General features: G+C 32.8%; 6 protein-coding genes and 1 long non-coding RNA gene across 10 annotated transcripts; 4 read left to right on the top strand and 3 right to left on the bottom strand.

Moving 5' to 3' along the window:
* Positions 1 to 8,888: 8,888 nt before the first annotated feature.
* Positions 8,889 to 16,550, top strand: LOC11419794 (rDNA transcriptional regulator pol5). Its single transcript, XM_003593266.4, has 8 exons — positions 8,889 to 9,534; positions 10,470 to 10,595; positions 10,681 to 10,878; positions 11,299 to 11,526; positions 11,619 to 12,752; positions 13,573 to 13,860; positions 14,774 to 15,221; positions 15,440 to 16,550. The coding sequence occupies exons 1-8, from the start codon at positions 9,028 to 9,030 to the stop codon at positions 16,285 to 16,287; spliced, it is 3,777 nt and encodes a 1,258-aa protein (XP_003593314.1). The 5' UTR covers positions 8,889 to 9,027; the 3' UTR covers positions 16,288 to 16,550.
* A 3,134-nt stretch (positions 16,551 to 19,684) lies between these two features.
* Positions 19,685 to 20,614, bottom strand: LOC11425145 (uncharacterized). Its single transcript, XR_003009597.1, has 3 exons — positions 20,456 to 20,614; positions 20,145 to 20,241; positions 19,685 to 19,946 (listed from the first exon to the last, which is right to left on the bottom strand). It is a non-coding gene; the product is annotated as an uncharacterized lncRNA (long non-coding RNA).
* An 8,348-nt stretch (positions 20,615 to 28,962) lies between these two features.
* LOC11429244 (uncharacterized) lies at positions 28,963 to 30,748 on the bottom strand. The gene has a single exon (XM_003593270.4). The coding sequence runs from the start codon at positions 30,562 to 30,564 to the stop codon at positions 29,209 to 29,211; it is 1,356 nt and encodes a 451-aa protein (XP_003593318.1). The 5' UTR covers positions 30,565 to 30,748; the 3' UTR covers positions 28,963 to 29,208.
* A 4,262-nt stretch (positions 30,749 to 35,010) lies between these two features.
* LOC11429245 (fatty acid amide hydrolase-like) lies at positions 35,011 to 45,609 on the top strand. 2 transcript variants are annotated; one of them, XM_024776835.2, is made up of 21 exons: positions 35,011 to 35,166; positions 35,299 to 35,418; positions 35,526 to 35,635; positions 36,025 to 36,085; positions 36,321 to 36,508; positions 36,604 to 36,733; positions 36,860 to 36,937; positions 37,013 to 37,160; positions 38,069 to 38,181; positions 38,264 to 38,339; positions 39,294 to 39,365; positions 40,324 to 40,375; positions 41,500 to 41,580; positions 41,654 to 41,737; positions 41,854 to 41,957; positions 42,375 to 42,467; positions 42,580 to 42,648; positions 43,136 to 43,200; positions 43,567 to 43,628; positions 44,712 to 44,807; positions 45,173 to 45,591. In XM_024776835.2, exons 2-21 carry the CDS (start codon positions 35,340 to 35,342, stop codon positions 45,233 to 45,235), a joined length of 1,824 nt encoding a protein of 607 aa, XP_024632603.1. In that variant the 5' UTR covers positions 35,011 to 35,166; positions 35,299 to 35,339; the 3' UTR covers positions 45,236 to 45,591. The 2 variants fall into 2 exon arrangements, with proteins under 2 accessions (XP_024632603.1, NP_001411837.1); NM_001424908.1 differs by lacking the exon at positions 35,011 to 35,166 and having other exon boundaries at positions 35,233 to 35,418; positions 45,173 to 45,609.
* Positions 45,610 to 49,203: 3,594 nt separating this feature from the next.
* On the top strand, positions 49,204 to 50,000 carry LOC11430358 (uncharacterized). The gene has a single exon (XM_003593274.4). The coding sequence runs from the start codon at positions 49,344 to 49,346 to the stop codon at positions 49,806 to 49,808; it is 465 nt and encodes a 154-aa protein (XP_003593322.1). The 5' UTR covers positions 49,204 to 49,343; the 3' UTR covers positions 49,809 to 50,000.
* Positions 50,001 to 50,687: 687 nt separating this feature from the next.
* On the bottom strand, positions 50,688 to 53,624 carry LOC11434344 (protein RMD5 homolog). Of its 3 annotated transcripts, none has more exons than XM_024777577.2 (2): positions 53,499 to 53,624; positions 50,688 to 52,123 (listed from the first exon to the last, which is right to left on the bottom strand). In XM_024777577.2, the coding sequence occupies exon 2, from the start codon at positions 52,058 to 52,060 to the stop codon at positions 50,897 to 50,899; it is 1,164 nt and encodes a 387-aa protein (XP_024633345.1). In that variant the 5' UTR covers positions 52,061 to 52,123; positions 53,499 to 53,624; the 3' UTR covers positions 50,688 to 50,896. The 3 variants fall into 3 exon arrangements, with proteins under 3 accessions (XP_024633345.1, XP_003593323.1, XP_024633346.1); XM_003593275.4 differs by having other exon boundaries at positions 50,688 to 52,083; positions 53,499 to 53,618; XM_024777578.2 differs by lacking the exon at positions 53,499 to 53,624 and adding an exon at positions 53,234 to 53,455 and having other exon boundaries at positions 50,688 to 52,083.
* Positions 53,625 to 55,323: 1,699 nt separating this feature from the next.
* LOC112419239 (CENP-B homolog protein 2-like) lies at positions 55,324 to 56,487 on the top strand. The gene has a single exon (XM_024776417.2). It carries the CDS (start codon positions 55,426 to 55,428, stop codon positions 56,485 to 56,487), a length of 1,062 nt encoding a protein of 353 aa, XP_024632185.1. The 5' UTR covers positions 55,324 to 55,425.
* Positions 56,488 to 60,948: the final 4,461 nt, after the last annotated feature.

A 60,948-nucleotide genomic window follows, 5' to 3' on the forward strand; every position in this document is an offset into this window, starting at 1 on the left:
GCAAGTATCAAAAGTGTTGCCTCTAAAAAATAAATAAAAAATAGGAATCAACAAACAACAACTCTAAATATAAGGAAAAGGGAATAATGCAATGATACATGAGAAAGGAGGAAAGCAAAAATACAATTATTGTAACAATTGCATGTAGTAGATGTGGTTAGAAAAGTTTGTTGATTATGAATTTACTCATGTATATCTTGTATATATGAGTGATATTGTTTGTGAACAATTTGGTCATGATAATGGTGAACAATTTGGTCATGATAATGGTGGGTTAGTCGGATAATAAGAGGTTTTTTTATGTGTTGTACGTGTAACTAACGTGAGTTAGTGGGGGATATACAAGTTATTTTTTCAATTTTTAATTTAAAATTCTATTTTTTTAATTTAATGATTAATTAAAAGAATTAGAGTTTTGGTGGGAATTTTTTTAGAAAAAACTTGTTGGATTATAATTATTATATTAAGGCTTAAATGCTCTTCTGATCCCTTAACTTGATTTCAGATATCGGTTTGGTTCCATAAGTAATAAAAGGTTTGTATATTAAAGTATCAATTTGATCCTTTATGTTAATTTAATTCAAAAAAACGTTAAATTTTGGTACATTAACTTATTTAATTAGTATTAGTTTGATCTCTTAGCTTATTTTATTAGTATTAGTTTGCTCCTTAAACTTAACGTTTTTTTGAATTAAAATTAACAGAAATGATCAAATTGATACTTTAAATAAAGTTAAGGGACATAAACGGACATTTTATTACTTATGGGACCAAACCATTACTTGAAATCAAGTTAAGGACCAAAAGAGCATTAAAGCCTTATTATAAATAAATAAATGAAGATTAAATGACCTTATGCTTATTTTATTTATTTATTAGACTTTACACGCACATCCAATACAAATATGTCATTTTTCCATCGAACCTTTATCTATAAATGCTTTTCAAAAATACTAACTACTCCTTCCGTTATTTTTTAAGTGTCGTTTGACCGCATATTTATCGTTCTTAATTAATCGTTGTTTTGGTATTTTAAGGGTATGATTTCTCACATTTACTCTTTCTCAATTACTCTTATTTTTTTTTCAATAAAACTAATTAATGATATCTATTTGAAAACTAAAGTTTTTAATTTTTAAACAAAGTTTGTTTTTTGTTGTTTTCAACATTCAAATCTATGTCTCATGAGGTGAATTTATTATTGGCTGAAACCAATTTTAATTAAAGGAGTTGGAATCTATTATTGGCTGAAACCAATTTTAATTAAAGGAGTTGGAGAAAAGTTAAATTTTTCTTTAAAATTATTAAAAAATATGTGTACAATATATGTATTTAGATTATTGATAATTAATTTTTATAGAAGAGTGTACTTGCAAAAAGCATAATAAGGGATACTAGGGTTAAATATCGTATTCTAGGGATTAGATTGATTATTGGATGCCTTGAGAATGCTCTCAAGGGTTGTATTTATAGCCTTCAATGAGCCTGATTTGTGTTTACTTGTGCATCAAGCAATAAGGGTGTTTTGGGTATTTAGGCGTGTTCTAGAGGATTCTTGAAGCGGATAAGGACGCACCTTTGAGCCTAAGGATCCTTTTTAAGGGTGTTGAGGCCTCTGGAAGGGTCTAAAGGCCCCTCTTAAGGTCTTTCAGGCTTAAAGAATATGATGATGGTTCACAGTCCCCCAAGCACGAGTCTTGAGACAAGGTGAAGTGATGAAAATGTGGGATTGACCCTTCTGGAGGGCACCCGAGTCTTTAAGAAAGTATTGACGGTTCAAAGAGATATAAAATGTGTTAAAAAATAAGAGATTATTGAAGAAAATTAGAGTAACTAAGAATTGTTTGTTATGAGAGAAAGAACACATTAAATTTATTGGAAAGTAGGAATGACAAAAAGAGCCAACCCATCCTGCCTCACCTGCTCCGCCAACTCATCTAAAAAGGGGCGGAACAAGGGTTGAAAAATCTCACCCCGCCTGATTTATGGCGGACCGGCGGATTGACCCGACTATGTTGTTTTAAAAAAGTATTAATTAAATTTTTTAGGAAACCAATGTAAAAATATATAAATTTAAAGTCAATTTAAGAAAATAAAAATATATAACTAACAACTTCAATAAAAATATGAAAATACTTATTCGAACATATAAATCACATCATCTAAAATCTATAATAAATTAATAAGAAATTCAAAATAAAAACTTCATGAGTTATCAATTAACTAACCGTTAAAAAATATGAGGATAAAATCATGAAACAAAGTGATAAAATTAATTTAATTTTTTTTCTCACTATACGAAGGAGAAAATTAAAAAATTGACTATGACTTATATATAAAAGAAGTGATAAAAGGGAGTATCTTTTAATATATCAACCAAACGGGCCAACCCGCCCGCTCGTCACCTCCCCACTTTTTAGCGGTTTAGGCGAAACGGGCACCCTGCATGAGGGCATAAAAGGAAAAAAATGTAAAAAAAATACACTTCATTAATTTGGTGTAACTACTCCAAAATGACACTTAAAAAAGAAACGGAAGGAGTATCAATTACTAAATTCTCATTCGACTTGGGTATAAAACTTATTGCATGTCATATTTTCTGTTAATAATATATGAACTATTACTTTTTCTATATCATGAGCTTCCAACACGCCCTATTTTTTTTTTTATGAAATTATCCTTCATTTGGATTTTGGAATCCAAACACAATTTCAACTTATATAATCCCAATAGTGTAAAAACTTAAGACCGACCTAGTCTACGACAAGTTAGACCAAACTTTTTTTTTATATAGGTTTCTTTTTAGAAGTCTACTTAGCTAAAAAGGTCAGGTCACATACCATAAAAAAAAAAAAAAAAACTATTAGGCCTATTAGACCGGCCTACTTAAGTAAATATGAATAATATTATTTATTACTTATATTTTCATAATACTTTTTTTTAACAAATCAAAATGGATTATATTGCTCAAACGAAAAGTGATTCACCTCATACAAGATGTGCTAAAAGTGATGAATCACATAATATCCGTTAGATATAAGTTTGTTAACCTTTTCACTAATTTAAACATATGGGTATATCTTAATTTTTTCCGCATATTTAAATGCATTATTATAAACTATAATTGAAATATGACATAATCAATAGTCAATTTCTCTAGAAATTCATATTAAATATCAAAGGGTTTTTAATCTCATTGATATATTAGATCGTTGTACTATGTAAATTTAGATTGCATTACTTATTTAAATATGCAATAGACTTTTAAACAGACCAATAAACCATATTAAACTTTTAAAAGGTCAAACTCACGCCTCACAAACAAGATTGTGACGGGTCGTAAACCAGTCTTAAACTTTATATTTTTGGCAAGTCAGACTTAAACCTTGCAAAGTCTACTATGTTTTTGGCATAATCATGACGACTATATTGAGATTAGTGATTATTTTCCTTGTTGTAAAAGCAAACTGCAAAATAATACATGAAAAAGCTCCATACGGAGGACGCAGTTTAGTTCATTTAGTATGTTTTATTTCTTATTTGAAAAAGAGAAAGGCTAAAAAGTACCCTTGTAGGAAGTCTAAACATATTGAAAATTTAAAAAGTAAATTTTACTTTATAAAACTAATAAACTGTTAAGTGCACTTAGCACAGCAAATTATTTTCAATTTTTTTGTATAAATAAAGAAGATCTTAAGAGCTTACTTTCGTTAATTAATCATTAGATTTTGGTGACATTGATCACACTGTTTCTATATATTTTTAATCGATCATTCTCTTTCTATTTTAATTATTTATCCACTGTTCTCTTTCATGTAAAATGCATTAATATTTTTAAGAGAAATAATATTTGAACATCTATTTTGTGACAATTTTTGTGATAACTTTCTCTCTCATACTCACATTATTTTTCACTTTATCTCTCTATTGCTTTGATTTCCGTGCAAATACCTACTTTTTCTTTATAAATTATGGTTATCACATAAGTTGTCAACAAAATTATTGTTCAAATAACACTCCTCGTTAATGTCACCAAGCAAAATTCTTAGATTTTTGTTGTTGTCAAAAGTAGGCTAGTGGGGTGTGTCTAGTTCAAACTCGTGGAAGATTGCATCACTTAATAAAGCTATCTTGAGGTAATTAGATTAACTAATTAACAAACAGTTAATGACAACTAAATTGTAACGATTAATTCACTTCCGGTCTGTTTGGTAAGGCCACCAAACAAGCTTATAGTTTATAGCGGAGCTTATAAGCTCGTTTGATAAAAGAAGTTTTGTTTGGTAATGTCTTTTCACCATGAGTTTATAGTTTATTTCACGAGCTTCTAAGCTATTTTTCAGACGCTATTCCAAGTAACGTTTGAACTTATAACTTATAACTTATCATTTTTTCTTCCTATTTTACCCTTATTATTTTATCTAAAATCCATTTTTACCCTTTACCATTTATTATAATTTAAACTAGCATACAATCAGTAATAAATATGCCTCGTTAATGAATTTTTTTTATTTTCTATAAATTGTTCGCTGCTATCTAATTGCCTTTCGCTTTCTCAAAAAAATAAAAATCATTTGCCTTACGCCTTTTTTTTTCCTCCATATATAACTTCCGTTGTAGTTTTTTATTAAAATAAAAATACAAACTCCTAAAAAAACTGCTTACATCAATATAATACACCTTCGTTCTAAAAAAAAAAATCAATATAGTACATCTCCTACTCCTAATCTATATTATATATATATATAAAAAAAAAAAAAACTACCCCTTTCAGCACACTTTTGGGTTGAACTTTTCTTTCCAAAAATACCCTTATTTTTCACTTTTAATTTTAAATATAATTAACACATGTAACATATAGATAATAATAAATTTAATTTAAGGAGAAAACTTACACACAATTCCTTATGAACTATTCTTATTGTTAGGCAATTATAAAATAACACGTGAATTACTAATCGTCCCGTTAACCCTCTTTTACCTCCTTTAACCACCGATCAAACTAACAAAAAACTAGCACAAAACAAAAATTCATGTTATTTTTTTATGAGCCGATTTTATGTTGTACATCTATGTTGTTCCCCTCAATGCAACGGACAAAGATTCATTTACTCAGTCATATTTCAAGTGAGTGTTGTTACTTATGTTCTTCTGATTGGTTGTTAGCTATGTATATATGACTTGAATAAAGAAAGAACATGGATCCTGGTGGATTGTTATGAATATGTGAAGATTTGGGATGGTGATTGGCAAGCCTACATTTGTGCTTTGAGATGGGATTTGAAAAGATGTTAAAAATAGCCCATTCTACCGGAGGTAGAACCTGAAACTTCTTCTAACTATCTTTAATGTGTTGTTACAATTTAATTATAGATCTTGTTCTCCAACTAATTTCAGTATACAAGCAGCAGAGAATTGAAGAAAAACTGAAAGCTGAGGTGAGGTCAGCTCATTGATTTTACAATAAAATTTCATACTATTTAGCTGCTACTAATCACATATGAAGTGAAACTAGCAAATTGATGTTTGAATTTTACAATTATTTTTAAATTGCAGTTACAAAGCAAACTATTCTCTTGGAAGACCCTTATTGATCTTAGTCTAAATTTTTTCTCAATTAAATTGGAGACTTACAATTATAGTATCCTCCTTTTAAATTTAATAAATGACGCCACTTTGTTTGATAGTTAGGTGTGTTTCTCAATTGGTGGCATCATCAATTAGGGACAGGTTCAAAAACTATGTTTCTCAATCTGCTTATAATTTGACATCTTTTACCTTTCTCGCCAGACGCTAGTTGAATATATTCATCTTACATATGTATTCTAGTTCTGGTACATTTTACCTTGTAATTTTTTAATTCTAATTAGATAAAGCCAGATGGTTTTTTGATAAGTAAACTATATATCATTGTATATAGGGTTCAGACTTAAGTTTTCTATCAGCACTGGTTAGCTATATCTATATGCGGTATGCTATTTAAGACGCTAGTTCATTGCCAATGGATCAACATCAACTAGTGCAAAACATGTTTGGATATATATGATGCTTATGAAGTTTTGAGTTGCAATGCTTATATATGTTCTTTCTTTCTGTTTTTTTTTATTACTTCAACACACTCTCAGAAATGATATTGTCAAGAAATACTTAACTCTAGAACTTGCAGTTTCAGAATGTAATGTATAGATTTTACTTATGAAAACACCAAGTCCTACATTGCTTAATGGTAAGAGTGGTAATGGCTGTATTACTTTGAATTTTTTTTGGGCGTCTTCACGACACTTAATCCAACACAATCAAGAACCTAAATATATGATGATCATCAAATGCCAAATTTGGCTCACAAAGTTTATTTAATTAACATAGGGTGGATGCATAAAGATAATTGAAAATAGTTGATTACCATGGTCCATAGAGTAAGGAGATAAAGAGAATTAGAAGTAGAAACGTATAGAGAACTGAGAAGCTTAACTATCATTAAATAGAAGCACATAAAGAACTAAACTTTCTTAACTAACATATGATAGAAGCGAAAAGAAAATGAAAAATGTTTAACTATCATAAAGTAGAAGCATATAAAGAATGAAAAGTGCTTAACCAGCATAGGGTGGAAGCCTAAAAAAAAAAAAAAAAGAATGTTTAACCACCATCAGGTATAAACATATATATATTTTTTTTTTTTTACAAATGGTATAAAGTCAATAATGACAAAATAAAAATAAAGAAGCATGCCAGCACATTTTTGGAGTGCATGAAAAACGTCAACCAATATCGATACATAATTGAATCAAAGAATTAATTCACCGTTAAAATCTTCTATAGAATCTAAACAGTTTGAAATGGATAATATGTTTCCATGTAGAAATGTAACAATGATTTTTTAAACAGCATTGCTATATACCACGATTAAATATTTCAAGAATAAATCACGAATCACATATATTTCATAGTTTTTGACCATTCAAATACCATTAAAATGAAAATCAATCAGTGCATATTCAAAAGGTAACCTTCTATCACATATTCACTTTTATTTTGTCCCTCGTGCAACAACCTTACTTGCCAACTCCAAACTTACACTCTTTCAGACGAACAAAAATGCATAATCATTTTAACCATTTTTTATTTGTTTTTTTACGGTCAACCATGATTATCATTACTCAAACCTGTTTCCTATTGCAATGGAGAGTGGCTGAAGCATCTAGTTTTGTCTATTGGTTAAAAAAATGCAATTTGTGTATTTCTCATGAAAATATTTTTGTGAGATTAAGCATTTTTCTTTTTTAAATCCACAATTTTTCATATAAAATACTCGTGGCTATCAATAATATTTTAAATCTATAATTTTTCAAAGTTTGTTATATCCATAAAAAATAAATTTTATGTGAAGAAACATTGAAAAAAAGTCTTTGTTGTGTTTTTATTGTTCATTTTCTTTTCACTTTGAAATACCATGGTCACAATTTTGATCTTTTGATGGTCCATTGTTGTCTCATTAGGTGCCAAACATGGTAGAAACATTAGGACTTATATTGAAGGTATGTAAACTCAAAACTAAATTACTATTTTATTTAGAAATTGCGGGACTATTCTACCATTAATTCATGGTATGAGTTGATTTATTTATTTTGAATGGCAATACTTATTCCGTTCAAGATATTAGCACTCAAGTGTTCTCCCTTTTACATCATGTTCTTAAAGCTTTTGCTTATTCAACTTCTCACCATGTCCAGCCGCCTGCGTGTGTCGTTAGCTTTGGCATGTTGGCTCTTAACGTAGATGGTGTTGTGTTCCTCGAATTCAATTCATACAAGGTCTTTTCTGCATAGGTTTCTTGACAACATTAATATCCTTTGTGTTTTGCATTCTAAATTCATGGGGTCGTATCATGGTTTGAAGCCATGTTGTGACTCTGGCTATTAGTAGGTGTTTTCTCTAACTCGAGCACAATGATTAACCTCGTTTGAAAGAACATATGAATTTGTTTCACAAATATGAAAATTTGATATGTGTTACCTAGCAGCTTTTTCTTAAAGATTAGATGGTTAATTTGCAATACACTCTGTTGTCTTCCATTGACATGACATTTATCCTCTTAGCGAATATTATGGGAGTTGAATTTATTCCACCTTAATTGAGGCGTGTTCAATTTTTTTTTTTGTTGCTAATTGAGGTTTATTCTTCTTTTTTGTTTTCTTTTGTAAACAAAAAAAATTTAAAATAATTTTATTCATTATTTTCAAAGGCGGCTTCTAAGGCGAGGACTCTATTATGTCCCTCACCGTTGGACCAATTTTATCCACCCTTTGATTTATCCAAAGGTTTAGATGAGTTAGAAATTAATACGATAACACATGTATAATATATACCTAATCAGTTACCTCAACCTTCTCCCTCCCTCTATCATCTCTCGTCTTCCTCTGTTAGAAATTTAACCACAACCGATTTGTCCCAAACCATCCTCTGACATCCCATCTCCTCTCAACCCCCTTTTGCTAGACCAATTCGTTCGTCTTCTACCATCTCTTTCTTCACAGTTTTGAGAAATGTGGAACAATGACAACATAAAGTCGTCGTTGTTTGACAAGCACTAAAGAGTAAAGAAGCAAAACTACCATTATTTATCATAACTAGCCCGTTTAATTCCACAAATCGTTTTTTATTGATATTTCATGCATAAGAATATTCCGCTGTCATCGTAAGCTTAACTCAGTTGTATGAATAATGCATAAAAATATATAAGGTCCGGGTTCGAATCTCGACCACCGAAAAAAAAAAAAAAATCCATTTACTATTTTTTCGGGCAACTACTAGTAAATAAGAAAGAAAAAAAACGAAAATTTTGTAAAAAAAAAAAAAAGAAAAAAATTGATTGGGAAACCCTTCTTAACCTGAAAAACACACATCACTCACTGCGTTCGGCTTTGTTGAGGTTTAAGCTGCTGAACCCTAAAACTGCTTCACTCACTCTTCTTCCTCTTTTGAACCCTAAAACCCCAAAATTCCAAAATCCCAAATTCAATCCCAATGGGTAGCAAGAAAAGGAACAACGCCATAGATTCTCAAGAAAAAGAGCCTCTCAATAAAAAATCTAAGAACAACGATGATTCCACCGCTACACCATCTTCAACCAAACCAACAATGGAAAATCATAAGAAAAGCAAAGCTTTCGATAAACAAAGACGCAGCGCTAAATCCAAATCTAAATCCGAACTTCCAGCACCGGATTCGGCTATTTTGGTGGATTCAACTAGCGGCGGCGGTAGTGGCGTTGATTCGCTGCCGGAGTTTCATATTGGTGTGTTTAAGGATTTAGCAGCGGTGAATGAATCGGTTAGGGAAGCTGCGGTGAAACAAATGGTGAATGAGTTGAAGGAAGTTCAGAAGGCTTATGAGGGAGGTCAAGGGATGGAGATTGATGGTGATGGTGGTTTTAAGCTTGAAGCTGAGAAAAATGATGGGCTAGATGAATGTGCTCCTTCCGTCCGATATGCCTTTCGTAGGTTGATTCGCGGTGTTTCTTCTTCAAGAGAGGTTTGTTTTGTAATGTTTTGTTTCTTTTGGTTGCAAGCTAAATTGATTTTGTGATTTTGCTCTGTTTTGTATTGTTATTGTAGTTTTAGATGCATTTACTATCTAATTTTTCTGTTGCACTAGTTTTCAGTGGCCCAGTTTCTTTACTTTATGTGGTATGAATCATGAAATTGTGATATATCTGTGCGTGTTTGTGTGGTGCACTGGTGCTTGACTTATATTCAGGGCCTGTTCGGATTGGCTTATTTAAGCTTATTTACTTGTATAAGCAAGTGTACGAGTGTTTGGGAGGGTTTATGGAAACAACTTATGGCATGTTCATTAGCTATTTTCAGCTTATATTAATAAGCTCTCTAGGGCCCTTGTTTGGATAAACAACTTTTTTCCGGCTTATAGCACATGTGCTTATGTATGAGCTTACATAAGCTATTTCTATGGTAAAAGATAAAATAAAATAAAATTGTTTTTGTGTATGTTATAAGTTGTTTCCCTTAAATATTTTGTAGAACTTACGAAAATAAGCTGAAAAATGTTTATGAAAAATGTCATAAGCTGTTTTTTTAAGTTCTCTTAAACATCATCACAAAATTTGTGTCGATAGATAAGCTCTAATAAGCTTATGAAGACAGTTTAGAGTTTATGTGAAAATAATTGGACATTATTTTAGCTTTTATTATTGAAACAGCTTATGCCTAAACATTTATATGATAAGAACTTGTGATATAAGCTGTTCATTTAGTTGTTTATTCAAACATGGTCTTAGTGTTTTGCTAAGGCTTATTGCAACTTTTTTTTCTTTGGAAGTCTGTCTCTGATGTATATTATGAGAGAAAAATGTTCCTGAATCATGATCATGTTTCATTGTTAGTAACCATGTGTTGTTAACTTTTCTTAGTAAGTTATTGTGAAGATAACATGTTTTGTTGCTCTTGCAGTGTGCGCGACAGGGTTTTGCTTTAGGTTTAACACTTTTAGCTGGTGCTATCAGCAAAATCAGGGTTGACTCGTTCCTTAAACTCGTAGTAGATTTATTGGAAGTAACTTCATCAATGAAGGGTCAGGTATAAGATGGTCAATGCTTAATTATTATGTTTTGGAAAATCGTCGACTTGTTGGGATACTAATGTATTCATTGTGAAATTGCAGGAAGCAAAAGATTGTCTTCTTGGCCGCCTATTCGCATATGGTGCTTTGGCTCGATCAGGAAGACTTATCCATGAATGGAGCATGGATAAAAATACTCCATACATCAAAGAATTTGTCGGTATACTTATCTCCCTTGCAAATAGGAAGCGGTACTTGCAAGAACCTGCCGTCTCAATAATTTTATACTTGGTTGAAAAGGTTTGTATATCTTAACCATAAGGTGTTTTGCAATCTAGATGTTCATTGCTAATTCGCATGCCTGTTTCCCACTATGGTGTGGTTGGCTTTGGATTTTAATAGGTTTCAATGTATTCATGATCGCTCTTGCCTACATTCTTAAAAATATTTTTTTCTATACAAGATTTCCAAACATTTCTGCCCCCTCTCCTTACGTGCATGCACCCTCCCAAACTCATGCAAACACGTGCTATGAGTAGATCACTTGCTCATTTGATAATTGCTGAACTTGGAGACCAACTACATATTTCTTCAAGCAACATGTTTAACTTATGAAGCCCTATTTTTATCACCAAAAATAGTTATTTCAAGCCTATTATTTATTATTATTTTGTTTTTCCTTCAAAAATTTTTATTATTTTGTTTTATTATTATTTGTAGTTGCCTGTTGAAGCATTAGCGAATCATGTTATTGAAGCTCCTGGACTGGACAAGTGGTTTGAATCTGCTGCAGAAGTTGGAAATCCTGATGCTCTATTCCTCGCTTTAAAAGTTCGAGAGAAAATTTCTGCAGACAGTTCCATATATGGCAAACTACTACCAAATCCGTTTAGCTCTACCAATTTTTTCTCCGCCGATCACCTCTCCTTCCTGAGTAATTGTTTGAAGGTATCTTATATTCACTCCTCTATTCATGACAGATACTACTTTGTATTGGTTATAGAAAGAAATGGTTCTTATGCGTTTCCTGAATATTGCAGGAATCTACCTTCTGTCAGCCCCGTGTTCACAGTATTTGGCCTGTTTTGATAAATATTCTTATACCCAATACTGTTCCACAATTGGAAGATGCGGCATCAGCTTCAAATTCATTAAAGAAACATAAGAAGAGTAGAAAATCTTGCTCTTCTGATGAAGAAATTGTGAAGAATCTAAAGTCTTTTTGTGAAATTATTATTGAAGGATCCCTTCTCTTCTCATCTCATGACCGTAAACACTTAGCTTTCGATGTTATTTTTCTTCTTCTGCAAAAACTGTCTGCATCTTTAGTTCCAGTTGTTCTGTCAAACAAAGTTGTTCAGTGCCTTATGGATATACTATCAACCAAAAACACATGGCTATATAAAGTTGGCGAACATTTTCTTAAACAATTGTCAGATTGGGTGGGCGACGATGATGTCAAAAGAGTTGCTGTTATAGTGGCAATACAGAAGCACAGCAATGGAAAATTTGATTGTATCACAAGGACAAAGACAAAGCTTGTTAAAGATTTGATGTCACAATTCAAAACAGAACCCGGTTGCATGCTTTTTATTCAAAACTTGATGAACCTGTTTGTGGATGAAGATAATGCCTTGGAGGAACCTTCAGATCAGAGTCAAACAACAGATGAGAATTCTGAAATAGGCTCTATTGAGGATAAAGAATCTCCTAGGACTAATGGGAATTCTGACTTTTTGAAGAGTTGGGTTATAGAATCTCTTACTGGTATTTTGAAATTCTTAAAGCTGGACCACGACGAGAAGTTACGAGTACAAAAGGAAATAATGAAGTTTATGGCTGTTCAGGGTCTGTTCACTGCATCTCTTGGCACTGAAGTGACTTCATTTGAGTTGGACGAGAAATTTAGGTGGCCAAAATCTCCCACATCAAACGCTCTTTGCAAGTTGTGTATTGAACAGCTGCAGTTGTTGTTGGCAAATGCTCATAAGGGAGAGGGCTCACGTCCTTCTGCTGATGTTGTTGAGCCGCCTAATGATCTGGGTTCGTACTTCATGAAATTCTTCAGCACCTTATGCAATATTCCTTCAGTTTCCCTCTTCAGGTCTTTAGATGATGAGGATGACAAAGCAGTAAAAGATTTGCAAGCAATGGAAGCTACATTATCCAGAGAGGTATTTATGCTTTGGACTTATTATTGATACTTAGATATATACTTACCGCGTTCCTTTTCCAGTTTTAAGTTCCAACGAGGTTAGCAGCTAGGTAATTCAACATTTTAAATAATAGAGGTTTTCATGTGATGCTAAGATTCCATCCAGTCTTCGAGTTGGCTAGTGTTGTAGTTGGTTGTCTTGCTGCATTTAAGATACCTACAACTCCCCGATTTGGATTTGGGACTAACTAATACAATTTAGGCTTATGGTTTTGTGAATTTTTTTAAGAGTTTTTTACTGCGACGTTAATTGTCTAATTTGTTTTAAAAACTATTTTGTATTCTTTTTTTTTTTTTCCCTAATATTTGATACTTTCAAAATGTTGGCTGCCCGTTTCACTGCTCACTTGACAATTGAAGAATACAAATTGTAGAAGACATTATTATGCCTTTTCTAGGAACTCACATGGTTTGTGATCCAATTTCTTGTCTAAAATGGATGGTTTGTTGTTCTACCTGATCAACAAAAACAAAGGAACAGAGTAAATCAGCGAATCACGATGTATCTTTAGATGCTTTGATAGCTATTCATGTGACATTTGTATGTATAAGTTTGTATTGTATACAAAATCAATGACCTGTCCCTTGCCAGGATTCAAACCCTAGACCTTTAACTCCTTCAATCCCTTAGCCAAACCAAGTGAGCCGCCCATCCACCACTGTGTATTTCTGTATTTATCTATGCCACTACATTAATCCTCAAGTTGAATTATGTGAACTGCATTATACTTTTATTCATTACTGATGCTTATGTTTATCTCTGCGGTACTGATGAGCAGGAAAGGAGCCACGACTGCAGTGATGATGTACATAGAGATCATGCACTGAGATACTTGCTTATCCAGTTGCTCTTACAAGTCCTTCTTTGTCCAAGGGAGTACTCAGAAGCTGCGTCTGAACTCATCATCTGTTGTAAGAAAACATTTTCTACTTCTGATATTCCCGAGTCCTCTGGAGAAGATGATAAAGAGGTTGGGGATGCACCTGAATTGATGGATGTTCTTGTGGATACATTGCTCTCTCTACTTCCACAGTCATCAGCTCCTATGCGGTCTGCTATTGACCAGGTTATATGAAAAGTGTTTTGTATGTAGCTTCGTAATTGTAGATCAGGTAGATTACATTATCATATTGTTATACCTGTATGCCAATATGGCGCGGCTTAGCATTGCGTTAGAGGATACATAAACATGCACCCGGAACTGAGACTGCTATGAGTCTGATGTCTGGGGAAAGATGGTCAATAAACAGAACCTTTAAAATGGTATATAAATAACAGAAACTTTTGCTACCATTTTCATAGTCACGAGGATTCCTTCTGTTTCACAACTATCACAATCAGACATAATAATTGAAATGAGTTCGATTTTTTTCCCTTTTGGAACTCGCCCAATTGAAAGTAGTGTAAATTCTCACCCTAACGAATAATAGTGTTTTTGTTTGATTTAATTCAAGCCTAATTGAAGCTCTTTAGTTTATGAGGTAATTGGAGCTCTAAATTTTACCCGCTTCATGAACATTTTAAAGTGCCTTTTCCCATAAGGTTTGGAAGTAGAATAACATTGTAATTTAAATTTACAAATGCTTAATTTTTTTCTCAGTTCAGTATTGGTCGCAAACCCTCAGATAGTTTAGGCCCTTCTACTTGCAGTTATTTTTCATTTATTATCTATGCTTGCATTGTATTTTCTTGTCATCTAGAAAACGGAACTTTAATTGAATGAAAGGCATGACTGTATGAACATGCTATCTAATACAATGATTAGTCTTTTTTTTTGTGATTTACCTGGTTGTTATATGAGATAGATTTGTTGACATAGTATTGTAGTTTAATCCCAATCCTTCTTTGTTGGAAGGCAGTGACCATTTAGAAGACTTAATCATCTCTTGCTGTGCATAATTTAAACTTGGCTATATATCATGGCTCACAGATTGTATTGTAGTTTCTATTTATCTGAAAGTTAGCATCTCTGTATGTAGGTGTTCAAATGCTTTTGCAATGATATCACCGATGATGGGCTGATGCGGATGTTGCGAGTCATAAAGAAAAATTTAAAACCTGCAAGACATCCAGATGCGGGAAGTGCAGATGAAGATGACGATGATGATGATGATGATGACTTATTCAATATTGAAGATGAAGAAATTGATCAAGCTGAGACTGGTGAAACAGGTGAGAGCGATGGGCAGACTGATGACTCTGAGTCTGTAGTTGAGGCAGATGAAACTGGTCAGGACCACCCTGAAGATTCTGATGATTCAGACAGTGGGATGGATGATGATGCAATGTTCAGGATGGATACATATCTTGCTCAGATTTTCAAAGAGAAGAAAAATCAGTCTGGAAGTGAAACTGCTCATTCCCAACTTTTGTTGTTTAAACTCCGGATCCTTTCATTATTGGAAATTTTTGTTCATGAAAATCCAGGCAAGTATACATTACTTACGTCGTTTACCAGTTTTTGTGCTAGCTTTGTGTCTGTAATTATACTATTCTTCAATTGTATGTGTGTGAACCACAGTGGATAAATAGATTTCAATATTTCCCTGAATAAAAAGCTGTCTGCTTCATACAGTAATAAAAAGCTGACACCTTCATATCTAAATCTTGTTAACATTGGCTGATGTTGTCTTGATGTTACACAGGTAAGCCTCAGGTTCTTACTGTGTACTCACATTTGGCTCGTGCCTTTGTTAACCCACACACTGCTGAAGTTAGTGAGCAGCTCAGTCAGCGTATATCGGGAATATTGCAGAAGAAAATATTGAAAGCAAAGGATCATCCAAAGGGTGATGAAGTCCAATTATCGACACTTGAATCTCTCTTGGAGAGAAATTTGAAACTAGCATCAAAACCATTTAGAAAGCAAAAGTCTGCAACCAATCCCTTGAAGAAATCAGCTGCCTTGAACCGATATAAAATGGTTTCTTCCTTTGCCCAAAATTCAACCTTTTGGATTTTGAAAATTGTTGATTCAAGAAATTTTGCTGAGTCCGGACTGCAGAGGATTGTTCAAATTTTCCAGAAAATATTGGTGGATTATTTTGACAGTAAGAAGTCTCAAGTAAAAGCTGCATTTTTAAAAGAAATATTTAAAAGAAGACCATGGATTGGCCATGCTGTATTTGGCTTTATTTTGGAGAGATGTGGAAGTGCCAAATCAGACTTTCGGCGAGTTGAAGCACTTGAATTGGTGATGGAAATATTGAAGTCACTAGCAACCGAGAGTGGTGAAGGAAAGAATTCATCGAAAAAGATTGTTAAAAGCAATTTAGATAAAATCTCCCATGCTATGAAAGAGTTGGTGACAAATATGCCGAGCAAACAGGCAAGAAGAGCAGAAGTACGTAAGTTCTGTGTCAAGGTCTTTGAGATCTTGTCGAAGCACAGCCTGACCAAATATCTTCTTAAAACATTGGCTCCTGAGGCTCAAGCTGCTTTGGAAGCACAACTTGGTGAGAAATTCCTTTGTTTGAAGAAACTGGAAAAATGAACCAGGACATATAGGGTTGCTGTTATTACTCGAGCAAAGAGGTAACTAAATTTTTGTTACTTGTCACCCTTAACAGAACAGCATTAGTACGATGTTGTGATTGAAGCTTCAAAATTCATTTAAGGTGGACTTATTTATGCCTTTTTGGAAGGTGAATTTTTGGTAGAACATTTAAATTGTATTTGTGTGAACTTTTGTATGTTACACTTGTTAACTTTGAGTTTATTTTTGAATTACTAGTAAAAGGGTGAACTTTTATTTTATCTTGCTTCCGAAATCATTTTCTACCGTAATTGTTTTGCACCACCCAGAATAAACTGAAATAATGTATAATGTTTCCTTCCGACTTTTTTTAATATTTAGCAGAACCTGTTTTCAATGTGCACAAGATAAATAGATGCACAAAAAAGGATTCTTCAAATAGGATGAACAAACTATTTACTTTTGAGATCTTGTCGAAGCACAACCTCACCAAGTATCTTCTACAAACTATTCGTATTTTTTCAACCTACTTTCTAGCCTACAGTTTGTGTTTATTCACTTGTGGTTTCATTTTTACATCTATGTCACACACCGCAAATCCTCAAGCAGTTTGCACATCATAACATAATCCAATCTAATAGTTCTAAACTGAACTAACAAACAACCAGTTAAACCCATCATTATAGCATCCCGGTCCATGTACCACGCGTGGTCTAGTGGGGATTAAACTCCTAAAACGTGATGAACCAACGTTTTTAAATACCAAGGAGAGATATTCATATTTAATGTAACATGTCTCGAATATGATTATCTTCGGTGGAGGAAGTCTGATAAGAAAAAAAAAACATTTTAATTTATGACAATCACTTTTCATATGAAGACCATGTCAACTTTAAGTGCATGTAATTTCTTATAAGTAACTGGGCATTTATATTAATCTTTACATTTTGCAAGTTCCAAGCACACAACTCAAATAGTATTTTGAAGGACATCGATGAGTAGTATTAACTACTATGAGGAGGTCCAGAGTCCAAGCGCATTGGGACCTAACATTTGTCTATCCAAAATTCTTTACCTTGTAAATATTAACCTATATAGTTTTTCGTGTTCTAACATCAACTACTTCAAATTCATCGCTATTTGGGCAAAACAATTTAAATTATTTCTGATTGGGTTAGGTTTAAATTCAAAGGTTTGAACAATGTTAGCATAAATGGTCAAAATTATCTTTGTGTGAACAATTGACCATCACGAGATTTGAGTTTGTTAAGTTGCACATTTTGCGTCTAACTCCATTCAGAACACAAACTCGATTAATTATTTCGTATATCTTAAAGACATATAAAAGGATGAATAAAACAAATGAAGGTGAAAAAGCTCATAGATAATGTAATTATACACACCAAGGGAGTGTTTGTTTCATGGAATCAAAATGTATTGTTAGGATTAACTTCCCCAAGATTATAAGAGTCGAATACATTTAAAATTAATTTTGATTCAAACTATCCAAACAACATAACTCATAAGAATCACTTTTAGGTAAATCAATTCACATCAAACTCAATTCTATAAAAATAAATTCTCTCTGCCATCAAACCAAACACATACTAAAATTTGTTCCAAATGTATACAATCAACTTAGACTTATTGTTTTGTGCACGTCAGTTATAATACAAAAATTATGGCTCAGTGCATGGAATTTGTCCTACCATATGTGCTACCAATTACAATTTTGGTCCTCGTATATAAACTATTGACAGCATATCCTTGTGATGAAATAGTCCATTGATACATAATCAAATGAAGGGTGGGAAATGCTTTATGATCCTAAAATTGATCTTGGAAAAGCATGGCAAGCGAGAACTAGAGTTTATCATGGATTATGCCTAGCTATTATATATATCATTTGAAGTCTTTTATTAGGAAGTCTGTATCCTCTGCAATTATCAGTGTTAATTGAAATCGCATTGATATTAGGACACAAATTAGGATTTGGATTTGATGAATACATAGGAAGTATGTATGTGGTTGGAGTAAGGTTGCTGCCTAGTTTTGTTTGTTCTTGTTCATTAAACAAGCATCTAAAAATGATTGGTATTTTTCTTGCAATCTTATACTCCATCCGTCTCTAAATAAAAGTATTGATAGGAAAAAATGTTTTATAACTAAATATAATTTCTCATTCAATCTCCTAGATGAATTTATTAACTTTTTTCAAACATAATTTTAACTAGGCTTAAGTGCAGTTTTGCCCCCCGTATTTTGACTGAATCGGAATTTTACCTCCCAATTTTGTTTTTCGGAATTTTGGCCCCCCTATTTTAAAAATCTGAATTTTACCCCTTCAATTTAATGTTTTTCGAGAGTTGGCTGATGTGGCTTAAACAATATAATGGAATTTTTTTTGTTTATTCCCTACATTTTATCTTTATTTCTAGAATTTTTTCTGCATTTTAAGGTATTTTCTAAAGTTTTTTTCAATTTTTTTAAAAAGTTATTTATTTTTTGTAGTTAAAAATTCTTTAATTTAAATAATTAATTAGGTGGATAATAAGATAATATTTTAAAATCTAAATCACCACCGCCACATTAGCCAAAATGCACTCAAATGTGATGGGGGGCAAAATTCCGAAAAATATTAAATTGGGGGGATAAAATTCCGAGTTTTAAAATAGGGGGTAAAATTTCGATTCTGTCAAAATAGGGGGGCAAAACTGCACTTAAGCCTTTTAACTAATACTACTAGTGGTGTTGGCTTGGAAATTGGAAGTGTACTCATTCTTCAAAAAAAAAAAAAAAATTAATACTACTAGTTTACCTTAGAATTTGAAAAATCAATATTAAATATACTATATACAAAGGACAATTTAATAATATTTTTACATAAAATGGACACATAAACAACTATTTTTGGGTGTGTAGATATACAAAATGACAATATGAATTAAAAACTCACACACATATAAAATAGTTGAAGTTTAAACCTTAGTCATCCAGCTTAACAATGTGGGGTTATATATAAGTAGGAAGTCCTTCATTGAGGAATAAAATTCACCCAATATTGTTAGTAAATTAATTCTCTATTAGTGGGTCTCATGTTTACGAGTCAATATCCACTCTATTTTTTATTGTCTTATTTTTTTCATTAACAAAATTTCGAGAACATAAATACAATAATGTGACATTTGGTGACTCTAATTATTTAATTTAAACTTTAAAACCCTTCAAAACTATATAGTAATAAAAATGAAAAATGGAGAGGATAATTTTTTGAAAAAAAATGGAGAGAATCATAATTCCACGTGATTGTATTTATATTCCACAACTTTAATAATGAAAAAAATGAAGAGGGTAAAAAATGGAGATATTAACTTCTAGGTTTTCTGCCATATATATTTTGAAAAGAAAAGGAAGATTATAAAGGGGAATTCCATTTCAGATAATAAATGTACTATATCATATAATATCAAATATTGGTTTCTTACTTACTCATACAATTGATAAGACATATCCACTAAACAATGTAATATTTTTTTTTTTAATAAAATCTAAATATCGTTACAAGTTGCAACAATAGCTTCTTTTCCAGTTTGGTGAAAATGCATTAGCTCGCAAAAATAATAGTTGGGTCACAGCAGCACTCGTCCAAGAGGCAACAGCAACACAAAGCTGCTAGGCTGCATATAATTGGGAGAAATAAATAAAATAAATACTGTCACAAAACAAATATAATAAAATAAAAATATCAACAATAAATGAATTAATACATGCTTAAGTAAATAATTAGGAAATTAATGTTATTTTTTTTTTTGAAGGAAGGAAATTAATGATATTTGTTGCTTCATAACAAGCCTATATAGTGTATAATTGCTTACCATCCCTCAAGAAAACCCGGCTCTCTTTTTGGTGGTGGTGGTGGAGCAGCATAGTATTGCGGTGGTGCCGCCACCGGAGGTGGTCCTTGGTAAGGGCCTAGTATGAAACATAACAAATTAATTGACAAATTCTTATTAACAATGTTCCAAAGAGAAAATTTTGATAATCTTTCTTAATAAAGAAAGTTTGATCAATTGCTACAAAGTAAATGAATGTTTTTTCAATGTTGTATTGAAAGGAAATTCAAAATCTAAGAAAGTTTTAGTATATAATTTGAGGGATGAGACATATGTATATATGTTGTATGTACCTTGAGCAGGATATGGATAGCCATATTTGATCTCACTCATGTCTACAAGAATAACACTCTTAACCCAAAATTATTCTTGAGAAAAAAAAAAAGAACTTGTAATTTTGTGTTGGAATGCCAGGGTTTTATATATGTTATATACTCATACACATGCTTTAGGAATAAGGCAAGGAGAATAAAACTAGTGGAGAATATTAAAAAGAAAGCTCCAGAAATTATATTTCCTTTCAATTCACACATTAATTGGATTATATTGGCATGTAACTTCACTGTCACCATATTAGATGCCTTTGTATTCTTTTATTACTTTTAGGAAAGTTGTCTCACCGCCACCTTCTTAGAAGAAGAAGAATACTAATAATTTATTTATGGCTTAAATATGCAAACCGTCCCTGTAATTTGGACGAATTTTGATTTTCGTCCTTGTAAAAAAAAAAATTTTAATTACATCACTGTAAAATTTTTTTTGTTTTAAAAAGGTCCCTGGCCCCACTTCGCTGGTGATGTGGCAACATTTTTGGCCACGTGGCAGTTGCTGACTGTGCAACTTTTGCCACGTGGCGCTGACGTGTCATGCCACATAATTAAATTTTTTTTTTTTTCAAAATTCTAAAAATTCATTTTTTAAATTAAAAAATCCGAAAATAAATATAAAAATCATAAAAAAAATTAAAAAATCGGAAAAAAAAACTGAAAATTAAAAAAAAAATTCTTCAAAATTCTGAAAATTCATTTTTTTTAAATTTAAAAAATCTGAAAATAAATTTAAAAAACAAAAAAAAAACTAAAAATTAAATTGACGAAAATTCATTTTTTTTTTTAATTCTGAAAATTAAATTATATTTTCAAAAGTTATAAATTTTGAGATTATATAATTTTTAATTTTATTTTTCAAAAATTTATTTGTAGATTTTAAAAACACTAATTTCCAATTATTTTTTTCACATTTCAAAAAAAAAAAATTGGAATTTTTTTTATGATTTTTTTATTTATTTTCAGTTTTTTTTTCAAATTTTTAAAAATTTGAAAAAAAAAATAAATCAATTTTTTTAAAAAAATAAAAAATAATGACGTGGACCGCCACGTGGCAAAAGTTGCACAGTCAGCAACTGCCACGTGGCCAAAACCTTGCCAAATCACCAAGGAAGTGGGGCCAGGGACCTTTTTAAAACAAAAAAAAATTTACAGGGATGTAATTAAATTTTTTTTTTTTACAGGGACGAAAATCAAAATTCGCCCAAATTACAGGGACGGTTTGCATATTTAAGCCTTTATTTATTTATACTTAGAAGAAGAAATATGATAATTATCTGGAGAAAAAAATAAATAATGATTACTCAACAATATGATATATAGAAGAAGGGGCTGATTGGTACCCACGGGTAACTTAAGATAAGTGAACGGGACGGAGCCTATCCTACAGTAAAGGAAACGCTCAGCCATTCCAAGGAACTCAGGCCCCACATTAACCCCCATGAACAAACTCTTAGAAAAATTCACTTTAAGTCCAGAAGAGAGCTCAAAACAGCGAAGGATAGTCTTTAAAGCTTGGAGGTTCGCCATGGTAGCTTCCCCAATGAATAAAGTATCATTGGCATATTAAAGATGAGAGATCGAGAGGCCTGAGTTACTCACCTTAAAACCATGGAACAAGCTCGTAGCTTCGGCTAACCGGACCAAACCACTCAGCCCCTCAACCACGAACAAGAAAAGGAACAGAGCAAGAGGGTCGCATTGCTTCAACCCTCCTTGAATATCAACCTCCTCAGTCGGACAACCATTCACGAGGACGGAGAGACTACCATAGAAGACACATACACGGATCCACCTACACCACCTATGAGGGAAACGTAATCTCAACATCAACTGACTAAGTCATAGGCCTTTTTGAAATTAATCCACCTTAAAGATGATTCAAGGATTATACTAGCGAGTGCCCTAAGAACACTTGTTAAGAATACCAAAAGTAGTATATTTGTATTGGATTCAACAATATTTTAACTTTTAAAAAGTTAAATTCATCATTTTTTACCATTTTTCATTGCAATATTTCTATCTTTATCCTCTTAACCAATGTCCTAAGAGCATTCTTTAGCATTTTCCATAAATCAAACATATATCTCCTTTCTTTAGTTGTGGATTACAGATATTGCTATAATTATATTTTTGTAACTTTTTTGTTTTTATCCTAAAATTTTGGTCATTTTAAAGAACAAAAACATAACTATATATTTTTTCCACTTTTACAAACACTAAAAACATACTCCAATATTAACCTTTTAATTTTATTAAATGAATTAAAAAAAATACATATACTAAAATTTTAATTGACCAAAGAAGTTTTTATTTCTTATTTTTTTATGGTGGCCAGGGTGACCAAAGAAGTTATTAAAATGTAACTTGATTTGAATGGTGAAATACTCTTGTGCAACCTCTCTTTTTTCAGAAGCTTCTTTTATAACTTGTGTGTGTAAATAATAAAAAGGCCAAAAATATTAGTTGGGCATGCAGTTCCATGTGAATAGAAGGTTTTTTTTCCTTCTTAAAAGCAAATACAAAGTTTTTTTTAGTCTAAAAACCACTCACATCACATGAGTGGGAATTATATTATGGTACCTTACCTGTCTTAGCATTTTGGGTTAGTAATAGTTGGAGCTTTAAGTTCGAATATATTCCTTCCTTCCACAATGCTATTACCGCGTTTACATTGTTCTAGTTCTACTTTTATGTGAAACTTTGGGATCACGTTAACTTAAGTGATTATCTAAGAATCTAAAAAATATTAAATAAATTGGATGACTCCCTAAGTGACTGTTTAAGAATCTTTATACACGACTGTCTTAATTAAATATTTGATCCTCGTTTGAGTTTCTCCAAATAAGTCCCGGACAATGTGAATTCATATTTTTAGGTTAATGGTTGGTTGGCGAATGGCTATAAGGTGCCTATGAATCAAATGACTTGCCTATGGGAAAATAAACCAAAGCTAAGAGTAATTTACTACTGGATGTTTGACCGGTGCTATCGTATATGTCTGATAACATTGGAGATTATAGAGAGTGATTATAGAGTATTCATATAAATTTTGGTTTATTAGACCGATTATGAGACTAATCTTTGCACGAGTGCTCTTAAAAAAGCTGATAATCTTTGATAAATATGGCCAACGCTGTGCCTCAAATGACTTAGCCTATGATCTCGTTATGGGAGAAGGAAGCACGACTAATTAATCTAAGAATTAGTGTTTACTAATTTACTATAGTATTATTTTTATGTAGTGAATTTCCACTAAATTTAAGTGAGGCCTATATGATTTAGTTAAATCTATTTAAATTGTTTGAACAAAAAAAAATCTACTTAAATTTCAATCAATAAAATAGTATGTAAAATGTGTGTTGTTGGCACTTCTTTTAATCTAATAATTAAACATTTGATTGGCATTAGGATCATAAAAAAAAAAAAAAAAAAAAAAAGATATTAACTTCGGAACATGCTTAACACTTATTCAAGTCCAAAACAAAATATTTTGACTACAAAATGTGTAGTGACATTTTTTATGTGCTTAAAATTTATCTTTTAAATTTGTAACTTTTCCTTGAATGTGATAACAAAAAATTCTCCAAATATTTTCCTACATAAAATATCAGAGGGAGTACTTCTTAGACAAAAGATAGTCCAAATGTAAAACTTTTTTATTGTTATATTAAAATTTACTCTTTCATTCGGATTTCAACTAAGGACCTCTAACTTCTTATCATTTAGCTAAAATCAGTTGAACTACCCCCATCTTCAAACTCTTTAAGGTGTGTTTAGATTGAGGGTTAGGAGGGGAAGGGAGGGGAGAGTTTACTTTTTTATTATAAATTACGGACTATATAATACGTTTTTCTAAAATAAATTAAGTGTAATTGAAGTATTATATGATTGTTTATCATGTTAATATGTTAAATTTTAAAAAAAAAAAAAAACATTCCATAGCGTCCATAATTTAAAAATGAAAAATAAACTCTCCCCTTCTTTCCCCACCTAAACCCTTCATCCAAACACATCCTTAAAATATTTATTAATACTTGTGGAAGTTGACATGGGATTCATATATTAAGGCTATACTATAAATTTCAAAAGTTAACCAGAAAACTTAAATTCTTTTTTTTTTTTTTTGTCCTTTAACTTGTTTATAAGGTATAATTGGGTTTTTAATTTTTATTTGTGTTAAATATGTTTTTAGTCTTTTTAAATATAACAAATTTTCATTTTAATCCATCTAAAAAATTCTTCGAATTTTGTCCTTTTAAGTAATATGTTTTCAATTTTAGTCCCCGCTCACTAATTTTGAAAGTGAGAATTATTTTAATGGCTGATTATAATGATGTTGCTATAAACTAAGTGACATTGATCTTGGGGTTGATGGCTGGGACGATTTGTATCAAAGCATAGGAAGAAAGTAGGAGATAGTAATCTTCATTTTATTTTTTTTATCTTGATTTGTTTTGAGGGGTTGAAAACATGAACTTCGTAGTTTGCAACCACAGTTTTTGTCATTTTAGTTTATGATTTGGATCTTTGGTTATGTTATGTTGAAGTTCATGTCATATGAACTTACAAATTATTAGCTTATAAAATCGTTCATTTGTTGACTCAAAAATTCTAATATTTTTGTTTTGAAGAGGATCATAGATTTAGGATGGATACAAATACATGATGAAGCATACATGTATACATAGATGTAGGACCGGCCCAATAATTTTTAAAAGTAAGTGAGGCCTAAAATAAGGTTGAATATACGAGGCCTTTTGCTTTGTAAAATCTAAATGAAAAATAATTTTTGTTGGGGGGCCTAAAACAAGGGTTTTGGTGGCCTTACCCTTGTGTCGGCCCTGCGTAGATGTATGTGTAATTGATCTCCTTACTCAAATACAACTAATCTTTTGACCACTTCTCTAACAAAGCAGATAATTCAAAGAGTGGTATGTGCAAGTTTTCTTAGTTTTTATATGTCAGTTTGTTAACACTAAGTTTGCTATTGTGAATGTTAGTTCTGCTGTTGCTTTGAATATTGTGGCATATGGGAATCACATATTCTAAAGACACTAGCTGGCTTTTCTTGACATATTGGATTAAATCTCAACCTACAATGTAAACTTCTCTAAACAGTATAGCTGACCACTTTTATTAGGGACTGTAATAAGAGTACGTTGCTTATTTGCGGCTGATTCGATTGTTCTGTTTGTTTCGAATTTGGGGCTACCGATATCGGCAACACATACAATGGTTGGCGCAGTAATGGGAGTTGGAATTTGGTGAAGGGGATTGGCAAGGGATGAAATTTTTGGTGTTTGGTTTGTATGCCAAGATGTGATTCCAAATGACAGTGAAGAAATTGCAATCATGTTACTTTTCTCTAGATAAGTTGAAATAACTTAGCAATCCTTAGACTTTGAAGGATGAAAGTTCAGAGAAAATATTTAAAAAAAGTTTCTATCTATGTACTTCATAAATTCCTTTAACCTTTTTCTGTTTTTCCTTATTTGTGCTTAAAATCCTCTGACCCAATGGCCCGTAAGTAGTGCTGAGTTTATGGGGGAGAACCGCGATTCGGTCCCTGCATATCACATTTTTAAGACAAGGGAAGAGCTTTGAGATGTGACCTAAGCACCCATGCAGAGATTAGTCTCATAAAAGGTCTAAAGAACCAAAGTTTGTAGGAATACTCTATAGAGACACTTGGCTACCAAATGCCCCAATTACCACGATTTCATAAAAAAAAAGCTCACTGGTGAAACATTTTTCAGTAATAGAGAAGGGAGTATCAAGCAACATAAAGTTTTTCTCTTTTTGAACAAAGCAACATAAAGTTATTTATTATATTCAATAATTTTTTTGGTGTCTAGACCAAATATTATATACTTTAATTTAACATGGTGAACCTTTGGTTTCTGAAATTTAGACAATGGAGCAATAGAATCTAAACAGATAATGCTCTTAAAAAATGGACCCCTTGTAAAAGTTTAGATAGTTAATCTCATGAAATTATCTTATAGGCATACATATAAGATAATTGTTCCACATCATGCAAAATTATTTCAAACATATGAGCCTTCATGCATTATAATTTAGAAGCGTTATATCTTTTTCTGACTTTAGGATACAAGTCAAAACCATACTGATACTTGCTCTGCAAAATTGTACAATAAGGCACATGGATCGGTCAGCATATGCATATTCTAGACTAATTTCATGGGGAAGCTTTTGGTCATCATCATCCCCAAATTCAGATACAGTTTTGCTTACCAAAATCTGTGGCATGAAAAAAATGTAAAATTTATAGAAAAAGGATGTTACATTATTCACAACTATTGGATCAGTCAAAGGCTTAATAAACTTGCGCGCCAAGTTTTGTCAGGCTTACGGGAGTATGATCCTAGCACAAAAGAAATGGCACGAGGTTATGAGAACTAAAAACAAATTAAAATTGGAAATATTTATTTATAAGGAATAAAATTTTATTCAACCCCTTTATTAAATTAGGTTATGTTAGTCCTAATTTATTATTATACGCTGCAACCTTTTAACAAAGCAAACTTCGTCTTTACTCTTCAATTTTATATAATCTTCTTTTTTTGGAATAATATGATGGGTTGACTGCAGCACAAATGATTTTTATTTTATGTGTTGAAACATATCTAATTCATTATTTCAACTTCCATGTCTTGGCTCAAATTACGTACACTTAAGTGAATCTTAGGTTGTAGATTATATATGTGAAGTAATTGATTTGTCTTCTTCATTAAGAAATGTAATAATGCTTACGTTCTACTGTAGCCATGTTGATGCAATTATACAAAAATCTTTTTATCTTCTGCTCTCCAACAAGAGCGAGCTATCATTGAGTCATCATCAATTCTTGAATGAATTAAATTTAAAAGAACTAAGAATGTCTTCAGAAATCTTGTCCACTATGTACCTCTTTTCACCTTCATCTTGGATAAGTTTGTTAGTAGGTATATTCAGCATTGATGATATATTCTCCTTTGTAAATCAGATTTTTTCATACGGAAAAGTCAGAGATCGAACGTGTGTGTGAAGTATTTGAGTCGCTTACCACCCGTTCAAACCGCCACCCGCACAACCCATGGACGAAATTGGGTGGCTATATATCATCTGTGGGTCTACTCGGATTTCGTTTTTTCGACCGGAACCGACCATTTGTCCACCCCTATCTGAAACATGTGAGTTGATCTATATAGTATGTTGACCGACGATATTGCTGTGTCTTTGTTAAATGAGTTAATCTATTGGCTTGTCACTGCTCCTAATAAGAGATATCATATAAAATAAAAATAGTCAAAATGAAACAACAACTCGTACACTTTTCCAACGCAGAATGGAGCCACGCTGCCTGAAAGTATGTCATAGAAATAGTGACATATTCGAAGCCAAGCCCATAATGAAAATTGAAAGAAAAATGGTGTGAAAGAGACTTATACTTAAATTCAAAGGAAAATGTGGTGGGGGCAATGATGGGAGTTTGATAATAATAATCGAGTAAAGAAACACTACTACATTTCCTATATGAAAATTCCACCTGTTATTATTGGTGTCACTGTTTTTCTAACATAATGAAATAATTATTATTTTGGATGGGAGTAGTTAACTAAACCCTGGGCACTTGTCAAACAATGGTACACTACATGGGACACGAAAAGGTTAAATCCAAAACTATCTAAATTGGCCACAATAATACTCATCACAGCTCTGATTGCTACACTTTGTTTTTTAGTATACCTTTTAATGCCATACACAACAGGTTGATTGTGATAGAGATAATGAAAAGATTTTTAATTCACAGACGTATACGTATTTCTGCTATTTTGAATTCTTTTTACTGGAACTTACACATCTTGTAGTTTGCAGCTTAACATAAGTGTTTATGAATAAGCTATATCTTTAAACCAAAATATATAAAATCTAACCATTTTTGTGCAAGCTACAATCTGTGTTTACAATCATGGATTGTTAATGAAATAAGCGGTAAAAAGCCTATAATATGTCATAACCTGTTTTAAAAAATTCTTTTAAATATAATCACAATTGTAAAACAAGTAGATAATTTCAAACAAGACAATCTCGGTAGCAAAAAAAAAAAAAAAAAAGACAATCTAAATAGATCATGTTAGTGTGTTTTGTCTGAAACAAGTGTTATTTAAAAATGTCTAAATTTCCTTTCTTCAAAACAAAATTATCTAAATTTCCTTAACAACTCCTATGATTTTAACAGTTTTATTATTAAAAAATAAAAATTAATGCCCATGATGTGTAAGATTCAAACTTTTGAGAATCTGATCACATGAGATGCATATTCAAATTTCTATGTGAAGAAAATAGAACAAAAATGCAAATTCCCACAAAATTCTGAACAATTTGATACCAATCCCAAATACCTCCATAATATTTTTTGTCTCAATGCAATTCAAATCGGAAAGGAGATTGATTTTGACACAGAGATCTTTTAGAAATGAAATTAAGCATAATCCTTAAGACACAAATCATTAGCATAAAAAGAAATCTAAACACAGCCATAGTATAACACAATCCACATCGTATACAACAATAACATTATATCATATGTAATAATAATACTAGACTAATAATACCATACTTGATTTTATTTATATTCTAAGGATTGAGAATAAGAGCACAAAAAGAACAATTATTAACACGATAATTTGAAATTAAGATAATCATAATCTTAATCAAACTGAACCTTGAGAAATCTTGCTCATCACTTTAACATCAGTGGTAACAGGCGCAGCAACACCTTGGTACTGTGGAGGAGGGTGTACTACCCCACCAGGAGGTGCATTATAGTAAACCTGTCTCCCACTTGCACTATCATACGCCACCTGTGCGTACGAACCTGACGTGTTATCCGGTAATCCACTCGAACGCACCACACTAACTCCTTCCGCATAAGCCGGACCTTTAACCGGCTGCGCCGGTGCATAACTCGCCGCCGAAACTCCCGACGAAAACGGCGCTTTAGGTGGTGGTGCTCCGCCGTAAACCTGAGTTTCACGGTAAGCATCTGACGGCATTCTTTGAACTGCGTAGTAACCTTGACTCGCCGGTGGACGCATCACCGGCGCATGATAGTAAGCTCCCGGCGCCGGAACCATATAAACAGGCTGTTCACCTCCTCCAGACGCTGCTACCGGTGGATAAGCCTCACCGGAAACAGGTCTCTCCGTCCAATAACCAGGTTGTTGTTGTTGATGCTGAGACGGTGGTGCGAAATTTGACATCGCCGGAAATTTTTCCGGAACTTTCTGAACGTAATAATCACCGCCACTAACAGGATAATTCTCTTCACTTTTTCTCCGATAAGCAGTTTGCTCATTCTCCGCCGCAATTTGCATCCTCTGTAACTGTCTCTGAATCTCAACCGGATGATTCAAATTCAAATTCAAACCAGGATCCGAACTTACAACTCGATCAGACGGATTCAAACCTTGCCTTGGATGATATTCCGGCACCGGAGCAACAGGTTCCGGTACAGCATCATGAAACTTAACCGCAGCCGGAATCGGAGCAACGGTAACTGGCTTCTCAATTCCAAACAAATAATCAACGTTACTCGGTTTAACCGGGTCGGGCGACGGAACAGAATCGTTAACAAAGAGAAATAATCTCATACGTGCAGGTCTAGCAGAAGCACGGTAGAGACGATCATATTCATTCATCATATGATCAAGATCATCGTCGTTAGTGACAGAAATAAGAGCATCAAGATCTTCACCAGGGAGTTGGTATTTAAAGGAAACATCATGTGCTTCGATGAGAGAAGAGAGTTTTGAAATCATTGAAGAAAATTTGATGTTACGATCAACGGCTAGGATTTTGGTTTCGCCACCAACGTAAGAGAGTTGATTATCGTGTGTTCGTGGTTGGATCTTGCCACCGTAGCTGCACATGAACTTGGCTTTGTAGCTTGTTTGGTTTTGTTGGTCTTCCCATGGTGTTGTTGTAGGTGGGTTTTCAAAATCGATTTCTCTAGAATGAGGTGATGAATCTCCTGAATCTGGGTATGATTGGTATGAATAGTTTTCCATTTTTGGGTTTTGGATAAATTTGCTCTTTCTCTTTGTTTGTTGTTATGGTTTGTGTGTGTTTATAATTATGGGTGTTGTTGTTACTTAATTTTTTCCATTATGGGTTTGGGCCATAGGCATAGAGTGTTGTGTTGTGATGACTCGGAGAATAGAGAGGATATGACTTTTTTTGCAACGCGTCTTTCTATTACCGTTTTCTTATTTTATCCTCATTTCCAGTTTTGATAAAAAAAAGAATGAAGTTATTTAGTAAACAACCAATTCCACTTAAGATCGACTAGAAGGATTTCATTCTTCCAAAAGTTTGAGATAAACCTTAACTCCGGCAAAAATGTCCAAATTATTACACCGAACAATGATTATGGTTCGAATTTCGTAAGACTCAATTCGATCAACCAATTTATCATCTAAACAAGACATTTTATTCGGTCTATAATATCATAAATATCTATATCCATAAATCTCTGTCTCATTCTTATCGCAATAAAGAAACTAAGATGAACTAATAATAACTTAGGGGCTATTTATTGTATTTCTACCATACATAGATCAAATAGGCGAGGTAATGATAGTTGAGGAGCTCAATTGAACTTTTTTTCCTTTTGAGGAAGAGTTAAATTGAAACTTCTAAGAGAGTACTAATAAATTATAGTAAGTTTCATACTTTACAATGTCTAAATAGTTAGGTTTTTAGGAAAAATTATGTTTTATTACATTGAAAAATATATGCATAACTTTTTTCAACTAATTTGACGAAAGTAAAATACTTTTTTTATATAAACCATTATTTACACTTGAACAGAAGGCAAGCGGGTAACAGATTGTGCCGCTGGATCTTTTTAGATGGTAAAACCAATCATCATGAACCGTGAAGTATGTCGAATCCAAGCATAAATTTAATGCAACGGTGATATTTTGCACAAGTTAATGAATTGGTAAATTAGGAGAACTTACGAGTGTGTGTGGAGTGAACTAAAGAAAACATATTTTCTAAGACTATAAAAGACTTTTGAGAGTAAATTGAGAAAAAAGACTTTTAAAGCGAATCGACCCTTAAAAAAAAGTAAATTTACTAAATTAAAGCAAATGAAAGACTTGAATAAATTGAGTTGAAAATAATCGACAAAAAAGGTGAGATCTACATTACCATTTGATGAACTGAGTTAATTTACCCTTATTGACAATTAGAATTTGATTTACGAACCAAAAAGGATGGAGACCACATGTTCAATTAAGAAGATGAAGAAGTTTAATGTTTTTGAGATGAAAATGGTAACTAATTCTAAGAATAAAGATGAAGAAAATATGATTTTTCTTTGATAGAGGTAAATTATCCTCAATTCAAAGGGTAATTATCCTCAAAAAGTACATGACACAAAGATAAGTCGCTGACAAGGAGAAAAATAAGGAGGCCCAAATATGCCTTGGCCTAAACGTAGTAGACCTAGTGAAAGACCCTAAATAAGTCAAATTGGTACCAACATATCCTCCCTAAAGGTCTAAGGACACAGTGGCGGAGCCGGAAATAATATTTTGGGTGGGCCAATTATTTATTTGTGTGTAAATATATATATTTTTATTAGTTAATTCGAGTGGCTTGATTTTTTTTTTTTGTCTATGAAACATGATTTAAACCGGTGTTTTAAGGATATTTTAACATAGATATCATATAACTTTTATTACCTTACACATATTTTTGTTGTCTTGGTCGCTAAGAATACTTTTATGTCAAAGCTTGCATGGTTCAAACCCCCCGAGGGTTTTTGAAATATTTTTTTTCTTTCTAAAAAAGCAACAGAAGGGAGTCAAACTCGAGACATCAATTATAGGTTTGCTACACTTAACTCCTGGGACAGAGGCAGTGGCGGAGCCCTTCATGGGCTGGGGTGGGCCACGACCCACCCGAAAAAATTAAAAAATCAATGATTATAGATCTATTTTGCGAGATTTTATGCAATTTTGTGTCGGTTTTATGTTTTGGTTGATCTAAATTCCTGCAAAGTGGTGTAGTGGCCCACCCGAAAATTTAAATAATTCAATTATAGGTCTATTTTGCGAGATTTTATACGATTTTATGTCGGTTTTAGGTTTCGGTTGATCCAAATTCCCGCAAATTGGTGTAGTGGTCCACCCGAAAAATTTAAATAATTCAATTATAGGTCTAATTTGCGAGACTTTAAACAATTTTTCAATAGTTAATTTTAATGACCCACCCTAACATTTTTTTCTGACTCCGCCACTAGCCAGAGGACATTGTTATGACTACTACTACTAACACAACTTATTATATATATAATATAACTTCTTACTCTAAAATGTGTAATTATACGTATTAAAAATAATTTTTTTAGGGCTTGGGGCCCACCTAGTCCATGGGAGGCTCCGCCTGCCGATGGCTACATCAATAGCTACACCACCATGCTTATATTTTGAGTGCTTGAATTTGTTACCAATGTAGGAGTATGTTTTAGAACAATAAGTATTTGATTTCGATCATATAAACTATTATATGGAAAAACTTAAGTAAACTAACCGATCAAGTGATAGGTTGCGTTTGTGGCAGTTACTTTGTTGAACTAGTAAAACTATAGTCTAAAAACTAAAGACCGACAACCAGACTTTCATTGTAATTCTTGTTGATCTTTCGAGCTTATTTTTTTGTCGGGTTTCCGAATTTAGTTTTGTTGGTTTCACTTGTTCAACGTCAACCTATTCTCCATCTCGCATCAATGTTAACCGGTGGCAAATTTTTTTTGCAACACATTTATTGGGGTTTATATAATAAATTGCAAGTAAATAATTAAAAAAATCTAAAAAAAAATTTCCACATAAGAAATAGCAAAAATTTTGGACCAGAATCCGGGCAACTGCCCAGACTCGTCGGGCCTTGAAACCGCCTCTGATACTAACCTGATACATGTAGACTCCAGCAAACTTTTTCAGCTCTTTTATCATGACATCATTAGGGTCAAACCAAACTTTTAATTTTTCCACTACATAGATCTTTAACATGATTATTGTTAGTTTTTTTTTTTTGTTGATTAGTGTTTTTAGTTAAATTCAGACATGAATTCTGTCGGTGAACATGAGTGTTCAAGTGGAAGATGCTTCGATTCTTCAAACAAAGAGCCAAGGCTTTGAAAAAATAGATACAAGAAATTGTTGGGTCATGAAAGACATCAAGAAACATGGAGCTTTGACCTTAATGGATTAGACATCATGTCTTAACCAAATTTTTTAATGGATTAATTTTTTTTTTAGGGAATATTTAATGGATTAGATTTTTTTTTGGACACAAAACAAACAACATTTATTCATTCAAATTGATAGAGTACATCGAAGCAATATAAATTCGCTAAAAACAAAAAGGATGAATTGTGAACAAACTCACGACATCCATGTTAATAGCATAAAACTGCAAAGTACATAAGCCTACAAATATGACTATATTAAAATCTCCGGAATAACCATGCCTTCGGATCTGCAACGTTGATGACGCCAAAGTCATTGGTTGGATTTGCACTGGATCGAAGCTGATCTGACAATCTGAATTGAACAAACACCTCAACAAGGGAAAAGACAAACAACGTCGCACAAAGACGACAAACAAAACAGCGTCGCACTAAGACGACGAAATCACAAAAGGATGACCTAATTCGATGTGAAAATCACTTATTTAAATAGAAGGGAAGGAGAAAAACGATTTAGAGGAGTGATTTGGGGTCAAAATTTGACCCAAAACCACCCCTCTTTAATGGATGAAGAAGATAAAATTAGGGTTCAGCCGACGGCTCACACAAGAGAGAAGAGGAGAGAAGAGAAGGGATATCTCATATATTTATCTCTACTTTATTTTTATTTTTTTTTTATAATTTTAATGGATTAGATATATATCTCTTTTCTATTATAAGTTGTTCAACATATATTTTTTTTCATTTAATATAAAACATTAACATACATTGATACACCAACAATCTTTCCTTTACGTGCGAGATCAACAATTTATCCACGCATGTTTCTCCTCAAATAAAAGTTATTTCATTCTCATACACTTACATCATCATTGACACTTCATCAACAAAACACACTATCATAAAGACTTTGGACAAAGGAGTCAAACCATCTAATAATCATTAACTTTGATATTATTATTAATGGATGCTAACAAATACGATAAGAGCATTATTTAAGAAGACAAAAATACAAATAATTAACGAGTTTAATAAAGAAAAAGTTAATTTTTATAATTTTAATGTAATGAATGCATATTTTTCAAGATAAAGTTTTTCAATTAGACTTCTTATTAAATATTTTGAGGATACTTGTTAATATTTTTCTATTATTAAATTACGAGGAGGTTCGAAGAATTATGGACCAGGGCATTTGATTTTTAATGAGAGAGGAGGGCAGATAGAAAAAGTTAGTTGATTTACCAACTAACCACCAATCTATCTAGAACTAGACTAGAAGAAGGGGGTTAGATTTAAAAAACGTGGACCCACCAATTGAAAAAGAGATAGACCGTACTACACTACTTGACATAGAGCACGACGACACCGTATGGTTGATCCCGCGTCTGTATCACTGCTAACAACCGAAACGGTTAGTACAATCATTTATTTACTACTACACCTCTCTTTCTACTTCTACGTTTGTTTCTTCTACTCTCTTCAATTTGCATTTCCAATTTCAACTTCCTTTTTCGCTAACTACAACAATTCCAATCTGTAACAGTTAGTTAAGCTCGCGCGTTTTATTTTTTTTTATTTCTGAAGATGGGGAAGAAGCGTGTAATGGTGCCGGCGAAGGACGTAGATTTGTCTTCAATCAAATACGAACCTGAAATTGTTCAAGGTTATTCATTCATTCCACTAACTTTAATTGCTTCTTCTTTCGTTAACCAATTTCACTCCAATTCAACTTTGATTTGACTTTTTTTTATTTTTGTTTTGTTTTTGCAGCTCCACATTTGACTGGCTTTTGGTTTCGATTTTTTGTGAGGTTAATTGAAGCTCCATTGATAGGTCCTTTCTTGTTGACTATGTTGAAGAAGGAAAATAAAATTGATCAGGTTTGTGTCACTCATTGAGTTAGTGTGTTTGAATTTTTCTGTTGCTTAAATTGTTACTCGTGTTTGCGCATTTTACTTTGAAGAAGTTTTTTCTTCAGTTGTGTCGTTATAATATTTTGAGTAGGTTGTGAACTACACCAACATCTAAGTTATATAACTGACACTTCAAATTGAAAGCGTATTTGAGTGTCTGACACATGTCGATGTCCAAAGCTGATATGACATTGACACCTTACAAGCACTTTTAATTTTTAAAACCATTTTTAGTGCCTAGCTATCGGTGTCATGTCTGATGTTTGTGTCAATGCTTCGTAGAGTGACATTGGTGACTGGTTTTATATTATGTCTGCTTGTTTTACTTTTAATTATCCGGTTTTGATGATGAACAGTTATTGCGGAACACTGTGTTTCCCGAGGAACCCATGTTTAAACCTGAATATCCACCTCAAGGTGATTTCTTATACTATATATTTATATGTTTGCATCGAAAATGTTCCTGTCGAATTTACCTAAACTTAAAGCTTGATTTGTAGAGATTGTTTGGGATGACTAGAAGGGAAAAGGAGGAATAAAATTACCTTAGATATAATGAGAACTAATAATTCTGCTAAATTATTTGCATTGCATTTGAAGAAGCATGTTTGGCCATTTAATAACCCAACCTAATGTTATAACATAAATTCAGAAAAGGAACACAGTGTTGTTGAGCTTGACGAAGACGGGAGACCTGAAGGCAGAGTTGAGTCTGCCTTGAACTGTCTTCCACATTATGATCCTGCTAAATTATGGGAAAATTCATCTGCAACCTTTCGGTACTGGAAAATACGTGACTATGCTTATGCTTATCAGTCTAGAAAAGTAACCCCATCTATGGTATGTGACATTCAGTTGATAGCAACCTCAAATATAGAATCATTTTTATTCTAAATTAACTTGATAAATGAAATGATTTCACTTTGAATACATAGGTTGCTGAGAGCATCATCTCAATGATAGAGGAGAATGGAATAGATAAACCTCCGACACCACTATTGTTATCTTTTGATGCTGCAGAAGTCCGAAAGCAGGCAGCAGCATCTACTCAGAGGTTTGAATCAGGTAATCATGTATGATTCAAATCTGCAAATAGATGTTTAAGTGTAAATCATTGATACATGATTATGTTGAGACATGGTGGGACCAAGCCTGGATAATTACTGTAGTCACACTCTTGGCCTTATGCAGGAAATCCATTATCAATATTGGATGGAATTTTCATTGCTATCAAAGATGACATAGATTGCCATCCTCACCCGTCTACTGGTAAGCAAATCTTAGGATCTAACTTTGTGCGAGTAATTAAAGAGACACACTTGGATCATCTTTTGGTGATGGCAGGTGGATCAACATGGATGCATGAGGTACGTGATGTAAAGAAGGATGCTGTCTGTGTTTCAAGACTTCGTAGCTGTGGTGTCATATTCATAGGGAAGACAAATATGCATGAGTTTGGCATGGGTACAACAGGAAATAATTCTAATTACGGGTAAGCTAATCTATATGTTATTTATTGATGCCATTATAAACATAAGAGGCTTTTGGCTTGTCAGAAGGGCGATATCTGCATACTTTACCTGATACATATTTAGGACTTCACTGCTTCCCACTTTTCCTTCTTTCAAATTAGGGGACACAAGTAGTCAAGTAAAGATGTTAACAAGTGTGTTCTTATTTTCATTCCTTATGTGTTCATTTCACATGGCTTCCATCACAAGCTTAAGAACCGTTATAGAAAGATAAAAAATGTTTTATGGAAAGGCAACAAATGAGGGAAACTTGAAGAAATGGAAGAGTAACGGAAAATTGCATACTCATGTACACAATAAGATCATGAGTAGTTGCAAAAAATAAATCATGATTGAGGTAATCTGCCAACATGGTAGATGGGGGATGTGATGGCTATCTTTGAGAGTAACAGGATAAAAAGGAAGGGCATGAGTGGGGAAGGGGTGAGGACGGAATGAGTGTGCTACTAGGTGTGAGGTTACTAGTCCCTCAAATTTGCTGTGTCGTGTAAAAGGTTAAAAAGGAAGGAAGGGAGGGAAAAGAGCTGGTAAGCAAGAATTGAGTGTATGATTGGATGCGAGGTTATGATGTTATATGTCTCTCAAACGACATGAGTTATCTTTTTTCTTGGTTGTTTTCTTTAAATTCTCTCTCAGCTCTCTGTAATTACTGGGGCTCATTCCCAGTTTCTAGAATTTGAGACGTTTCTACCACATGTCATGTCAAAACTCAAAAGCCTTCAGGAAATTAAAGGAAAATTTCCCACAACATTATTTGCATTGAACCCAATATACCCTTGAAAACTATTTTGGTTTGCTCATAATTTTCTTACGTTATTCATCAAAATATACATATGTGATTGTTCAACTGAATTTTCTTGAGTTGCAGAACTGCAAGAAATCCTCATGCACCTGATAGGTATACTGGTGGATCCTCTTCAGGTCCAGCTGCAATTGTTGCTTCCGGACTATGTTCTGCTGCACTTGGCACCGATGGTGGAGGTTGTGCAAACCTGATGTGTCAAACTATTTATTTGCGCCAATTCTATATATTGATTCTCATTTTCAAACATTGTGAAGGCAGGTTCGGTACGTATTCCTTCTTCCCTATGTGGTGTGGTAGGATTGAAGATAAATTACGGGCGAACAAGCATGGAGGGGTAATTTCTCACTATGTGCTAGATCAATCATAACCAGCTCTTTGTGTGTATTATTTGTTATTCAAGAAAGTGATATTTATCCTATTGTAGTATGTAGGAGCAATTATATTTTGCGACCTTATTATTCTATATCATTTGGGGTAATGATTTCCCATTTTGTATTAGAGCTATGAAATGAATTTGTCAAATTACATACTTTTTTTTTCAGTGTTGCACCAGAGAAAAGAATATACGTTGAATAAATTCCTTTAGTGCCATGAAGAAAGCTTGCTGCAATAGACCTTAAATATATTGATCAGACACTACATGACTGCGATGGTCATAACACAAAAAGTATCATCTTTTAAGTTATTACTCGAAAATATCGTCACTTGACATTGGTTTAAAAGTATGCCACATTATTAGTCTATCTAAGAGACTGAAACCTAGGCAATTAAGCTCAGTAAACAATCCTCCTTTATCATGTGGGTAACAGTCCGATCTTTTGATAGTGAAGGAACTTCTTTAACTTCTATTCATCAAACTTAGAGTTTCTTTCATATTCTAGTCTTAGACATTCGTGGATAATAGTTATAGTGTGTTTTGTGACTGTTGGATCTTTGATGGTTAGTAAATATTTTTCTATCTTCTAATATTATTGCATGATGCATTTTCTCATTTCATTTGCCCAAAAAATTCAATGAAAACATGTTATCTTCTCACTTAGAATAAAGCTTACAATTTAGCAGTTTTCAAAGAGCAACATGTCTGAGTAGTACATATCTGAGAAACGTGTAATGTTCCCAGAATTTAGACAAAATTAATTTTTATGTGCCAAAGTTTGTGACATTGACTTAGTATAAAAAAAAAGGATCTATCAAAATATATTTAGTTGAATTAAAAAACAATTAGTGTTTGACTAGCTAAATTTATTTTATTTGGAACTCACACCATTAATTTTTTATTCATTTACAGGTCCTTGTGTGATTCTGGGACAGTGGAAGTTATTGGACCCATTGCTTCAACAGTAGAGGATGCGATGCTAGTGTATGCAACACATATTTTTCCCGTTTTTGCTCAGTTTTGTTTTTTAATTAATTCTTTCATCTTGCTTGTCTGTTATCTACTTTGCATTCCTCAAAAGACCAGTTACTTTTCATTATTCCTCCATGGACACACAGGTTTCACGATGCTAGCGGTTGATTTATGTTGGGTCCTAATTAGTACCCAAGCACTTCGGAAATCCTCCCTTAAGGCTAGCTATTAAGGGGTAGAACCAAGCAACTTAAATACTCCACCAAGCATCCCATACTACTAGATGTAGGGCTGACGCACCCAAAATCCCTATTATATGCAGGATTCTCATTGTGCAGTATGATACTTCTATAGAAGTTTTATTTGGGATTTTCAGTAGAAGTGAAGTGTTTATTTGGTAAATTGGTTTTTAGAATCTAATGGACAGTTACAACCAAAGTAAATTAACATTGTCAGTCCTCGTGAGCTTAACTCAGTTGGTATGGACAATGCATAATATATGCAAGGTCTGGGGTTCGAACCCCGGCCACCACAAAAAAAAAATTAACATTGTCAAATCACACAGTATCAAAAACAAAATTAGTTATCAACTTTAATTCTTGCAAAATGCAAGGCCTAAAATAAATGTTAACTTCCTTACTGGTATCTTTATGGTTTGCACCCTAAACTTTCTTTTGCACATTTGCTTCATTGCAACTTTTTCACATTTTTTCTCTTTTGATAAAAAGCTTCCTCAACCCTTTCATATCATGCTTTTTGCTCATGTAATATAAACTGCTGTTCCAGATGCAATGTTAATTTTTCTTTAGCTTACCTTCAGTTAAACTTATAATTGAATTCAAGACTAGATCTCGGCGGTTTTAATTGTTTGAGATAACATTTCAATAGTCGATGTTAAATATAAAATGAAGATTACAATAGCCTTCCTCTTGAAGATATATAATGCATATTTTGTGTGCTCATAATTTAGGTATGCGGCAATGTTGGGTGCATCACCTGCAAATAGAATCAGTATGAAACCGGTAATCTTTAATCCTTCAATTGATATTCTTTTCAGTGATAAGAAAAGCTGAGATTGGAAACTAAAATGTTGAAAATTAGATGTCATGGACCAATTAGACATATAAAAAAAAGCAGGCAACCTTACAATTATCCCAGGTTAATTGTGGTGGTTAGCTACCCCCTAATGAAAATAAAAAATTGAGGTGTAGGAAAAAAAGAGATAGCAGTTTCAAATGCTTCTGTACTGAGCTTATGAGACTCATGTAGTTATGATTGAGCACCTGAAATTTCTTAGAATATTCATTTGTTATGAATCCTGTGATTTTGGATTGTGTTTTTCTAAAAAGTACACAAATTTTCATTAAAAATTCTGACGTAATAGGGAAATAACTAACCATATGTGGAGGAAATAAAAAAATAGATCACCATGGACCAGATAAAAAGGTTTGTAAAGTATAATTGTAACTTACGTACATTTTACGGAGGAAATTTTTGTACTCTTGAATCTCACTCTTTTGGAGTTCATTTAATGCAAATTTGTTTCTCTACCATTTTAGTTAAAAAAAAAAAGATACTAAAAATTTTAAAACATCTTTTGGGGGGGGGGGTATCCCTCTGGCAATCTCATAATACCAGTATTCGAGAACACCAATACCAAATAGCATGGTGTAGATACAGAAACTACCCAGAAGAAATGCTCGAGAACTTTCATGTGAAACAGAAGAGCTTCTGCTCTTTCCGTGACATTTCTGTTCCAACACTGTTCTGTTGGGGTAGGACTGCACAAGAGGATTGACTATGGAAGTGTGTATATGATTCTGAATATTATTTGAAAAAGATCTAAAGAGTTCAAACACTAATCTGAATATATAGACTAAGCTTTAACTAGTGGGCCTAATTGGTTTAATACAAAATATTAATAACTGCATAACATGTGCCTACAGCTATACCACAACAACCAAGGTTTATCCCACTAATAATTACATAATATGTGCCTACAACAATAATTACTTATTTACAAATCTGCATGACATAAACAAACCACTATACCAAATTACCAACTCATATTCTACAATTATGTACTCTGTTCTCTATTTGAAACATTCTGATAGTTGTGATGTTTGCATTTCTCTGTTTCTTGTAGTCAACACCTTGTCTGCCAACTCTGTCGTCTGATGATGATACAGATGCTTTGAGATCATTAAGAATAGGGATTTATACACCGGTAATCACGCTATCCTTTGAACATGGAGTTATACGATAAACTTTTTCTAAACAATATATTTATTCCTGTGAAGTGGTTTAATAATGTCCATTCAACTGAAGTCTCTGATAAATGTGAGGATGCTCTTAATCTGCTGTCAAAGGCACATGGTTGTGAAGTAAGTACATTGTAATATCATGTACTATGCATGATTTGTTTGCACTTTATTTCTAGTCTAGCATGATGATGGTTTCAAACAAGTCTAAGCATTACACATATCTCCTATATTTCAAGGTGGTAGAAGTTGTTATACCAGAGATTGTGGAGATGCGAACTGCCCATCTTGTTTCCATTGGCTCTGAATGCTTAAGTTCACTGAATCCTGATATTGAAGACGGGTATGTTTGAGTATACTTCTTCTTGTTTTTTTTTTTGTTGGAGGCACGTACGTTTGAGTATATTAAAGCTTTAGTGTCGGTAATTTCATTTATAGTCTTAATAGAGTAGACAATATATAGATAACTGTGCTGACTCAGCACAGTCCCTTGAATTAGAATCAGTTAAGAACAGGTATAAATACCTGTTGCTACTATAATTGTGAATAGAATTCAGTTTACAGAAAATATTCAACATAGATTTTCAATCACTTTCTCTCATTTTCTCATTCACCAATGAACCATTCTTAGTTTCTGTCAGGTCTGATTCTAACAAGGCAATTTGGTTTTTTGTTAAAAGGCACCATTCTCATCTTTTACCTTGTCTGGAAGTTTTCATGAGAAATTTATGGTGGTTTCCTTATTTCTTTTCTTTTATAGGAAAGGTGTAAAATTGTCATATGATACTCGCACAAGTTTGGCACTTTTCCAGTCATTTACCGCAGCAGATTATGTTGCAGCTCAATGTATTAGGTAATACGAGTTTATAATAAATATACCAAATTTACATCCTTTTAGTCAAATGTAAACTCTACTTAATTTTTTGTGTGTATACAGCTTCTAAAGTTTATTTTATCTGTTTCAGACGAAGGATTATGCATTACTTCATGGAGATTTTCAAGAAAGTTGATGTCATAGTGACTCCAACAACTGGGTATGCATGTATAATGAACAACTACAGTAGAAATTAACCTAATTGTAATGGACCATTTGTACTGTCTAAAATTTCTGTTTAATTGATCTAATGTGGTTTGGATTCATCTAAAATTCTTTGGTAGGATTAAAAGTTGAATTTTATAGTCTGGATAACAGTACACATGGCATTTGTTAAATAGTTTATTGGTATTAAGACAATTACATTGTCATTATAGCATCTGATATCTACTATGTTCACGCTTCATCGAACCAAGAAAAGAAAAGATTAAAACTTTTAAGGAAAACCTAACCGATCTTATCAGATCTGATGATTTGTCTTTGATCAGTTCTAATAGCAGCAGCTTTTTTAGGTTATAAGTATAATTTTTGGGAGGGTGGGACTGAAAAACAAGTGTCATTGATGAGGAAACACCTGTTTACGAAATTCAACCGTGACTTATTTTTGGAAGGTTTTGTTGTTGCTGAACTGCTTTTATTTGTGACAGTATGACAGCTCCCAGAATACCTCCAAGTGCCCTTAAAAGTGGTGAAACAGATATGCCGACTACAGGTGATTGTCTTCACTTTTAAATATTAGATTGATCCTATATTTTCCTGAATGTTTTGCTAAGAAGCATCCCTATAATGTTTATCATCTCGCAATAAGATAACTTGTTTGTTGGCATTAGATGAGTTAATGGTCTTTAGACTCGTAGGTCAACAAAAGAGCCAAACAAAAGTTTTCCATCAAGATTCTGAATCCATAATCTATTTATCATGACTAAATCCAGAGTATTGGCGGCATTTGTTTTCACTAGATAAGTTGGAAATAATGGATTGGATGTGTGTTTTTGGACACCATTTTCTTGACCTTATTTAACACACAATGACTTGCCTTGTTCCATGTATTTTAATTAGAAGCTTTTCTTTTTCTCAGGTTACCTCATGCGGTTCGTTGTTCCAGCAAATCTTTTGGGACTCCCTGCCATTTCTGTCCCGGTAAGTGCGAGTGTTATCAATCACTCAAGAGTATCGTGTTATTATTTTGTCTTGGGAGTACTCTGATTCAGATAACCATAATAATTGCCTACAGGCTGATTCTTTTAAGCTAACAAAAAAATATTTTTGAACAAAAGTATATATTCGGCACAAGAGATGCCAAATTAGGCCACAGAATTCCAAACCAACCTGAGAGAAAGCCATCTTGATAATCCCTAACCCCAACAAACTGTGATACACCAAACAACAAAAGAAGTAGCTAACATATTAGACTACACAAAATAAGAAAAGATAACATATTAAACTACACGCTGTAATTTTCACCAAACACGCAGCAGGATTAGTCAACCAAGATGAAATAGGGTATCTAAAACTGGATAATCTCACAGTTAGCCAACTCTAAGATTTCAGTTTTGCCACTTCTGCAATCTTTTCCACATCCAAGGAAACTGACTTGAATTACTGCAAACTATATTGATCACCAAGCATCCTGATACTCCTTACCACATCACAACAACCCCTGAAACTGTAAGAAGTGACTTATACAGTCATTATGCAATATTGAAGTTACACTCATCCACATGAGACATGACCTTCAAACTTCTCGATAAGCAGGGCATTCAAAGAATAAATGACTGGACGATTCTACTGTCGACTGACAACCAAGATACATCCATTCTAATAGTGACAACATATTTCCATTCACCGAATTTGCTTTTGTAGGCACTGTACTCTATTCAATAACAATCTCCAAACAAAACCACACAGCTTCAATGGTACAAGTTTGTTCCATATTTTAGCAAAAAAGAAATCCTGATTGTGGGTTCTTCCATTTCAAAGCTCCATATATGTTGTCTCTACTGTATACTTCCCAGGCTGATCTCGTTTTCATCACGAAAATCAGAGTCCCATATGTTCAAAATCACCTTAGATAATAACACCTGCAGTTCATTTAACAATTGAAGTTCTCACTGAAATAAATCCCTCATCCACTTCCCCTCAATCCATTTACCTATCTTTGTCACTAGACTGATATTATCATATATGCTGTTTATTCGTTTAACTGACATGTTCCTTCTATAGGTGGGTTACGATAAAGAAGGACTTCCAATAGGTTTGCAAGTAATTGGCCGACCATGGGCAGAGGCTACTATTTTGCGTGTAGCAGCTGCAGTAGAGGTATGTCTATTTTCATGCATAAATATAATAAGTGTTAATACTCAAAACCTAACCCACAGTTTGTGTGATGTATGAATTTGTCTTTCTATCTATTATTTAAGAGTTTAATTTATACACGTTCCAAGTATAAAAATATACACATGCATCTGATTATTTCTAAAATGCTGTTAATAAAGTGGACTTATGTAGCGATTTGATGAGCTTTCATTGGATGTGGTGCAAAACTAATTTACATTGTAGTGCATCATCATTAAAATATGATGGCAACACTTCATTCAGTTAAGGAATGTCTAAAATATTTTTACACCGACGGCGTATATATTTATTGTTTATATTTTCGGTAAACTTACGTCCTAATTATTCAGAAACTCTGCGGGGAGTCAAAGAGAAGACCTGTGACATACTACGATGTTCTGGGGGCTAACTGAAGCTTAAAATACTCTTGTGGGTCATTAATCTGTGGCTGAAAACTTCTAGCGTTATTTGGAGATCGCTATCCTTTTAACAGGATTTACGGTTTGGCAAACTTCCTTGCAAATAATATCTACAGACAAGATTGTGTTAATAACCTCTACAGTCATAAAATATTGTTTAGAAAATAATGGATGAACACACTATCAAAATGCAGAAGGGGAAGTATACAGTCAAGATTATATTTCATTTCAGATTAATTTTTTTGTTAATTGTTATCCCCTCAAATATTTTTCATTTCCTATGATACATTTGCAGTTACTACTGTTCTATAAATTATAAACAGATTAATGTCATCCATTTTTTAACGTTATTTGAAGTAGTTTTAATATTTTATGAGTTTAATTTTCATACACAATCAATGTGAACAGTTTTACACTGTCAGCACAACACAACCAACCATACACATTGTAGTTCTTATCTCCATCTACATTGTGAATCCTGTGTCCATGCCTGACCAGGACATACGGTTTTATAAGTCGGTACTGCTATGATTTGCAAGGAAATAAACAGTGTTGTCAAATACAGATATAATGAGCTATAGTGCTGTGGAATTTTAGGAATCGCTATTGTTCCACGATTCACTGTTTAGTACCAAGTGCTATCAAATAACATGGCTATAGCAATGTAGTGCCACGAAATTAGAACAAACCTATTTTCTGCATTTCGCAATGGAGAATACTGAAAATAACCAAGGCAAATATCATTTAGTGTCCGTGTAATGAAACTCAAATCGGCTTCGAGTCCATACTAGACAAGTGTGTTGACTGAAAACAGTTCAATTTTGATAAGGTGAATGGTTTTTCAACAATGCAGTGGAAACAAATTCGGACACGCTCCTATAAACCTAGTAAACATTCATCCAGTAAAAGAACAAAAATAAAAAGGATTACAGCATCAGAGTTCTAGTGTGTGTCCAAACCAAAGCAACAAATAACTAGTGAAAGCAAAGCGGGAACAAGAGTGTTAGTATTACGATTAGATTGTTCCAGTTTTAAGCTAAACTGAATAACTTCAATTATTCTAAAAGATTGCTTTGAATTTGAGTTAAATTTCAATAGTCCTCTTACATCAGTTACATGTAATTCTAATGTTACTATTTTTCAATTTTTTTTCCACAAGAGGTTACTATTTTACGGCAAAAGTTATGGTGCATAAGCCATTTCTTTATGCACCGTGCATAAACACTTCACAACCATCGCATTTATTTCATTTTGTGTTTGTCATTTCTCTCTCTACTCTTTTGAAAAACAGATTTTCTCTCACTCTCTCTCTAAGAAACCGATCTGGGATGAAGCTTCATCTTCTACACACCTCCGGTGCGGTGGCCGGCCGCCCTAGGGCAGCGGCGCCGCCGCCGGAGTAGTAGGAAATGGCTCCGATTTCAAAAAAAAATTCACTTTTAAAAATCCTTTTCCTTCTATAATCCAAATCTAGACTCGGTTTTCAAAGATAAACAACCAAACAGTGTAGATCTATGTTTTAACTTTGTTCCCATTCCTTTCGTTTCCGTTCGGTTTCCTTCTTCTTCTGCTCCTTCGCCGCCGCTTTCTTCTTTGCTTTCTTTGCTTCCCATCTTTGTTGTCTCGCTAGCTTCTTCTTCGTGTTCTTGGGGAGTTCTGAAGTGGGTTGTGATGATTCTGGGTTTGGAGGTGGAACTGTGGATTCGGGTTCGTGATTTTCACCATAACTGCACGAATTTCTGCACCCATGGGCTGGGATTTATGACTGGGAAACTGCTGGAAACCATTAAGTACATCTAATGGTTTTCCACAGCAAAATGGTTTTGGCATTCCGGTACGGTGATGATGATGAATGACTATGTTGATGATGAGATTGAAGATTCTAGAAACCATTTCCACAACAAAATTGGTTTGGAGTACAACTCACAGAAACCATTTCTACAGCAAAATGGTTTTGGCATTCTGGTACGGTGATGATGATGAACGACAGTGTTGATGATGAGATTGAAGATTATGGAAACCATTTCCACAGCAAAATGAGTTTGGAGTACAACTCACAAAAATCATTTCCACAACAAAATGGTTTTGGCATTCCGGTACGGTGATGATGATGAACGACGGTGTTGATGATGAGATTGAAGATTCCAGTGGTGATGATGATGAACAACGATGATGATTCAGTTTGTTTCCGCGTTTGGTTCGTTTTGTTTTGTTTTGTTTGGTTTCCTTTGGGGGTGTAGGAAGCAATTATGTTGGAATTTATGTACTGTGCATAGTTTTATAAGTACTACAACTACATCATCCCCCCATAGTATCTGTCACACTTCGTAATTTTATTAAATTGTCATTTTTTAGGGAATTAAATTGTCATTGTTAAACATTAGTACATTTACTGTTATAATAAACAGCGTAGGTAGTAAGGAAAATGCATAATATATGTAAGGTTTGGGGTTCGAACCCTGGACACCACCACTAAAAAAAAATTCTAATAACATGTCTGATATGCAAACTTCACACTAAACGCACCGCTACATTCACTCCAACCTGAAAACAAACACTCGTTAAAGAGAAATACTAGGGAGTGAAACACATAATATTAATTAGATAGTACAATTGAATAAAGAAAACTTAATATTACATTGAAAACTAAAAGTAAAATTCATTATAAGACAATTTTGTGTGCAAATGTGATGATTATTATGGGATTGAAGAGTATACAACACCATCAAGAAATACTAAGGTATATCATATTTTCATGTTTATGAAGATTTTGTTTGAAAAAAAATAGGGATAGCCGATAAACTAACTTATAGCTAATGATTTATAAATTAGATTATAGCTAATAATGGGATAAGCTAGCGGATTGAATTTACATGTTTAATAGAATTAAATTATTTTCATAAATAAAAAATTTTGCAAGGATCAAAAACAATTTTTTTTTTACAGGGACTAAAACCAAAACGAGACATATTTGCAAGGACTAAAATCATATTTTAGCCTTAATTTTTTAACTGCTCTTTAGGCCTTCACAGCTCAAAAGCTTCTCGAATTTATCAAAACTTACCATCCGATCACACAAAATCCATTAGGCTCTGTTTGGTAAAAATAGCGGATAGCTGATAGCTTATAGCTGATAAGCTAGCTGATAGCTTTTAGCTGATAAGCTAATTGAAGTGTTTGGTAAAAATAGCGGTTCAACTAGCTGATAAATGTAAAATGACATAAAGGATATTCTTAATTCATAATAAAAATTATATCATTAATTTAAGTATTTGTAATTTTGTAAACTAATTTTTCTTTCAAAAAATACTTTAAATTTATTAATTTAATATATCCTATGTATTATAAATTAAATTAAATTTTATTCACTAAAATTTTATCTTATATTTATTATCATTTAAGTGTTTCCACTTTATAAAGAAAATAACATTTACCTCAAAAACAAAAAAAAAAAGGTGGCACTAATAGAATAATACTAATAACAGAGAATAAAGAAAATAACACTTACCTCAAAAAAAAAAAAAGTAACACCTAATAGAATAATAGTATTTTGTTTCGTAAAAAAAAAAAACGAAGGTATATACTTTAAAAAAAAAAAGAAAGAAAAAGGCCCGCTGCTATATATACAAAAATTGGAATAAAGGGATAGTAGTCTTTTATTACGTAGCTTATTATAAAAATTATAATGGATAAAAATACAATTTAAATGAAATAATAAGGGTAAAATTGGAAGAAAAAGTGAGAAGCTATAAGCTATAAGCTCAAACGCTACTTGGAATAGCTTCTGAAAAATAGCTTATAAGCTCGTGAAATAAGCTATAAGCTCATGGTGAAAAAGTGTTACCAAACAGAGTTTTTTTTGTCAAACGAGCTTATAAACTATAAGCTAAAAGCTAAAAGTTTTTTTTTGGGTTTCCCAAACAGACCCTCTAGAGTTAGACTCAATGGCTTTTGGATGAACTTATTTTCAAACGTTGAACAATAGGAGTACTCAAAAACAATCGCCCTATAAATACCACATGAATGGTATCCATCTCCAACCATTTTCACAGTAATCACCCCCACCTCTTTTTTCTTTCAAGCAATTTCAAAACTCACTTCAATGGCTCTTCGAATTCAACACGTTCCAATTTTCTTCACAATCTCACCCATCACACTCTCCACCAACCCAAAAGCCAAACCCCCAAGAATCTCATGCACCAATAACAACAACGATGTATCACTTGCATCAGAGTTTGCAGAGAAAGCATCCATAATCAACGCACGTGCAAAGCAAGCAGAAGAAGCAATGAGAAAGAGCAGAAACATTGTTTTCAAAGAACTCTGCGAGTATTTAGAACTCAATGAAGAAGATGCTAAACTCAAATGGAAAAAAATGGGTGAAGATGAGAAATGGGTTTTGGTGAATGGGTTTGTTACAGAATTGGGTCAATTTTTTCATCCTTTGTCTGAAAAAGCTACCAAAGAATTGTTGGAAGAATATTTGCTACAAGAGAATCAGCCTCCAAAAGCTTCTCAAATTTCTTATCCATTGTTTCCTTTTGATAGTATAATTGGTTTTCCATAGAAACAAACTTCAATGTTCTGTTCTTGTTTTGTAAAATTGCCAGAAAAAGAAATTAAAGTCTGTTTTTTTAGGGGCATGTTTTGAATTATTGATTCTTTTCCTTTTTTTCCTTAGCATATTTATTTAATCTCAGTTTAATGTATGAAGGATTTGTTGTATTAGTTCAAGGAAAGAAGTAACATGTGAATACAATCTGGAGTACCAAAACACTTGTAATTATATGTGGTTTAGGCTCTGTTTGGATAAATAACTTATTTTACAACTTATAACCTACTAAGCACTTATAACATACTTAATATTGGTGAGATATGCGCAAACATTGTCAGAAATTTGGATTAAACAACAAACTCTTAGGCTTTAAGAAAGAAAAAAAAAACAAGTAATGGACTAATAGAAGAAACTATGAATCCCAACAATTATGCATGTAGCACTAATCAGATTGTTAATTATTCAGTATTTATATTAACCGATAAAATGGTAAGGACATGGTTGATCAGGATTCGATTTTGAGCAGATATGTTTTTGATGAGCTGCAATTGATCCAACTCAAAAAACCACTCTACTCAAGCTCAAATCAGGAGATAAAGAGATATTTTAATGAAAAGGAGGGAAAGAGAAGATAGGGGAACATAAAGAGTGAATCTAATCAAACGAAAGAAAACAATTTACGTTACCAAACACCATTGGTGATTGCCCAATGCTGCGCTAAAAACATATCCATCAAACAAATTGAACTAAACTACTACTACTACTACATAATTAGTGCAACCATAATTGTTTGTACTTAACCACGCGCGAGCGAATAAAAAATTTAGGCAGTGAGATCAATCATGGAAGCACATTAGAAGCGTTTCGGCTTGGTAAAGCAAGAATTGCAAGTAAAACTGGAGAATCCACTTTAGTGGGGAGAAGACAAACAAAGGAGATGGAGATGAAATCAGAGCTCCAAGTTATCAATTCTTTCAATTTTTATTCACTCATTGGTCTTGTCAAATGCAAAAGATAATTTAGAATATCTATATACAACCAGAAAGCTATAAATGTTATACTTCATCAATGAAATATTGGTGAGATATGTGCAAACATTGTCAGAAAAACACTTGTCTGCAGTGTGCAACTGTAGCTTCCGCTGGACAATAAGGACATTTGAATGTTCGCGTGCTATTTTTTGATAACTTCATAATTGATTGCTTGCAAAGGACATGTAAACATGGCAGCAGCATTGGAGGATTCTCTTCACTACCTTGATCCCTACTCACCGGGCAAACAAAAATTGAATGGAACTGAAATTCCTTTCCCAATTCTACAGGCACTGGCAACTGTTTCATTTCCTGCCACTCCTGCTTCTTTGCTGCCATTACATTTACCAACTTTAACAGTGTGGGCAACCCTTCAATTCCAGCTGCAAATACCACATTCAGTGGGTTCTCGTAGGATTGTCCCATAAGATAGCAGAATTGGCGCGCTAGCTCTTCAGTTGTCATCTCCCAATGAACTGGGGACAGCAACTCAGCATAAGGGGAGTTCTGAAGCCTTCCTACATACATGAGGCAACCCATAAGCTTGTGGAACTCATCCTTGTAAAGCTTAGCAAAAGGAGCAAGACAAGTTCTTGAATATTTTAGGGCATCAGCTTGGGTTCCATTTTGCACCACCTCTACATACTGCAGTGTGTGAATCTTAAGTTCAAGATTAGAACCAATCTGGACAAGTTTTTCACGATTGGCAGAGACCCATGTGAGAGCGGGTTGAAGATTTCTAACCCTCATGGCTTCAATAACATGGTGCATTTCCAAAAAATTAGATCTAATTGCAGTTGCATTAGACTCCTCAGCCTCATTTATGATGCTATCTCCAAGATCAAATAAACCTTGACGGTAAAAGTGGCTTGCAATGATCTGATTGATAATATGAGAATCAAACTCCACATTTCTGTATGCCTTTGAGATGTCAGGGTTTAACAATTTTTCAGTAAGTTTTTGATACTTGGCAATACTTGAGTTCAATTCTTTAGTCGGTCCTTCTAAATGTTGAAGTGACCCAATAGCATTGAGCTTTGACTTAAGTTCTGTAAGAATGGATTTCTGGTCAGCTAGAGTTAAGGGGTCCTGAGGTGACTGAAGTGTTGCCAATGCCTGCTCAATTTCACGCCCTACCTGGTCAACAGTTTCTTGAGACTTTGAAGAACATGTCTTTTGCTTCTTAGCCACACGGTCAAATGCATCCTTGATACTACTAAGATGAAACTCCATCTTTATGTTCAGATCACAAGCTCCTAAGGAAACAGAAAGGTTAGAAAGAACAGCCACTTACTCCTGTTCAGAAAGATGCAAGAAACTGTTGTAAAAAAAAAATAAAAAAAAAAACTAGGCATGTGGATAGCACAAAAGGCAGCAAACCAGTAAAAGCTATAACAACTGCTTCTGTCATTACCAACAATAGTTAATAGTTACAAGACTTTATTAAGAACTATAGTCACACACAGTAAAAAATGATGAAACCATTTCCTTATCATTTGGTTTCTCCACCTTTCGGAGAGCTTAAAATACATTTCTATTACCAAATAGTGAAATAGTGCTTTATATATAATTTTAGAGCTACATAAGCTATGTATGGCAAAAATGCGGCTAACTTGAACCAGCTAGTTTATATATTTCCTTACTGAGGATAGTTTCAATTCCCTATTTTGCAAACTAGTGAGTGGTTGATTTTTTATGCTAATAGGAATTATCGACTATACAACAATTACCCAGAAACCCAAACTATACTCTAAGGTGTATTCGTAGCTGATAATTCATCTATACAAAGACAACAAATCCTTTTCACACTAGATGGGATCGGCTACATGTATGAATCAATTCCATAATATCATGGCCCACAATAAGTTCAGAAATAGACCTTTTCACACTAGGTGGGAGATTTACTCTTTCTACATAGATTAACCAACACCATAATATGGTGTCATGTAAACAAATGGATTATTAACCACTTAATCTCCCTTAATGGTTTGGCCTATAGTTTTTCTTTGATCCCTCGCCCTCTATCTAAATATATAACTATCATCCATCAAATCAATTCTCGCTGTACGTAATTCTTCTATGAATCTTCTCCCCACATGCCCAAATTAACTAAGATGAGACTTTACCATCTTTTCCTCAATGAGGGCCACTCTAAATTTATCTCTAATGATTGTATTCATAATCTTGTCTAGCTTTATATAACCACTCATCTAGGGTAGCATTCACATCTCTAAATTACTTGCAACATAATAATTCATATATCTATAATACAAGTAAGTATATAAACGTAATTTATTGTTAAACATCTAATGAAAACGAAACGATGTCAATGTAGTCCTTGAATGTATGGAAATTGTAACCACAACATATTGCGGACCAAAATTTGTTAATAGAATGGTTGTTTACCTGAATTCAATAGAATGGAATGAAGAGGAGTAAGAAGAGTTCATAGGGGGATAATTGAGTTTATTTAATTCCGATCACAATCCCTAATTACCAATAAATATGTTCTAAATAATAATAATAATAATTAGAGTATAGGAAGTGTGAATTGAAAGCGAAAATAAAATAGGATGAATCGTATATCAGAGTTATATGTGATCGATTAAAAAATAGAATGGTTTAAAAGAAGAAAAAAAAATTGAGAAAATGGCGAAGGGGTTTGAGTTACCTGAAAAAGAAAAGAGTGCGGTGGAAGGGAGACGAGACAGGGAGGAGAGGAGAGGGTTCGCAGGCAGGCAGCCGTGTGTGTGTGCGTGCGAGTCAGACTAAATCTGCGAGTGAGCCTACCTCTTACACGTGCCAAAACACATATATACATATTCTTGCTTTTTTTTATGAGAATTGTTGTTGACACATATGCATTGGTTGTGTCACACTAGTAATTTACCGAAATACTCCTCGGCAGTTAACTGCCGAATTATGGAACTGGCTGCAGTTAATTACCGATGAAAACTTCGTTACCGAGGAAAACCTCAAACTTTTTTTTTTTTTACCAAAATCATAAATTGTTATTAATAATATTTATTGATTTTGAATGTTTCAATCATTATTTTGTACGTTTCAAACAATTGCAGTATTCGATCACGTTTTTTACTAGTAATAGAAAAGAGGTTTTATTTCTATAAAAAAAAAAAAAAAAGAGGTTTTCTTAATAGAATAATTACAAATATAATTATTTGAAAGAGAGATGAATAATATCTAAAATATTATAAAGTAATAATAGGTTAGTCAAACTTATTAATAATGACAGACATCAATGAAATTAATTACAAATATAATTATTCTATCATTTATAATGTTTTTTGTTGTTGCATTTTTTTTTATTGAATCATCATTTTAGGTCCATTAATTACCGATGGCAAACATTTTTATTTTTTGTTGTTGCGTTTTTCATGTTAATTAAAGTAATAATATTGAAATATTAGTATAAAGTAATAATAGGTCAGTCAAACCTATGAATAATGACAGACTTCAATGAAATTAATTAATAATAATTACAAATATAATTATTCTATCATTTGTAACGTTTTTGTTGTTGCATTTTTTTATTGAATCATCATTTTAGGTCCATTAACTACCGATTGCAGATATTATTCATCTCTCATATTTCTTCATTTATGGCAACAAAATCATATGAAAGAAATCATAAAAATAATTATGTTTAATTCCTTAAAATGATTAAGAATTAAATTTAATTAAGGAAAATTTATGTGCATTTCCTTATTTAATTTCATGTTTGAAATTTCTCGGCAGTTAACTGCCGAAGTTTTCCTCGACAGTTAACTGCAGCTGATTCTTTAAAATTTCGGCAGTTAACGGCCGAGGGGTATTTGAGTAATTTACTCGTGTTCCTCAGCCAAACTCAAATGTGTGAACATCAATTCTCCTTTTTTATACCTATCTCTATTTGTTTTTATTTCTATTATATTAATTTTTATAATGCTCGTTTGTAATTAGCTCTCTAAATAAATTGTAGTTAGTTTTTTAGTTTCTTAAAATAAGGGTACAAATGCATATTTATAGTAGTACAGTAGAAACTCTATAAATTAATAATGTTGGGACCGGAGAAATTATTAATTTAAAGAGTTTTTAAGTAATTATACTGTACATATCAAACAAAAAGGCAAATTAGTCTATGTCTCTTAGAATTACGTTGCACCAAATCTTGGGACTCAATGTAAATTAATAAATATTCATATCCATTGGAAATATGACTTTTGCCTTTTAAAGTGTATAGTAAATGTAAACAAGTGGAATGTTCAATGTATTCTTAAGCAAGTTTGGCATATATAAATTACATGAATGTGTTAAAAGTATTCAAACCATATCTCACTCACGAGATGGCTTCTCATCTAAAAGGTGTTGCAAAATCAACTATGTCAAATCAAATACGTAAGGAGTTGTGCGAGTACAAGAGAGATAATCCTGCAAGCACACAAAAAGACTTGTAGAGATGGCTTGAGGAAAAATTTCAGTTGAAAGTTAATCAAGGAACAATATCAAACACACTTAAGCGGTCAAATGACTATCTCTCTGCTGAAATAGAAAAGGGAAGAGCGGAGATCAAAAGACACAAACCAGCAAAATATCCTGACATGGAGAAGGTTGTTTATGAGTGGTTTCTACAGCATCAAGAACGTGTGAATATCACAGGAGAATTAATTTTGCAGAAGGCAAGAGATACAATGAAACTCTTGTACCCTCATGATGATTCAGATTTTAACTTCTCTACAGGATGGCTTGGGAAATTCAAGCACCGACATGGCATAAAGTCATTTCGTCGTTTTGGCGAGAGTGGGTATGTTGATGTACAAGACATGGAGCAGAAATTGGTATCGATTCGAGAGAAAATTGATCAGTTCCCTATGAAAGATGTTTTCAATATGGATGAAACTGGGTTGTTTTATAGGCTACAAGCTGATCATTCACTGGCAACAAAACAACTTGAAGGAAGAAAACAAGATAAAGAAAGGCTGACGGTAGTTATTTGTTGCAATGAAGATGGCTCTAAAAAAATCCCTCTATGGATTATTGGGAAATATGCAAAGCCTCATTGCTTCAAGAATGTCAACGTGAATAGCTTGGATTGTCAGTATCGAGCTAACAAAAAAGCATGGATGACTAGTGTGCTTTTTGATGAATATGTTCGTTCATTTGACCAAATGATGCATGGTAGAAGAGTTCTACTTATGGTAGATAATTGTCCAGCACATCCAAGAAATATTAAAGGGCTAAGAAACGTTGAGTTGTTCTTCTTGCCACCCAACATGACATCAAAGATTCAACCTTGCGATGCTGGGATAATAAGAGCTTTCAAGATGCATTACCGTAGAAGGTTTTACCGCAAAATATTGGAAGGTTATGAGGTGGGCCAATCTGATCCAGGGAAGATAAATGTCCTTGATGCTATCAATTTGGCAATCCCAGCTTGGACGATAGATGTTCGAAAAGAAACAATAGCGAATTGCTTCCGACACTGTAAAATTCGTTCAGCTAGTGACGTTGTAGGAAATTTGGATGAATCCACTTTTGATGAAGAAACTCAAGACCTCCAGACTATGATCAATCAATGTGGCTATCGTAATAAGATGGATATCGACAATCTAATGAACTACCCAGGTGAAAATGAAGCATGTTCGGAGGTTCAGAGTTTATAAGATATTGTGCGTACTATTATTGAGAACAATGCAGAGGATGGCGACGAAGATGATACGGTGTCTTTGGAGCCTGTTACGCGAAAGGAAGCACTTATGGCGTCGAACACTCTTCACAACTTTATGATACAATACAAAAATACAACACCTCAGCTATTGGATGCAATAAGAAAAGTTAGAGATGAGCTCCAAACTGACTTGAACTTTAAAGGAAAACAAACAACTATTGAATCATATTTCAACAAAGTGTAATATATTTTTTTTCAGTTTCTATGAATTATTAATTTATGATTTTCTTGGGACCGAAAATTATAAAGGGATCTCCTAAAAAATTATTATCTTATTATTTTATCGAATTACTCAATTTTTTACACTGACTCAAGTCGGAACCGGACAAATTTATTATTTTAAAGAGTTTATTAATTTACCGAGTATTAATTTAAAGAATTTCTACTGTATATTGAAAATAAGCTACACCATTCAAAAAAAAGGCTATACCAAGGTTTTTGTTTATTAGTAATAGTATAAACTTAATTGCCATTTGTATTCACTATTAATCCATGTTTTTTTTATGCAACTTTTTGTTTCCTGACATAACTATTAATTTAAAGATCAATTTATTTAATAAAGAAATGAAATGAAAAAGAAAACAAAAGAATAATTTTATAGTGTATTTGGACTAGGTAATTGGAAATTTTAAATAATTTATAATTTTAGACAATTTAAATGATTCAATTAAATTGACTTCATTTCTCAAAATTCTTGTTTGGATGGACTAAAAAAAATTCATTGTCATCATTTTATGACAACTTTTATAATTTTTTTTGGGGTCAAATTTGAAAATTAAAATTTGGGGTCAATATGGGAATTTCATAAAATTGTAGGGGTCAATTTATAATTTTGAAAAAATTGTTGGGTAATTTTGTAATTTCCAAAAAATAGGGGTCAATTTGCAATTTTTTGGAAATTTATTGGGGTTAATTAGAGGACCAAAATGCAAAATTTTAAAAATTATACGAATCGTAAAATTCGAAATTCTTAGCTTTTATGTGTCATTTGAAATTCTCTAAATTTAACTTGAACAAAATTCTTCATAAATCTCCATCATTTTGAAAAATCTCCAATTCTTATCCAAACAATGGAATTGATCTAAAAATATTTGAATTCCCTTAAAATATTGTATTACCTCGAAACATTCCTTCATCCAAACACACTATTAGAAAAAATTATCGCTCTACAATCATCTAACACTAGTTTTAAGGAATGACAAGGTTGGGACAACATAATCAATTGAAACTCTATGTTGTGGTCTAGATTTGCCAATTTATCAACGCAATAATTTGGCTCAAGATAAATGATGGTGATCGATGGAAAAAAGTGAGATGCTTTTGGATGGAGTTCATGAATTACGCAGGACCGTAGGAAGTTCCTGAGAAAACTAATGTGTTTCAATCAAACAAACAATAACATGTTAGTCATGGTGCCGAATAAAAGAGACCACTGAATAGAACCAGTGTTAAAGTTGATCCATATTGAATCATATGTTCAATTAGTATGACCGTACTAATTAAATTCCCATACAGCTCTTAATAGCATCACAATCTCACATGAAGTGTGATTTGGAGTTATTAGAAAGATTGAAATTTGTTGAGTAACAAACTTTCGAGATGCGAAGTTGAGGGAGTACCTACAAGCACTTCGACGCTTAAGCCCGTATGAAAGAAAATAATGACAGATAAAGAAATGATTGCATTTATACACCTTATTTTGATGGTGAAAGATGCCTTTTATAGGTATTAGCAAAGTGTCATTGTGGAGTTGATGGAATATCGTTACGAATCATAATCGACACTCTATAAATGCAAGATTTGACGTTTGTTAGGAATTATTGGAACGTTACTGTATGGAAGAATTCAATTATTAGCCATTTAAGCTTAATTAGACGAAGATGGTCTGAGATTGCTAGGTCAGATAACATAGTGATTGGGCCTTTCTTGCGATCTAGGCATCTGCTCGACCCATCGTGTTTGGGCCATAATGCTATGGGATGTATATGCATGGAATTCGAGGCCGTGAGCCAATCAAGAATAACTGCTCTCAAGTCGGCATTCTAAAGTTTAGAGTGATGCCTTTATATGACATAAATATGAAAAGAGTGTGTCGAACTAGACGACGATTTGTATTTGTTGAAGCATTTCATGAGGAAGATTTAGAGAACTAGGTTATTTGTTGAACATGTATTCCCTTTATACGTAGCAATAGAAGATTTTTATTGTGATAACGCATATAAATTATAAATAATAGTTTTTTTTTTATTTATAAATTTCTTTATTTTGATTAATTTTTTTATTTTATTTTGATTTTTACTTTTATATTGTAACAAACTATATTTATCTTTGTCTCTGTGAGCATAACTCAGTTGGTAGATACAATGTTTTGAAATATGCAGGGATTGTGGTTCCAACATAGAATTCTCCACTTATTCATATGAAGGGTGGAATTCTAACCACTAAATTACTTAACCAAAAACCATATATACATTTTCAATGATACCAACAATATATCAAATATCATATAAATTTTCTTTTGAAATAACACGAATAAAATATAGCATTCTTTATAAGATTTTTTTTAGGCTTAATAGGTCATTTGGTCCCTCAAATAATTTTCAGTTTTCATTTTAGTCCTATAAGTAATAAAACTCATGTTTTGGTCCCTCAAGTTCACCTCCGTAGGTCAAATAAATCCTTTCCGTCAACACATGAAACTTCCGTTAGTTTTTGCCACGTGGCCAAATCCTACGTGACTGATGCCTTTCATCCTCCTCCACTGTTATGGTCACCATGGATGCACCTAACACTTCCCTCAATCATAACCCAGAACAACAACAAATCCAGAATAGCAACATCATGGAACACCATTAACAAATTCAATTCATAGAACAACAACAACCGTAAAGCAACATCAATTCATATAGAACAACAACATCAATTCACCAACCGTAAAGCTAAAAAAATCAATTCATAGAACAACAACATCAAAAAATTCATGGATTGAATTGAAACAACAACAACATCAACACCGGATTGAATCGAAACATGGCTATGGCAGAAAAAAAATTCGAATTACAACAACAACATCTCTGGATCTCTTTCACCTTCTTCCAGAAACATGGCTATGGCAGAAAAAAAACGTGACTGATTTCTTTAAGCTCACATCTAGAACCCAGAAAAGGGTTTCAAGAGAGGAAGCGTAGGCACATAACCAACTCAGATATGAAGGTTTCTTTCTCTGTCTTCATTCTTCTTCTTTTTTTTGCTTTGATTGCTGAAGAGGAAAGATGAAAGAATTGAATGATTCGAATCTAGAATTCGAATTTTTTTTGCTTTGTTGTTTGGATTCGAATATAAAGTTGAGAAAAGATGTGACTATGGTGGAATGAATGTTTTTAGGTGGGATTCTCTGAAGAAGAAATAGGAAAGAATTGAGATGAGGAATATGATTATGGTTGAATGAATGACTTTAGGTTTGAGTTGATAATGATGGAGGTGAGGTTTAATTTATGTTGTTTATTTTTCTGGATTTTTTTCCTGGATTTTTTTATGAATGTTGTTGAATAAATTGAGGGAAGAAGATGAAGAAATTGGAAAAATAAATAAATAAGGTGTTGATGGTTAACCGGAAGATACAATAGACTTGCATGATCCTACGATCATTTTTCTTAAAAAAAAGATCAAAGGGTTAAAATTGAAAAAATTAATAAGGTCTATGGTGGACTATCTACCATGTTGGTCCACCATAGACATTTGGGGTTAAAGTTAACTCCCATGGATTTATTTGACCGACTGAGGTGAACTTGAGGGACCAAAACATAAGTTTTATTACTTATGGGACCAAAATGAAAACTGGAAATTATTTGAGGGACCAAATAACGCCTTTTTTTTAAATGGTATACTAGAAGTGGAAAAGTCACTCCAAAACTATTAATTGTGTGTGTAAGCATCACTATTCCTTAAAAAAAAAATGTAAGCATCACTATCAACAGTGTTAGTCATGAAGAGATGTATTGGAGAGGAAACCCCTAACTCATGTATATATTAAAGATAATACTTTAAATTAATTTATATAGAATGACATATCACTTATCGTATAAATATCTTGATTTTAAAGTAGTATAAAATATTTAAGACCATAAAGTTTAAGATTACTTACAAAAGTATTTAGATGATATGATAGACATATTAAACATGATATTTTATTTCTCAAAAAAAGATATTTTTTAGAATTTGTCAAAAAAAAGAAGATATCATTTAGAAGATTCTGTTAAAAAAAAAAAAAGGACATCTCTAGATGATGTTGCAATAAAATTGATATTATTTTTCCCTTATAAAAAAGATTTGATATTATTTGTAAATAAAATATATCTTCTAGACGATGTTGCAATAAGATTTGATTATTATTTTA

The sequence above is a fragment of the Medicago truncatula genome, chromosome 2 (assembly GCF_003473485.1).
Source record: "Medicago truncatula cultivar Jemalong A17 chromosome 2, MtrunA17r5.0-ANR, whole genome shotgun sequence".
Classification (NCBI taxonomy): Eukaryota; Viridiplantae; Streptophyta; class Magnoliopsida; order Fabales; family Fabaceae; genus Medicago; species Medicago truncatula.

Bases quoted from the DNA above. Each gene is read 5' to 3' on its own strand.
- LOC11419794 (XM_003593266.4), top strand. From the start codon at position 9,028: ATGGGTAGCAAGAAAAGGAACAACGCCATAGATTCTCAAGAAAAAGAG. The intron at 9,535-10,469 runs GTTTGTTTTGTA...TTGCTCTTGCAG, and splicing joins GTGTTTCTTCTTCAAGAGAG to TGTGCGCGACAGGGTTTTGC. The intron at 11,527-11,618 runs GTATCTTATATT...TGAATATTGCAG, and splicing joins TCCTGAGTAATTGTTTGAAG to GAATCTACCTTCTGTCAGCC.
- LOC11429244 (XM_003593270.4), bottom strand. From the start codon at position 30,564: ATGGAAAACTATTCATACCAATCATACCCAGATTCAGGAGATTCATCA.
- LOC11429245 (XM_024776835.2), top strand. From the start codon at position 35,340: ATGGGGAAGAAGCGTGTAATGGTGCCGGCGAAGGACGTAGATTTGTCT. The intron at 38,340-39,293 runs GTAATTTCTCAC...ATTCATTTACAG, and splicing joins GGGCGAACAAGCATGGAGGG to GTCCTTGTGTGATTCTGGGA. The intron at 43,629-44,711 runs GTAAGTGCGAGT...TTCCTTCTATAG, and splicing joins TCCCTGCCATTTCTGTCCCG to GTGGGTTACGATAAAGAAGG.
- LOC11430358 (XM_003593274.4), top strand. From the start codon at position 49,344: ATGGCTCTTCGAATTCAACACGTTCCAATTTTCTTCACAATCTCACCC.
- LOC11434344 (XM_024777577.2), bottom strand. From the start codon at position 52,060: ATGGAGTTTCATCTTAGTAGTATCAAGGATGCATTTGACCGTGTGGCT.
- LOC112419239 (XM_024776417.2), top strand. From the start codon at position 55,426: ATGGAGAAGGTTGTTTATGAGTGGTTTCTACAGCATCAAGAACGTGTG.